Source organism: Melanaphis sacchari, unplaced genomic scaffold (genome assembly GCF_002803265.2).
Source record: "Melanaphis sacchari strain LSU unplaced genomic scaffold, SCAv2.0 Contig9_pilon_pilon, whole genome shotgun sequence".
Classification (NCBI taxonomy): domain Eukaryota; kingdom Metazoa; phylum Arthropoda; class Insecta; order Hemiptera; family Aphididae; genus Melanaphis; species Melanaphis sacchari.
In genome coordinates this window covers 1,813,928-1,886,016 of record NW_020271711.1, presented here as the reverse complement: position 1 = coordinate 1,886,016, position 72,089 = coordinate 1,813,928, and the positions used below count along the sequence as shown (strand labels likewise).

The 72,089-nt window shown below is 28.2% G+C and overlaps 2 protein-coding genes across 3 annotated transcripts; one reads left to right on the top strand and one right to left on the bottom strand.

Annotated features, from left to right (window-relative positions):
• Positions 1-38,339: 38,339 nt before the first annotated feature.
• On the bottom strand, positions 38,340-55,338 carry LOC112603210 (myosin-VIIa). 2 transcript variants are annotated; one of them, XM_025351695.1, is made up of 38 exons: positions 54,894-55,338; positions 52,532-52,603; positions 52,356-52,469; positions 50,420-50,566; positions 50,144-50,328; positions 49,957-50,078; positions 49,640-49,896; positions 49,410-49,575; positions 49,217-49,347; positions 48,953-49,137; positions 48,678-48,888; positions 48,064-48,199; positions 47,761-48,005; positions 47,538-47,693; positions 47,286-47,476; positions 46,928-47,219; positions 46,750-46,860; positions 46,475-46,684; positions 46,029-46,229; positions 45,783-45,959; positions 45,493-45,713; positions 45,187-45,433; positions 44,938-45,111; positions 44,630-44,857; positions 44,390-44,563; positions 42,593-42,710; positions 41,503-41,629; positions 41,274-41,443; positions 41,025-41,215; positions 40,805-40,923; positions 40,487-40,742; positions 40,244-40,381; positions 39,789-40,173; positions 39,571-39,699; positions 39,372-39,468; positions 39,023-39,120; positions 38,794-38,963; positions 38,340-38,735 (listed from the first exon to the last, which is right to left on the bottom strand). In XM_025351695.1, the coding sequence occupies exons 2-38, from the start codon at positions 52,547-52,549 to the stop codon at positions 38,535-38,537; spliced, it is 6,498 nt and encodes a 2,165-aa protein (XP_025207480.1). In that variant the 5' UTR covers positions 52,550-52,603; positions 54,894-55,338; the 3' UTR covers positions 38,340-38,534. The 2 variants fall into 2 exon arrangements, with proteins under 2 accessions (XP_025207480.1, XP_025207481.1); XM_025351696.1 differs by having other exon boundaries at positions 45,493-45,710.
• Positions 55,339-55,604: 266 nt separating this feature from the next.
• Positions 55,605-64,911, top strand: LOC112603212 (protein CDV3 homolog). The gene is made up of 5 exons (XM_025351697.1): positions 55,605-55,878; positions 56,095-56,309; positions 56,964-57,186; positions 64,544-64,615; positions 64,682-64,911. The coding sequence occupies exons 2-5, from the start codon at positions 56,103-56,105 to the stop codon at positions 64,831-64,833; spliced, it is 654 nt and encodes a 217-aa protein (XP_025207482.1). The 5' UTR covers positions 55,605-55,878; positions 56,095-56,102; the 3' UTR covers positions 64,834-64,911.
• The last annotated feature ends 7,178 nt before the right edge of the window (positions 64,912-72,089 follow it).

Below are 72,089 nucleotides of genomic sequence, written 5' to 3'. Positions count from 1 at the left end.
TTTATTTTGATAATTGAAAATGAGCAGTTTTGTGATTGTGTCACTGTGATAAGCCGCGAGGTTGATCCTTATCACTGAAGGAGGCGAAAATGTTTATTGCCGCCCAACTAGCAAAGCGCATGCGCAGTTCAAACGATTGTTTATGTGTGTGAGTGTGTAATTTCGTGTACACTTTGATAGCAAGGTAGGCAACAGAATCGGTTGCCGCCTCAAGCCTCTACAGCGGGCAGCTGTTGTAGTACAGTACGAAAATAACGTAATATTTTTAATATTTTTAATGCTTTTCCTATCATTGGAAATATTATACATAATTGGCCATTATAGGGGCGCATGGCATCCGTTTTAAAATTATTTTTTACAACAATACAATAATATTTGTACATTGAATAAAAAAAGTAAATAATATAAAATAAAAAAAAAATTATAAAATAAATATTTTTAATCGGATATAAAAATTTTTTTTCTTTTTTCTTTTTAACTTTTCAAGGGAGGCGGTGCCTCCCTTGCCTCCCCGGGAAAACCGCCACTGTACAAGCATGAATAGTACGATGCACTATGTACTGTGTACAGTCATATAGATTACGGAAGCAAACTTAACATAAATAACTACTACTAAAAATTAAATAAATATCATTGCTATAAATTATGTATAATAAGTATACTATAAAGCGGTCTTTTTATGTTCTCATACTATATTTTTATTTTATATACAAAATAATTCTGTTATAATAACCATATGTACGATTATTATTTCAAGTTGTAATATTAAAATAAATTGTACGAATACCTTTGCACGTAATTAATTTTGAAATGCAAAAATATCAATATTTATACTAGATATATGGCTTCATAATACCATAGTACAAATTATTATTGCAAAATTTACAAGAGTATATTTTAAGACTCAATATATATTTTAAAAACATTTATGAAAAGACATGTAGCATGCATGAACCCCTGAAACAGTTACATGCAATTTTTCTAATGATGTAGTAATTTAACTTGCAAACTTAGTAAGTATAAGACTATCATCAACTTGAAGACTATTAAAGTAATAAAAATACACATAAATTACACCCAAATACATAATTTATTTTTTATTTATTATTATTGGGTCATTGGGAACGTAATGTAAATGTTAAATTTGTATTTCGTATTTAAAATTTAGAAATTTCTTCTATAGATTTAACTATTAGAGTTCTAAATTTCAGATACTTTATTGCACTTATCGTTTATCAACTAATGTAATCAATATTATCTTGACAGAACTGACTTCTTTCACGGCTACAGTTAGACTTAAAACGTGATATTAATTTAAAAAAAATATTATTATTATTATCATATAATATAATAATTATTATTTAGTTAAACAGTGTTACCCTAAAAACAAAAATATAATTTTATTATGTAATTTTTTTAAATTTTATGTTGGTGACAAATTTAATATTTCCTTTCGGCTCATGACCTTATTTTTTCTCGGATAACCAATTTAGATTTTTAAGTCCCTTTAAAATCAAAATAAAATAAAAAGCCTAATATTCACTATAGGTAAGTACTTTTAAATTCGATGACAGGTAAATTCGCTGTAATATTAAACATAATAATATAGCTAAATGAATTATTTAAATCGAACAATTTTTGCTGTGCTATACGTGTGTAATACAGAAACACCGCATGTAGGTGGTTACCCTTAAGGTGTGGCATACCCTTAAGTAAGCCTTATATACTTCGATATTATAAATAATTCAATATTGGCTAACATATGTTAACAATAATTTATGTTTTAATGTTTGTTTTATTTATACATGTATCAGCATAGGTCATAGGACACATATTTATTTATTTCTATAACTTAAATAATTATTACCATGTTTACGTTAATTTTCATTAGTACAGCTATGTGGTTATATGTAAAAGTTAAAACAATGATTAAAAATAACTTAATAATCTGGTTTTTTGGCCAACAAATTATATTAGTTTCATAGTTCTAACGTATTGAAAACAATAAAGTTTAATAAAAATGCGTAAAATGTTTAATTTTTTATTTATTTATAACGTTAAGCAGAAAAAATTTAAAAAATCAAATAACGTTTGAACGTAAAATATTTTAACAATTAACTATTGAGTATCCAAAAACGTAAAAATGTTATACGTATTTTTTTTTTTTTTAATTAAGGCATGCAAAAAATATTAAGAAAAGTACTATACATTTTTTTTTTTTTTTGCTTTTAATCCCACAAATTACAAATCGTCGATTTATTTTCTACCATAAAAAATATTTAAGTTAAAAATCTTATCACTTTTACTGCTCCAAAAGCTGATTACATCATAAAAAATGTAATTAAACTTTTTTTTTTTTAAAAGCACCCATCGCAACAAAATCAATATATTCATCGCTCCACTGAGAATCTAAGATTTATATTTTAAGTCACATAATAATAAATTACACATAAATATTTTATATTATCTTATTCTATTATTGCAGATTTTATAATTATTATTACTTCATTTGTATATTATGATTGTATTAATATTTTGTATCGTTGTATTTGGCGATTGCACTTTTGAGGTTTTGTGTTATCTGGCACAGTGACGTTAAATCGTTCACTGAACACAAGACTGTCGAAGCTTAATAGCCAATAAATTGCTTTTAAAAGGCCGAACATCTAACCACTTATCAACCAATTTGATCTAAGTCGAAATAAAAACCAACTGTTCAATTTTACGCAAAGACTGGATACGAATCGGACATTACGTCTTCAACGAATTGTCGATCATCGCAACCAAGCACGTTATTTTCATACTATGAAGTCCTAATAAACCAAACCATTTTTTTTTTATTTCATTGTGGTACACCAATTCAAAGACGGATGAAAAAAAAAATGGTAAATAATTTTTTTACTATAAATAAATATTTTTGTTTGTTTTTCTCACGCGGATAATTATTGCTTTTCGACTCGACTGTTATATTTTTATGTCTGTACATAGTACGTAGTTTTTTAATTTATCAATTTATATTTTATTGTACATTATATATTATTATCTATTATTATGTTTGAAAATATTGACTATTTATAAATCACTGATAAAATTAAGAAGAGTCTAGACCCAATAATAATATTAATTTTTTTTAACATTGAAAATTATGTAAATTATAATCATGGATTTCCAAAACTTATCGGGAATATGTTTATTTCATATAGCATCTACGTTTATTGTACTTTCACTGTTTAAAATTATTTTTCTGTTTAATGAAGAACTTTTTTTTTTTTATTTCAGCTAATAGTAATAATTGTCTTAATAATTCGATTAAAATTACCCGTACCATACAACATAATACCATGCTTTTTTTTTTTTTTAATAAAAATAATTTTAACATGATACGTCATAGCAGGAAGTTATTTTTTTTGATTGTAAACTCTTATTTACATTTTTAATCTATTATTATTATATTTTAGTAATTATTATTGTATTTTATTTAGCAGTAGAGATGTATAAGACTGTTTGGGTAGAGCCTCTATCTAATACATTTGTTTATTTGTTTTATGTGTATTTTGCCCACTGTGAATATAACATGGCACTGTTATTGTATGGTTCTTACTAATTAAAGACAATACTTATAATATAAAATAAATATAACTCGGTCGAATGTTAACAAAAAATGTACTTCCCTTGAAATACGTACTCCCTCCTACTACTACAATCGTGACTTCATATCATCACACTGCCCTTATACATATAGTTACATACACCTACGCCAGTGAATTATATTATAATATTAGTGTATATAATATGAACTCATGTATAAACGATTTAATACGCACCGCATTTTCTATAATCTCGCGTGTATCGTGCGGCTGCAAAAGCATTATTATTATTATTATTATTATTATTATTATCGTAGTAATAGTACCCATTATTGCCATTAAAAAAAAATAAAAAAAAAATAGTACCTAGTGTCCGCCGCCCGTCGCACAATAATTACATTTGCAGTTGTATTAGCGTTTGCACTTTGATCCCTGCCGGTTAAAAAGGTATTATGCGCGTTTACATATTTCAGCGTTGGAGGGCGCAAAAAAAAAAGTTCTAAAAAAAAAAAACGTCAATGATATTTTAACGCCGCCGCCGTAAATTACAAATTAGTAACGTATCGGCGGCGGTGTAATATATCGTAAAAATCGAATGTGCATTTTTTTCGCGCTGTAATAATTATTTGTCTCCCTGCGGACGCGGCGCATTACTTTTTTCATTTCATTCGCTCGCGTTTCACCTGCACGCTACGGTCCCGCTCTATGATGCGACAGACGCGTACTGCAAGTTACTACTTCTGTATTATACACACAATTATAATAAACTGTGAAACGGGACGAATCGGAAAAAAAAATCGTACAAGTTACTATTTTAAGGTGGGTATCTAAATATTATCAAATGGTACAAAATTCAATTAATAATTCGAGCTTGTTATTATAATACATTCTATAAAGCCATGACGAACATATTAAAATATGAACAATGATATAACAATTTAAGTTACTTGTCGATGTGTAAATACTAATTGAAAATTTTTCAGTTTTAAACTTCTTTAAAATATTATTGATAAATAAATCGTAAACATCGTTCACCGTAAAAGTTGTTTTCTTAGAAGATTTTAACGAATTTCGCAGTCTTAGAAGTGAATAGAAACTCCGTGAATATCGATAACATTATATTATTTCCTCTTTTCGAAAAACCGCGCCGTCGGATGTCCGGTATAATATTATTATACATAATATTTGTCGAAACATACACGAAGCTGTGATAGTGAAACCAGTCGTTAACGTAATATTTTTAAACACGCGGATTCGGAGGTCAAGAACCCGACACCTATATAGATACATCATCATTTTATAAACAACGCCAGTGAACACACTGTCCAAGACCCAGGCGTTGGTGAAGCTGACGACCGGACGACATCATTAATTACATTATGCGATATCTGTGATAACAATCACACTAAAAAATATTACTTATTCATTATGTATACCTACGTATTTCACATTAGTTATTATTATATTATTTTCTTATTTGGGCGCCCATCTTAATATACTAATATAATAAAATGTATATTGTTTTTTATACATCTATTTATTACGTCATTATATATATAGTTATAGCACGACGATGCATTAAAAAGTCGAGTGTATATTGTATAATAATTTTGGCCACCCGCTCACTATACGAAAATTAACTATATACTTCTGAGTGTTCAATTTGCCATCCTAGGCCAACCGTCAAACGTAAGAGCCTGGTGATACACTTGTACTAGCTTATAAGTTTTTTATCTTTTTAGATACATATTTTATGGATTTGTTTAAAAATGTTATTTAAATATGTTATTTATCACACATGTTAATCTGATCTTAATATATGTAACTCTATCTTCAACACAAGCTCTGTTAAAGAAGGTAGATATTCAACTGTTTAAATTTTTTTTAAACATTTATTAACATAGCGCTTTTTTTAAAAATAAGAATGTATAAAAAAAAAATCAATATAATATAATATGTTATATGTAAAAATTTATTTTTTAAAGCCAATTATTTAGATAGCTATTACTACAGTTATTCATTGAAAAAAAAGGCTTTCATAGAATTTTAAATATTTATATCTATGTATATATATTATTTATACACATAAAATCTAATCATTAACTATTTTTAATTTGTTAAATTACCTTGTGACCCACATTTAAATTTTAAACTCGTAACCTAAACCAGAATATAAAAAGTTTTTTTTATTAATAGGTAATCGTTTAAAGTTTTGATGAGCACCGAAAGTGGAGAGCCACAAATGGTAAAGGGCGCCTTTCCACTTCACTCTTTTTGTCTAAACTTAGAATACTTATTAATAAAAAATAAAACTTTGTGTACGTTGAATATATTATTTTAATACTTCAACATTTTTATAAAGTATTTTTCTTCACCGTTTCGGATTAAAAATTGTATAAGAAAAAAGTTTCTAATTATCGTCTGCAAGGCACCAGGTCATCTACTTTATATTTGAACTGTCAATATTCACTGTATGAAGAATACTTTTTCGGAAACTTTTGAGTATTAATCGCCTTTATACAATGCATCTTCCAAGATAACTGCAGCAGTGCACAACATAAAAATTATAAGATCACAAGGTCTTATTTTTAGATTACCTTATAGTAGAGCACACGGTTCAAGTGAATGAAGCTTATACTAAAAAACAAAAACGTAAACAAATATTTCTTGAGATATCGACTGTGTTGAAAGAACTGCAGCGCTACATGCTGCCCGCGATTACGGCTCTCCGGGTAAGACGACCGTTTTTATAGGAAAAAATATTACATCATTTTTACGACAATGGTGATATTTTAGAAATCCGTCGTGTATAGCCGTAGGTATATACTACATATACAATATACATGTATACATATTGTGTAAAATATTATATTATATATAAACGATAAATCACAGATGTTTCGGTCGTCGTCGTAGTACACGTATAAAAGTATAAATAATAATTCGAGGGTCGAAAAATTCTCTTATACATTTTACAAGATTTATTTTATTAATATAATAAATTAGATTTATTTTAAAAACGAGCTTCGTTTAATTTTGAAACTATCGAAAAAAATTCATCATCACTAAGAATACATCACACCAACATTCATATTACCTGTTGCTGTCTCTGAAGTTTAACCATTGACGTAACTGTAGAGAAACTGTGGTGAAGAGCTTAACTGTGTATGTGTACAACACGTTAGTCAATAATAAATATACATGAAAGTTATTTTATGTATACTTAAAGTATATACCTTTTTATATAAGTTTATGAAATAGAAATCATATATAATATACACAAATTTTCTAAATTTAAAATAATAACATAGATAATAATAAAAATGCTGAAAACATCATTTTCACAAAAAACCATGTTAATATAATAAGTTCTAATAATAAGTCAAATAGGAATTTATTGACTACATAAAATAAATAAATACATAACATATTTATAAGTATTGATTTTGTATTACGAATGTATTATTTTGCATATTGTGTTTACAGTTTATCGAAATGAAGACATTTTAAGTAGGTACCCACCGATGGATTGAACATAAATGAATATAATTATTCCTATTACGTCCTTGATAGAGTTAACAGGAATTATGTGACCACGTATAGTTGTTTACTGGCTTTTATAGTAGTTTACCATTATATTACCGTTATCATATTAAACCTTTTTTTTTATACAGGCCCATTAAAACGGTGTCACCGAAGGTGTAATAATAATAACGGTTGAAATAGACGGGAGCATGTGTAGAGGTAGCGTATATATCATGATGATATTATATAACGATGACGTGCCATACAGGATGTTTAACCATCTTTGTCCTCTTCGTCTGTGTCTCTTTTATAATTAATATTTTTGAAATATGATTTTTAATGTTATTAGTTATTACTAGGACTGGGATTCTAATGCACCTTCCTAAAAAAATCGTTTCTAAAAATACAAAACATTTTTGAATTTATTACTACCAGCTTAAAAAATAAAAATATTATTTTATTTTGTGCTTTTATAATATTTCAATTATCAGTAAAAAAATATCAAAAAACACTTTAATTTTACAAATTATGTAAAAAAATATTTCATCAACTTTAGGCAATACATTATACATATTTTATTACCTAATTGATATGAAATCTACAATTAACAGAACAAAAATGCAGTTGAAAACGACAAATTAAAAATGTATGCGATGTATTCGAACAGCGAACAGAACAAAAATAGAAAAATTACGTGCGTATGTGATGTACAACACTATAATATTATTTAAAATACTTAAACCTACTAAGTATGTTGATTTTTTATAACAGAAATATTGTTTAATTGGTTGAAGTTAACATTTTTTGAAAAATTTCCTATAAAGTTAAATTTTTAAAATAACTTAAAATGTTAGTATAATCTTCGCAGATCACTGAAAAAATCAAATTATAAAGTTCTATCTTAAGTTATAACCACACATACTATAGTCTATAAAAAAAGAATTTAAAACTTCATACATTTCTCAGTCTTTTTTTGATAATTAATTTGAGACATTTGATTTATAAAAATATTAAATTAGTGCAATTAATGCATGTTAATATTTGTCTAGTGGAATCATTTTCTTGTAGTATAATATTATAATTTATAATTGCGTAAGTTACAAAGCGTAAGTGAGACAAGAGTGTCATTTGGAAATGGTATGACAGCACCAGCACTACTAATTAAAAACTATTGTTAATTAAGCTTCCGTGACAATATGAGTATTAATTTTAGCTTATATTTATTTTTTATTATTTTTTTTTTTACTTTATGCTATTAAAATATATTATTTATCATTAGGGAACGGATTTTATTGTAAATATATATTTTTATTGGAATGAGATATTTTAAATCTGGTAAAAAATGTGTACGATTTTTGATCATTCTAATTAAAATAAACCCAAACTTATTTTATATATTATCTGCAGATAAATTAGAAAAAACTCAAGGGCACATGGGAGAAATAGTCAAAAACAAATTTGCCAAAGTAATTAGAAAAAATTTTGGATTTCAAACTATTAATATCATCAAAGATATTTTAATTGGTAAAAATCAACAAGGATCTCTTTGACATTGAATTCACTCTTTCTGATATAGTAAACATGAATTACGCCCCTATCACATCTGTTGACGTAAAACGGTCTTTTAGTCAATACAAGAGTATTGTCCGACCAAACCGTCACAATTTTTCATTTGCAAACCTTCAACGATATGTTGTTTCACATTGCTTTGTTTCAGAATAATAATAATACTCATAGTTTTATACATCTACATCATTTGTATTACTTTTATTTATAAAATATTTTATTTTTTTTTAATTTTCAATACTAATATCTACATTTTTTTTTACTAGATTTAAGTCCGTTCCCTATTAATCATGATACTAAACTAAATATTATCTTGCCACTGCTTGTTATTATATTGATTTGATAGTGGCAGCATACATACGTAACTCTAACATAAATTTGAAATTAATAAATTAAAGTGTATTTCTTTAATTTTTTTACCATAAATATTAGCAAGATATTGTTTCAGCATTAACTAATTAATTATAATAAATTAGGGTGCACATTTTTATGTCTTAAAATAAAAATAACGCCTTTAAAAATACGAAATTTGCATTAATCATATTTTAAAACTTTAAAAAATGGACTTAAACATAAGTTTTAACTTACTATTACATACCAAATAATTGAACTAAAGTCTAATTTATTGTACTATATAAATTTATAAAATTCAACGTTATTTGTGATAGATAAATTAAATAACCCATATTTATACTCCTGTATATATCTGCTTGCACGTAACGAAAATTTAATTTGTGAATCTGTTGCGCAGCCACCACCACATTTGTCTGGTATATAGATACAAATATATGTAATAAAACTAGTATGATAAAGAAAAATAAATAACTATTTAATTTCTACTTCTTTTTAATGGAGTATTTTATAATAAATCTTTAACAAATATTTATCCATTCTTAAAAAATACAAAAAAAACGTACTTAAAGAAAAAAAAAAGGTTATGATAAAAGTTTCATTATTAAGATCTTTGTTGGATGAAATTAATTTTGTGTTTAAAAACAATGTTTTGCCTGCAATAGCTATTTAAAGAGTACACTAGTCGATCGACATGAATAATAATACGAAAGGAGATAATATTTACGTACTTACATACGTATATCGTGTGTATAGTTGTATATATTGATCGAGTAAGTGAAATATTAAAATTTGGCCTGACTAAAAGCTCGTGCGCCTTGAAAAAAAACTGAAATAATGTCCCCGACGACGAGCACGAGCATTGCAACAAAACACCCTGTTAATAGACCATTGTCATTATATTCTGTGTTTACGAGTATATATAATTATCAAGTACAATATAACCAAACGTGGTACTTATAAACATATAATCCGGTACAACGTCCGGATATATGTATATAATATGTTGGTAGGTTTATATATGTATTTATATGGCGTTATATACGATTGGGACGTTAAAGCCGTTTTCGTTGTAAAACCTCCACCGCGTCCATCGTCGCCGGCGGTAACAGCGTGGGTAATTATTTTCAATTACGAACAAAATACAAGGTTATCCCAAAAGTTTGTGCCGGACACCGGTCGGCACACCGCGTGGGACTGTTGCTCGTACAGTCGTACAGCGGTGGCGAAGTAATGAACGCGCATAACATTATTATTAATACAACGAGTATAATGATATTAATATATACATTTGAGTATAATATTGTAATAATAATAATAATAATAATACTCGAGAGCTACGCCGGTGGGGTGGATCCGTGACTGTTTTTTTTTCATTTGTTTACTTATTATAAATACAAGTGAAACGTAAAAAAAAAAGTCACAATAGTGTTTTTATATTACCATAAATCGAGATTATCGTTATTATAAGTGTATATTTTACGTGAGAAAACTTTTTGATGTTTTTTTTTTTTTTTTTTTTTGACGTGACAAGAAAGACCTTTTTGTATTATCTACCTTTTTTTGAGTAAATAATAACAAAAAAAATCTAGTACAATTAATACATATTAACAACATCGTCCTGTTCAACTGCTGAAACTTATACAATTTTATTTTTCAAATAAAATTAATTTTATTCATATATAAAATATATTTTTTTTTTTGTGAATTTACGAGAATCATTGTATTAATTAAACTGAAAATCTTATGAATCTCTAGATTCTTTAAATTTTCGTGATTTTTAATAACTATTAACAAAACAAAATAATTACTTTTAATAATATCTTCATTAATTAATATATTTCTCATAATAATTGTATGCTTGCAAACCAAAACATGCGTACGGGGTACTCGCACTCGTATGTTTTTTTTCTTCAATCTTGCTAATAATAAATTATAAACAAGTATAACATCAAAGCCGACTTTAGGTAGGTACCAACGAGGCTCCTGTCCAGGACCTCTCGCATTTGTTTGACACTATTTGAGCTAAATAATATATGATATACTTGTTTTTAAATTCCTGCACATTTTCGGTGATTGATTGATAGTTCTATATAATACCTGTAAGGCTGTAAATGTATGTAATTTTTTACTATTCCACATTCTCTCATTTTCTTCAACTATAATATTGAATTATTTACCATTTAAGACTATATAATAAAAGAAAAAACACCTATACCGCCGTACAGTAAATACAAAATGGTCAAAATGATATATATTTTTAGTTGTAGATAGGGACATCGTCTTCTTACTCATCAGTTGTCACTTTTATTACTTCTCAAAGTGCCAAATTGAAATACAATATCTTCTTCGTTCGTTACACCGTATTTTGGTCTATACAGCCCACGCATAGTCGCTTGTCATCAGTAATACCTATTGTATAATATAATATTATAGCATTGCAATACACACGCTGAAATAACCTATTGTGAGTAGAGAGAGGGCGATAAAAAGAAATCGGGAGAGAAAGAGAGAGAGTGAGAGAAAGAGTCACTAGTCTATTATGACCATTAATACTAGACACGTTATCTTAGGACCGCAGCTGCATCGCCGACGCATGTGTCGGCGGGAGGGCGACCACGAAGAAGCAGTATATAATACGTGGAGGCTATTAATGTTTTTTCGCATCGCCAACGACGATTTCGTTGTATGCGTTGATGTTTAGCCGACAATAATCCCGTTGGTTCTTGTCTCGTTAGAGAGAGAAGATTCTCCTCGGAAAACATCTTATATGGCGAGACACTAGTGGACCGTGAAATAGAAGCGTACTCGATCGATTGACGGCTAGAAGCATTACGCGATTTACGGAGCGCGTTATGATTATATTTTGCTATATCAGGCGTGTACGTACTGTATAAATATTATAATATTTGAACGTCATCTGTGGGTTACCTCCCTGCTAAGGATGTATCGTGTTTTCTCTTTTACTTTAAGTTCTTATTCAATGAATAGTACAACACTTTTTAACGTGGATTCGTTTTGTGCTACTGATATACATTATTTATTCGTGACCGAATTATAAAACCGATTTCTTCTGAATTATTTCACGTACATAAACTAATCAAAAAAAATGTCACATTTTCAAATACATTAAACGGAAATCTAGAAGAATATGGATGTGTATAAAAAATACCTGATTTTTTGCAGAAATATTACTAAAAAAAAAATGGTTGTTTTGTAAAAAAAAACATACATATCTATTGACAAATATGTATTTAAAATTTTACAATAAATTAATGCATTGCTAAGAAATTCTTAGAACCAAATATATTCGTATTAATTATACCGTCGAGCCGACATTTTATTTAAAACAATAATACCCATATACGAGTAACTAAGTTATTCACGTATTTTTTAGAGTATTACTTTAATTTAAACGGACTTATGATTTTGATGTATTGATTTTACAATGATATGTATGTTTTATTTTCTGTTTGTCTAGAAACATTGATAAAAACTTAGATTTTACCAAAAAAAAATGAAGGAAAAACGAAAATTTTTAAAAAATATTACATTAATTATATTAATATTTAACTTTTACAATAATATTTGATAAAATAAATATTTGATGAAAATTTAAAATATTTACTGTTATTATTATTATTTTTTTTATTTAAGTACAATAAAATATCAAAAACTGTTTCAGGAGGTATATATTTAATTATTTTACCGGTGAATATCGAGTATTGAAAACAATTGAACTTAAAATACTCATAAAAATTAATTTAACTTTCCGATAGAATTTTTTTATATATCTAAATATGCTGAAAAACTTATAATAAACCTTGTAATATATTATATCTTTTCTCTAACTTTACAAAACAATTCTAAAAAGTTGATAAACTATTATGTATACACGTATGATGTATAGATTTATTGTTATATAGTAAATTATTTGAGAGGAAAAAATACGACACACCTCTATAACCATATTTTAAATACAATAGCCAATAGATAATAAATACTAATTAAAGTTTTTTTCGACCTGTTGCCAATGGCGACACAAGTATTTATTTTTTATTTTTATGATCAAGATTATAATATGCTCCATTACTATACAGAATGATTCACCAAGTATGCTTATTCCTACTTTTCATTAAATAAAAAAATTATTCAAACTGTGATTTTTGAAATTTTTAAGTATAAACAATAATATTATTTTAAAATAGTTAAATTGTATATAAAATTTAATTAGATATTCCAAAATATTCCGATTGTTTCTAATATAATTCCAATTTCGTATTTTAAAATAAAAAAATTCTCTTTTACCCTTTAAATAATTAATTAGAGGAATGTTTTAAAAGTATTAAATATATATCTTTATAGCAAGGATCGGTAATAGCTGGCCCATAAAGAGTCAAATATATTTATTTTTTTCTAATTTTTTGAACCACCATAGAATTTATTATCAACCTATGCTTTATAGATATATTTAAATTCAAACAAGTATTTTTTGAATTATTAGGTCTAATGTCCGTGATAATAGAATTGGAATATATTGAAGCTACAATGATTTGAAAATTTTTAATAATTTAAATTTATCTACATTTTATAACCAGAAAAATTTGATTAAAATATTAATACATCAATTTAATAAATTATTGGCCCAATATTCTAACAATTTTATATTTTTACAAATCATTTCAAGGACAATTTTATTATTGTTAGTATGTACGTACATCATAATAACTCAAAAAATCATTAAGTATACTACTCGTTTAATTTTTTTTTAAATAACAAATCAACATTTTCCAAAAATTGATCTGCTTAATAATTTCAATAAATATGTTGGATATCATTTGAAAAAAATAATCCTCATAGGGCATTTTTTAAATAGTATGAAAATTTAAATAGATTCATTATTAAAGGGAACATAGGAGTTAATACGTGATGCTTTGTCAATCATTTTGGATACATTGCTTAAATATTTTTCTTAACTCAAAAAAATTATTTTACTGATTATACTTTAACTACGGAATTATCCGTAAGTCGTCACTAAATTATCTTTTCTGTTTCGTTACAGTTGACTATTTCACACTGCAGCCTTTGATTTAAAATAAAATTATTTCGATGACACATAATAATTATGATGATGAAATTAAATTATCCTAAATTTATTGTTGAAATCGAGACATTTTATATAAATTATAATGTACTATAACCTATAATTATCTAAAAAATAATAAAACATTTCCCAAAAAGACTATTACGAATAGTCTATTTTGTTCGCATCTAGTGGTCCGTGGCCAAAAAATGGTTACAATAACGTATAATAATATTATTTTATAGAATAACATAATATACTTTAACCGTTATTGCCATCGCCGTCGTTCAAGTAAATCGTTCCCTCCACCGATCGAGTGACACTATAGTCTCCGTGACGTTATATAGTTGATACGCGGTCACACCCGCCGTGGGTCTGTCCAGACTTTGTGCAGCTTAACCCTATAGTTATATTCTTTGTATCAATACATTGTACAAAGGTGTTATTGAGCCTCAAACAGCAGTCAAACTTGCTATCTCGTTATCACTACACCGTATACGTACACAACAATATATTATTTAGCAAACTACGATTCTTATCCGATGATCAGTGACGACCTCATACGCCAATAATGTGTTCCCGATGGATATCTGGCAAGACATTTTAGTGTTTGCGTGTGTGATCCACGCAAACGTCTTGCCGATCGCATGAAAACGGTTTTGTTGAGAAGAGACTAAAAAAAAAAGACATAAAACCTGTCGTCCGCGCTATATTACACACAAGCCTATAAACAGCGAGTAATCTCGTCACGCCGCGGCAATAACGCCACGAGTAAAACACGCGTGCGATATATCTAATCTTGATCCACGAACTAGGGTTTATATCGTTTTCACGAGTGGACATAATAATATTTTCGTTTCAGTCGAAATAACAATAACTAGACGTGCTAATATAAGTACATATATATAATAGGTACGCCTAAATAATCCGCAACGATCGTTGTTCGCGTTACAAAACGCGTAGGTCTAGCAGAAATCGATATGACACCGATTAAATGATACGCGTAACTTTATATTATAAAACGTAATCGCGATTTTAGTAATATTTCAACCAAATGACCTTTATTTAAAATGCATTTTTTGGAAAATTTAGAAAAAAAACTACTGAAATACACATTTTGTAAAATTATCAAATTGTTGACACTTTTGGTTAGGTTTTATTCCAAAAATTCACGTTAATACGAATTGTGGCCCACAAAAAAATCCCAGTTTTTTCCAGTAGACCTACTCACTATGTACACATGTACGATGCACGTTTGCCACCACCGGCACCACCAATATAAATATACATCTTACAAAAATTGTCTTAAACAACCATTGAGCATTACGTGCAACACGCTAAAGTACTCAAAATATATTAATAATAAATAAAATAATAGTGCACGACAACAACGATAGGTAATGATAATAACAATAATAATAATAATAATATCGTGTATATAGATACTATCGTATAGATAATAATTTTACCACAGTCTTCATCATCACATACTTAATAAATTATACGGTGTATACATGCTTAATATGTTTATAATGCATAATACTCTATCTGAACACAGTAGTCGTGGTTAACCGAAATCACTCGCACACCGTGCAAAGTTAAATAAGTTAACAATATGACGAAGAGCATTAGAAACCGCACATTATTCTAGAAATACGGCCGCCAACAATCGTTTTCCTGATTCCTAGGTAATTTCAACGCTTTTCTCTCTAAGACTTGTATTAACTATAAATGCGTAAAATGATGATAAAGTGGATACCACTCTGATGTATACGGTAGGTGCTGAGTAAGTATCTGCAACGGATGTGTTAAATTTTAATTCAATGATATAGTATAATTGTATACGAAAAATGATTCTGAGCAAAGACGGTCTATCAGCCTATACCACTAAGTATATTTAATATTTTGTCTTATGCTATGGCTATTAAAATATTTTTTTAATATTACTAAGAATTAATTTAATTAGAATTAATTAAAGAAAAAATATCATTGTAAGTACATATTATTTTCTTAAATTTACTTCCTTTTTGTTATCTCGTTGTCTGTGTAGCCAATGGTCATTCGGATTGCTATTTTAATTTAATTTCTAGTTTTTCAATATTTCTAAAAATGTATAAATATTTAAACGATGCGTAAACAATTATGTACTGTACGAAAACTTTCATAATTATTATGCATTTTTGTCCTTTCAGAACTCTCTGTTCACATACAAGCAAAATGTTTGCTTTAGAATTTATATAACTACCTGTAAAATAATCCACAAATGAATTAATCCTTCGATGTTTCATTATTATTCATATAAAATGTATTCAACAAAATATTTATCAATATCTTTTTTTTTTTAAATTGTAATCTTTACTCCATCACAAATTTTAAATATGGTGCCACTATGCTTTATCCGTGAGAGATTAACATTTAATTATTTAGTTTTGTTTACCCAAACTTTAAACGTGTCAAGGTGAACATGTTAACCTAATCTCAAAAGCACTAAGACTATTCAATATAATTTTACAATATAACTGTGTACACACTAGAATTATACAAAAGTCAAAGATTACTAACGAAACGCACTCAGAATATTCCCTATTTGACAATATTATACGCGAATTAAGGTTCGTAATCAAGACTTTCTTTAAACAGAATGCATACTTCTCGCATCACAAATCATATTCGATTTTCGCGGAATTTTTTGATTTCGTCGTGAACAGCATAGTTATGAAAAAAAAGTCATAGCTTTTTTAAATTCTTGTGTAACTTTTTATCAGCTATACATAAATTATGACAAAAATAACTGGTTAAAAATAGAACTAAATGGAAAAAAAACTCCTTTAAACAGTTAAAACTTGCTATAGGAAACCAAATTCTCAATTTTCAATTACATTATTTCTATCACTGTATATAAATAATAAACTTACACTAAAAGTGTAAATAATAATAAAATAAAATATGTTCAACAAATTGTAGAGTATCATATCATTGCGGCACGAATTATGTAAATACGAGTAATCGCAGCATTCCATTAGTCGTGACCGTTCATAATAAGCATAATACATACAATCTTTATTTACGGAAATAAATTTTAATAATAATACGATAGTACATTGTACCTATATATACTATATGAATACGGATAACATCATTGTATTTTAAATTACATCTAATATATGACGATGTAAGATGAAACGGGTGCCTCGTAAGTTTTCTTGACGACTGATGTACAAAGATATTCTACAGTATACATACATTACGTCTGGACCACGTGTCCTGTCCGATGGAAAATTATCTAATGGATCTACGTATTATTCGCTATGCTACTTAATTCCCATTGCAATAATAATACAATAATAAGCATTCTCACAAGACAATATGTTCGATAATTACAAGCCACCACCAGCATGTGTTTGCATCACATTGTTCGTAATTATTCCGTTGACGTTGATTTTGCTATTTCTCCAGCGAATGCTTCATCCTATAGTGTAGTTTAAAGACGCTCTGAGACTTAAGGTTCAATTGATGCAAAAAAATAGTTAAGGTAAGCAGCATATATTATACCATAGAAGCTTTGCCTCTCCCTTCCAACCATCAATCATAAATTCAAAAGATGATAACATGATACAAATCATGTATATATATATATATATATATATATATATATAAACATGTCTGGATGGGAATATGCCACAAATAAATTAATTAATTAATTTGACTAGGTAGTAAGAATAACAACTTTTTCATAAATGAATGAATGAATGATGTTCCTTTTATACAATTAGAAATATAAGCAATAATACAACTGTATGTACATGAAAATACAAGTTAACTTAAAACTATAGCATTAATATGACAATAAATAACATTTTTGTGCATGCAGTTGCAACGTGGTCGGAGAATCTTGTTATGATATTATTTATCCAGAAAAGGTTTTCTACTCAATATGGATCATTTTTCCTTAGCTGGGAGTTATAGCACAGTGTATAAGGTTTTTTTATCAATAATAAGACACGTTTAGTTTATAAATCTATAGTAATTATTACCTATATTTAAAATTTTCTTGGTAAATGGTTGATAAAACTATAAAAGTATACTGATGAGTTTATGATTAATGTCGAAAAGTATTTAGTGTGTATATTTTATATCTGTGTGTTTTTACTGTATAATAAATTATATATATATAGTGTGTAACGAATATTACACTATAATGACTTTGATCAGATTTGTCAGATTTTAAAAATTCAAATTTAGTGATGAGAAACTCTATATCTTTATTTACCTATATAGATATAACCAATGAGTATATATAGTACCTACTCAATATAATATATAGGTACTCAATGATATAACTCATCTCAACTTAGTATATAAATATAATATAGTAAATTATTTTTAAAAAAATGAAACATATTTAATCCGAACACTGAATATGTGTCAAGTAAAAATGTATAAGCATGCTAATTTTTAGAACTTAATAAAGGTTTAATTTAAACGAATGACTGTATAAATAGAATAATATAATTATTAATAACTTGCATATTATATGAACATAAACATGAATACTTTTGACTTATTGTAAGTAAATAAACACATGTGTACTTATCATATTACATAATACTTGTATTTCTAAAATATAGCATTCGTTTGTTTTTAAAATTTAATCTCTACTTATTTAGAAATGATAATGATACATGTATGAATAATTAACTGGGATGTAAGTAGTTCAGTAAAAACTTACTACATAGGTATTACCTCAATGACTTTATTACTCACATTAATATAATATTATATACCCTCAATAAATTATGTCGAATAAACGGAAAATCGTAGTATTTAGCTGATCCTGTGTAGGTACCTTATGCCGTCACGTACTTACTACCAAATCGACCGATGTCGATACCGGACAGCGATTTGGCGGCATTTTACTCGATGTCAGGCACTCAACTTGTTAAAAATTAGTTTTAACAAATTGTTTTTTGTCGTTTTACATGACAGCCAAATAATTCTCAGTTTCACGCCGCTGATCATCTTTATTATCATTATTATGAATATCAAAAATAATAATATTATTATAACGTTTTAAACTTGTGAAGTATTGAAAATGTATTAAGTCCTATAATTTTTTTTTAAAGTGATGTATAAAGTATTAGGTTTTGTGTTAATATCACTTCCCTCCTTTAAAATCCCAGAAATGCACAGCTGGTTTATGCTGATATACATTTTATTACATTGAATTTTCCCAAAATAAATAAACATACCGTGACCCAAATCGTGTATTCGATGAAATACGTCGAAAACCAATTCGTGCTGTTTTTGGAATTGAGGATTCAACTCGAAATCGTCCTGTTATACACACTCTTCATTAAACTCGCATAATGTTTCAATAATAATTAATTTAACTTATACAATTATAAATTATTCAACTGACAAACAATTTTTCACACGAATATCATATAGTAATAGGAAAAAGATTTAGTAATTTAAAAAAATCATTTTACCAGTTTAATTTAAGTTATGCAATTCAATGTCAGTCGTTCGTGTAAATATTGCATTTTAAATGGATATGAAAGTATATCGCGTGAAAAAACTAAATTAACTTTTTTAGTAAGCTAAATCATTTCGGTAACTATATCGATACTCTCAAACAAATCGATAACATTTTTAATCGATTTCAAATGATTCTCGTCAAAAGCGAAATCGCTGATTTTATGTAATTCAAATTATCAACGTAACATCACAATTATTGTAATGCACCAGAGCATTACTGATAGCGTTTATCGAGTCCACGGTTGAAATACGCAAAATAAACGACAGATAGGTAATTATATTACCTACGTGAAAAAATAAGTGATTCGTGTAAACGTTTCTGACAAAATTTGCAAAAGGCCAATGGCAAAAACAAAACCACGCCAATGCGCACGTTATAACGTTATATGCCCTAGCCCCAGTTATCATATTATTATGTTTATAATACGTTACGAACTGACGGGCGCGTGTAACGGAATAATAATAATAATTATAACAATATACGACAGACGCACCGCAATGCGATAACAATGGGCCGAGTCGGTAGCTATATATATATATATATATGTGTGTGTGTGTGTGTGTTATGTAATAATAAAATTTCGAATAGGTTTGCTGCACGGCGAGCAGCGCGTTGAAGAGTGGTCGTAAGGTGTATTAAAATGCGGCAGCAACGTCTTTTTCGCACAATATTGCTCGTATTGCACAAGGACACGGCGGGGGTAGGTTTAGACGCCTTTGCGCGAAACCCTCACACACGCACAAAATATCACTTTTGGCAGGGGGTACGAGTGCGTGCGCGCGCGCGCTCGAAATACGTATATAGGATATATTATATAATATGTATATGTATATGTGTATGTGTATATGTGTATATATTATATTGCGGGGGTGGAGGATGACGAGGTTATTATAACAAGTGAGAGACACGGCGATAACTAAGTTGTTGTTCTCGCCGCCCGTTCCGAGTTTCCGGCTCTCCTCGTCGCCGTCTTCGCCGCCGCTGCGAGGCGACCGGTAATGGGATCACGGCGGCGGAGTGCACGGCGGGCGACACGCACGCAGAGATGACATCTCCATATTATTACTATTACACTGTTATTATTACATGCGATACGCCGAGCACGGAGAATATATGCGAATATATAATATTATAATATGGTTTCAGCGCGCACGTATAAATGCATGCGTTTGTGTGTATAGACGTGCCCGCGTAACTATCTCTGCGCCCAGTTAACGAGCTCGATTAAAACACTCATCGTGTACGCGACGACGACGACCGCTATTATAAATAATGCACGCGCAGCGCCCGAGTCCGAGTCCATAGCACATAATAACTTTACATATATATATATATAAATGATATCATGATATCACAGCTAGTCCAATAATCGGTTTATGGGCCACGGCCGGAAGTGTAAGTATATAGGCGCAGAAACTCCACTATGCTGTCGCAGCCGCCGCCGCCGCCGTCGAATTTCCATTTCCTGTTTGTTTCGGTGTCCTCGTCAACTGTCCTCGTCATCGCAGCGACAACACACATTATTATTATACCGCCTATAATCGTAAACACTCAGCTGCAGTTTATACGCCGTAATAAATTCCGCGTGATTCTGCAGGCGAGAAATTCGAATCGCGCGAGACAAGTAGAAAATACATATTTTGAGTACCGTGGTGCGTCCAAATGATTTTGTGTTCGCGAGTAAATTTATAAATGCGTATTGACGATGTCGATTTTTTGGTTTTTCTTTGTATAATTCGCTGTATGTGTGCAGGAAAAACGGCATGCATAATATAGGTTTGGTGCCCGTTAATTATATTATAAACGATTTCTTTTCGTCAAAATTCGAGAAGTGCCACCCGGTAACTTTTTTTTCTATAGGTATAAAAATTGAATAAGGATTACAAAATTTGAGCTTTATATAACACGATTACACATGATTAACGTTTAGTAAATAACAGTTCTACAAAAAAGTTCTCGATGACTTTTTCAAAAAATTAAAACTCCCGTAATAATATCTAAAAATTACAAATTTTGACATTTTCTGAAAACTTTGAGCTTTGAGCACGTCCCGTTAATCATGTTATAAAAAGCTCAAATTTAGTAGATCTTATTTTTAGACTCTTAAAAAAAATTCCCGGGTAATACTCCTTGAATTTTAAGACTTTAAAAATAACGGACACCCTATAATAAGTATATTATAATAAACTAGCTGACTTGATCACGCGATACTGTGATTGTAATAATCCGTCGAATTAATGCTATACTAAACTATTTACACAGTTTTTAATTGATGACATATAAATTTAATTTTATAAACAAAGTATATAACGTTAATTTTTAACTATTTTTAATTATTATTTTTATTATCTTAAATTATAAGAATTTATAATGTTATTTATACTATATTCTGCTCGTCACCTGTTATCAGTTGTTGACGCAAAATCAAAATTTTTAATTAATACATTAAAATTATTTTTAGAATTATAATTAGAAATTAAAATTATAACACAACGTCAGACGCACTATCCTAAAATCAAATCTGTTATTAGTGTTATTATTTTCTTCTCTCTCTCACTCTCTCCATCTCTACTCTATCTATCTCTCTTGTATAAACCTTTGATCGAGATATGAACTATTCTATATTTTAGTGGAACCAAATCATACACATGAGCAAAATCAAAATCAGTTGTGTAATTTTGGAGTACATTGCACGCAAAACCTGTAGTTGTACGATAAATCTTTACGTATAAATATATATTGTATTACAATTGTATTTTAAATTGTAATTTTTAGAATACGTTTTTAAATTGTGTGATTTTTACGATGATTGTAGTATAGTATACTAATGTGTAAAGACTCGAGTACATCTAGTTTTATATGATTTATTGATATATAATATTTATTAAGAAAATTCTTTTAAAACATAACTGTAATTATAGTTTCACGTATTTTATTTTATATTACAATGTGTACAGTGATTATTGTACTCGTCGCGAATTGTACAATGTAACTTATATAATCTAGTTACCCTTACGCTGTACAGCAACATTGTACAATTCGCAATGCGTACAAAAATCACTGTGCAAATTGCGAAATGTACAATTCCGGACTTTGTATGTAACATATATATCAGTCAGAAATAGTCGACTTTGTTCAAAGTTAAATTTAAAAAAAAAATTTTAAAACACTGACCTCTGCCAAGTACAAACATTTTCATTCTTATTATTATTAATACAAATAAGAAAAATTACAAAATTTGGTATTAGAGACATTCAGACATCGGAACAACGGGACACGGAGATAAATGAAGGCAATTAACCCTATGGTAAAAAGCACAAGCTAACGTAAATACATAGAAGAATTGGCAATAGATATTATATAATAATGTATAATACCTACTTACATGGGTACTACTATGCAATTTATTTTTAGCTGTGTACCCGTAAAACCTATATTATTACTAATACTTGACAAGTATTTATTATTTTTTACATTATTTTAGTTTTTTAGAAAATAAAACACATATTACATTTAATTTGGCTGATCACTCTTAGAATAAAACTATAAAAATAAAGATAATTATATGTTTTCCCCGACAGTCCAAAAATTATTACGACGTCTCTGCATGATATTTAGATAGTTTACTCTCAATTATCGTTATAATAATTTAATAGTCTAGTAATAGTATTAACCCTGGATAAACAATTTTGTTCTTTTTATATGGAAAATACCAAAATAGTATATATACATGTCAGTGACGTACCCAGACGGGATTCAACCGTGTCAGAAATTTCGTGAAATTGTATAAAAGACTTTTAGAGTTTTGTGAAAATAGGTATTATATTTAAAACGTAATTATATATTCAAATTGTAATTTGTATGAAGATAGATATATAAATCTAAAATGGTTTATATCAATGACCGTGGCATAGACATATTACCAGATATATAATAGAAACTCTTATTTTTAACCATCTCCCTTACATAAAAAATTATTAATAGTTCACAAAGAAAATTACTGGCTACACCAATTACATATACAAATTATTATTATTATTTATAAGTTTATATACTATATAGTATATTATACACTATGATACGACGGCGTCAAAAATATTATCATTTATATTTCATAATTCCCCGACTAAAAAAAATATTTGTATCAATAGATAAAAAAAACAATAAAAATAATTACTAACATACGATATAATATATATTTTTGATGTTTTTACGATTATCTTTACCTAACACTGATTTATGAAAAACAAAAAAATACAATCAAAAATAATAATTTTTTTTCTCTCAGTTTTTCTCGACATAACAATAATTTTTAGTCAAGACGAAACTGACGATGTCCGACGTATATTACAATTTACAACGCACATACTTCGTCCTGCGTTTTATAAAAATCATCATTTTACCCCCGAAAACCAAGCAGCAGAGAAAGCCGCCCGCCACTAACATATAGTATGTAATACGTATTCCACACGTAAGTTAAACGTCTCGTCGTCAATCGTAGGTACACGTCGCATCACAATATCATAATATTGTATAGACGACGTATATTGCATGGCATAATAACACTATATATTATTTTTCTCAAAGAGCGCTGACGCGGTCGGCATATCATGTACAATGTACGTATCGTTACAATAATAATATGACGTAGCCCGAGGCCTTTTTTTATTATTGAAATTTTTATGGCCGCGGTGCACATAAAACACCGGCTCGACCAGTCGATTCAACCCGCGACCCGTCGCACTCTTTATATCTGTGACCTTTGAACACATTTTAGCAATAACGTGTATTTTTAAGTTTTTGTAAAATTTTTTTTTTTTTATTAGATCAATTTTACGCATTTGCAGCATAGAGTGGCTATATAAAAACGTTATCATCTCTACCAAAAACAGTAAAATAATTGTTTCGTAAACTCACCAAGACTTAAATATTAACTCAAATGTAATTGAACGCATAAAAAAATTAACAAAAAAAAAAAAAAGACGGCATCATAGCATTATATTATATTAGAAAATAAATAGTATATTTTCTTATAAAAATATTAATTTGTAATTTAAAAAAAAAATAAATAAATAAAAATATCTAATAATGTAGTAATCATTGTTAACTTAAAAACTTTAAGTACGAAGATGAACTGCAACTATACTATTTATTAGATTCTTTAATTGATTTCACTGGCGATAGTAAAAATCGTTGTCTACCTTATCTAATTTATACGACATTATTCTGTTTTACGATTTACGACAGCATTACCATAATTGTATTTCCTACAATACATTTATTACTATGAATAGATATGTACATAAATTATAAATATGTATTAATATGAAATCCGAGTAAGTCACTTTAAAGTACGATAGCTAGTAGGTTTATCGAATAAACTCTTCATTGACTAGGTAATGAATATATTATTGAAGTACGATTCCGACAATTCTTAAAAATGCGTAAGCTAATACACGACTTACGTAGTTAGTGCAGTGCGGCCAAAATTAGTGCGGTCTCAAGTATAAATAAAAACCGTGGGCCCTCCCGATCTCTTATAAGGATGGTCTTTCGTGAAACCGCCGTAGAAATTACACATTATAAATGATGTTATTAACGACATTATACCACGGAATTAGTGGACTTTACGTCCTTTCCAAAGTGGTGTGTGTGCAGTACAAAAATAATATTTTAAATACAATACTATGTTGACAGTATACTTCATAATATTATATGACAAGTAGTAGTCAACCGCAACTTTCCTGGTGTAAATCGAAACGAGAAACCCCGGCGTGTAATATATAGTATATATTATATACACACTACAAGTATCGGAGAAGCGTGCCAGGTGCGGGTGGACGCGCCTTAGTCGAAAAATTAAACGGTTATTTATGTGTGGGAGAAGGGAGAGAGGTAGTAGTGTAATTCGGAAATAATGAGCGTCGGCGGCGTATTTTATTTATAGGTAACAGATGTCCGGCCAAAGCGGGGAAAGCGAGTGCGGATTACTGGCATACCTATGTATATATATATATATATAGATGCATCGGCGCATATTATGCCGCCGTATATATATTTATTGTGTTTTACAAAATTTCGGGGCGCTCGAAACTAACGTTTTATATAAAGTTTTGCTGCTGTTGTAACAGGAGTCGTCGTCGTCGTCGACGATGTAGTAGTAGAAGCGGAATACTTTCAGGGGTGGGTGCGTGATGTGTGAGAGATATAGAGGACGAGGGGGTTAGTGAGCCTTTAAAGTAACCTTTAGCTTTCTATTGTGCGCGCCTTTTCTCTCTCTCTCTCTTTCTCTCTCTTTCTCGCTCTGTCTTTCACCCCCCAGAGCGTGTATACGACGCGAAGACGACGACGTGTGTGATTTAGTGCACGCGAGCTTTTACTTTATTGTGTATATGTACTGCAATCGTTGATTAGAATTTGATGATTCACGTAAAGCCTTCTGTTGCAGCGTCCGATTCGCCACCCACGCCCTAGTAAAATATAAACAAAAATCCTTGTACACAGGTGTATAACCCTGCAAATACCACGATATACACAATACATGCGTATTGTATACGACACACCCTAAATGTGTACGGCTTAAAGTATAAACAGCATGATTCATTTTTACCATGAACCATAATATCTCAGAAAATATAAGACATTTTTAAATTCGTGGATCCCTTGGATACTTTTTGATCATTTAAGCAATTTTTATTTTATCAATTTCGTGAATTTGGATTCACGACTTTGATATATCTTTGATTATAATCATAAAAAATACAAATTAGTACTTATGTACCTTATATAGGCTATGTTTACCGATTTTATTCTTAAAAATATAAATGAAATTTAATTTGTTTGACCTGAACGTAATGGTATAATATTATAGGTACACAATGAGCTGTGCCCGTGACCAGTTTAATTTGATTCTAAAACATATTTAACTTCTATAGACATGTGAAATAAAATGTAAGTATTTATAATAATAATAATAATAACGAACAGTGTTGATGTTGCAAGTATTTAATAGTATAATAAATAATAAAACAACGAATATTTACTTGATATTATATTACAAACATATTAAAAATAATGTTAAGAATTTTAGTAAAATTGGTCGACCTTAAAAATGTGAGATTTTTTTTAAGACCAAATAACGTGGATAAAGAAATGTCTCGAATCGTAAATTTTAAAAATACAACGATAAGAAATCTCAACCTTCGTCTGCAAGCTAAAACAAATCAATAAATTACGCCTTTCCTTTAAAAAATAAAATAAAAAATCCTAGTTTCTTTTGTTTGACGCTCTGTTTGTACTCGGGTTTATTCTTTAATGATTTACAATAAAAAAAAATAATGTTGAAATAAATTATAGAATTTAAATAATGATTAACTTTTTAATTTTTACCATAGATTGGGAAATACTTTTCTAAAATTTTATTTATTTGTGTTTTTTATTTTAAAAACTAAATATATTTTAACTTTGAAAAATATGTCAAAAAATAAAGAACTGTTTTAAAAATGATTTGCTTTGTAACATAACTTTATAGACACCAAACAATAACATAGCTTGTTTATATTTTTAGCGTATTATTGCACGATATTATGGTTTTATATAACATCATCAGTAAATGAATAATTTAAAATACTTAAATACCATGAAATATGCATTAATATGCACTTAAAATTAGAGAAATAAGTATACACTAAACTATTCAACAGATTTAAAATTTTGAGATGATGAAATTGTGTGAAATAAAATCAATAAAATAAATTTACGATTATAAATATACTTGAAAAATATTGATATGTTAAGTAGCAAAAATTTACATAAACAAATTAAAATTATTATGAAAAAATATATAAGCGACATAAAAAAAAATGTATTTCAAAAAATAATTTATTAAAAATAAACTTTAACATTGAAACATTATATTAAAATACTATCGATATTTATTTAAAATACTAAATCTTTAACTTATTTTCCTAAATATTTAAACAAATATATAAAAAAAAACTGTTATATGTACTAAATTTAAAATTTGTAATAGTACTCAAAATAACAATTATTATGTTAGATGATAATGACTTGAACTATTATTCTTACTTGATTAAATTTTAATTCAGCATGCAATTCGTTGATACCCATGTTAAATAATTGTATTCGTGGCCTAAAATTATCATAAATATATTGCAAAGTATTAAGTCTTCACAGTGGTTGTACAGGTAGAGATAAAAATTAAGAAAGATTAGAAATGTACGTGTGTTTGCGTTTGAATAAGAATATAGACAAAGCATTAATAAAAAGACAAATATTATATAACCAATTTTTACAAAGATTTTACTAAAGATGTAATTTAAAAAATATTAAAACATCACGATAACATAAAATATGTAAATACCACAAACACGATCAGATAAAAATGAATTACGAAGAATAATTAAAAAATCCAATTAAAGTTCAAATCCAAACAAATAAACCACTAACTAGACTACTACTGTAAATATTTTAAATATTATGTGTCCAATGTTCTTATATCCTATACACGAATTTCTAGCATGACTTTTCAACAAATATTATTTTATAAATATATAATAGATATTAGGTATAAATCGTTGGAAAATCAAAAAACTAAATTAACCTACTTCGCGAAGAGATAAAAATGCCAAAGAAATAAATCATACTAATTCACAAGTTCTATATTATAACTAGTAAGATTAAAATATACACATATAAATAGATTGTTAATAATCTCTCCTAGTTCTTTCTCTAATTGATCACATTTTAAATTATTTAAAAAATTGCATAATGAATATGCAATTTTGTCTTTTATGAGAGAAATTATTTGACAATATAATTTGGTGAATGAGTTAATGGGTAAGTAAGTAAGGTATAGGTTAGTATGGTAAATTAATAAAATTGAAGCAAATTACGATGTAAGCATTTTTAATATTGTGTTTATTGAAACCAAGTAAATTTGATTCGAATAAAAGCATAAAGTTGTATGGAGTATATGATAAGCATTTGATGAACAGAACAAATTATGAATTATAATCGTGGATATACTTGGTATATAGATTGTTGTTTTATTCTATACATATTACCGTAGTATGAATAGTATGAATTACCTAACTACTACTACTGTACTTTTTTCATCCATTAAAGTATGGACCAATTTATGAAAAACAGCTAGTATGTGTACTATTCATCGTTTGTTTTAATGTCTTGAATGTCGTACTTAATCATGGATACCCATCATCACGTGCAAAATATATACTATAATAGATACTGATTATAATGATAATCAGTTTTAACTATACTTACTAATTTTCATTAACTTATATTATTGCATATAACCAGTACAAATGTATGATAATGACACATATTATTATATATATATATTATATGTGTCTTTAGGTACTCTATATATAGATTATATAATGGATTGTTGAGAATGAAATAGTTAGTTGATAAATTATGAAATTCAAAATTAATATAATATTATATTATATATACTTGTATAGCATATTTTTATTTCTTAATGTTGCAACTAACCAACGGGTTTTTGAAAGAGAAAAAAAAATTGGCGGCTGTATTACGGTTATTTTAGTGTCATAATCAAATGGAGTTCAGGACGCCAATAGTTTTCAATATTTTTTTTTATAAAAAGCTGTTATAGGTATATACTAGCAAGTGATTTAAAAATTACTTTCTAATCAAATTTAACGATTCGTTTGCATAAAAGTAAACACTAGGTATATAGCTATACTACTAAAACAGTAAACGCTAAACGGACATACCATAAATTATATAATATCTTAAATCTTTAAATCATTCCTATCTATTATTGAGTCATCTAGTCCGTTGTCTATACAGTCGCTTCACGCGTCAAATATGTATTACGAGTAGTGAGTTATTATTTCAAGCAAAAATTATGGCGAATCCATAACAAAACATACCTACTTATTGTTTCGGTTAAAACTTAAAAATGTATTTCACCGCTCAACGTCAAAACTCGTCTATGATCCTGCTCCGTTCTGGAAATCGTAAAAGGTAACTTTTATATACACAGGCCGTTACAACAAATATCTTTGAAATGCTATTTTTCAGACCGCCAGACTTCAGCGTGGGACAGTGTGCTACTGGGTTTGGAATCGTCTTATCTCCACGGTGCAAACGGATTATGATTGCGAGGTACCTACAACAGGAAACCGTGAAACTGTCAATATCTCTCATTCTTTGTTTTTTGTTTTTTTTTCTAAAACCCGCCGTCCAAATTTCATGATATTATTTTGATGGGAGGAAAACGAGCGCGCGCTGCGGCGCAGCGATAGACAAATAAATGATTTCAACGGTAAAACTATCGAAATATATTTATCACGTCACTGGAGAACACATCATATTATTTTGAACACGAGCCACGCGACAAGAAAACTGTGTAAACGATAAACGAACACGACGGTACACGCATATAATATTATACAGTGTGACGCGGAACCTCGACGGCGGGCGGCGGTGTGGTCGGTCGCGTCGGGCGACATCCGGCCGGCCGCTATTCGCAGTGGCGACGGACCGGGATCGGCCGGCCCGGCCGCGGCCGCAGACGTGCGCAAAACGTGGCGCCGTGTGTACGACGGCCGCGTCATTTCGCGGCGGTACCGTTTTCGACGGGTCGGTCGTCCGCCTTCGCCGCCGTCCGCCGTCCCCGCGCTGCTGGCGCCCCGTCCACCGGCTGACGGTGTACAGCTGGTCCAACTGTTCGGCGGCCGCTTCGAAAACGACCGCGGCCACCGTCCGTCGTCGGATATCCGGGCAACGGCATCACCGTGTTGGTCTGAGCTGCCGCCGCCGTAGTCTTCCACCGCGCGCTTCCGCTTTCGCGGACACCGGCCGCCGCATCCGTTACGGCGACACGCTCATGCTGTGCGCCTGATCGACGTCCGTCGTCTGACCCGAGTCCTGGCCGAGGTGACCGACTCCGACGGTTCCGTATAACTGTACCGGATGGTGGACTTGCTGAAAGGCAGGATCATGTGCACGGAAAACTGGGCGGCGGCGGCGGCGGCAGACGTCTTCCTGGTCGTCGTCGACGAAACCGCGACATCCATCCGACGACCCGATGATGACCGCGATCGTGGTGTTGGCGGTGTCGGTGGTGTCGGTGATGGGTCATCGCGTGTCGGTGGTCGTGCAGATGGTGGTGGCAGTGGTGGTAGTCACCGCCGCCGTCTTCGCGGTCGCCGGTCTCGCGTCCACGGCGGCAAAGATCCGACCGGCGTCCGAGGCCCACAAGAACTCATCGCCACGATAATCGCCGTCATTGTTTGTCGAGTCCCACTGCGGCTGTGCGGGCGCCGAGCAACGGAACCGTTTCCGGCGGACACGCGTTGCCACGCACTCGTGCCCGTTAGGTAAAACAAACAAACGCTACATCACGTGTTTATATTATAGTTTTAACGCGACGTGTGTGTCTCGCCTAATAACAATAATAATAATATAATATGACGTATGTGTGTTATAGACATATTTTCGACGACTCCGAGCGAACTTAACGGTCTGACGGGAGCGACGTGATCGTGGAGTGTTGTGCGATGAAAGTCCGAGTAAAACGATATTATAATAATTATTGGTAAACTATAGTCTAGTCGGGGCATATTGTGACGTTGTGAACATTATACGTATAGGTATTATCACAACGTAATTTTATTGCGCAACGTATTATTTACAAGCTCACAGTGTCGTGCCGCCAAGTCGTATAAACACGTTCGACATACGCCTCGACAGTGGGTTGACGTGCGTCGTGGTCGTGCGGTCACTTTAAAGTTCAAAGCGTGTTTGATATTAACAATATTATACATTAATGGTACGTAAGCAGTACATTAAATCAATCGGTTTTTTTTTTTCAATCTGTCATTAATAAAATTATATTGCTGAAGCGAATTTTTTATTTTGTATATATATTAACGTCGCTCGGTACCTACTGCAGTTCGTATTATTTTTGATAAATTGATTTACCTATAGTCTATATATTGATCACATACGTGCCGAAGTAGTAGATATGTGCAAGCTGCTACAGTGCTACGTAATTACGTATACTTATTATTACCTATAATTACTAAGAGATCTGAAATTTTAATGTACTAAATTCAAAAGTCACTTAAAATTTGCACTATCAAGATGCATTAAAAATATATTTCTCGATGCTAAATAGGTAAAAAGAGGGTAAGAGATGTAACTCGAGTGTAACTCGTCATTGAGTACCTATATCACTGTAATTGATGTGTTAAATTTGATTTCAATCATAAATTATTGCATACGAAAAACAATTTTGAGCAAAGACGATCTATACCGCAGTCTATTATCGTTTAAATATATTACTATTAGTTATTAAAATTTATAATTACTTAATTTACTATTTATTGTAAAACGATATAGACATAGACGACTAACTAAATAATAGACAATATCATAAAATTAATCTAAATATGTTTAGAGTTTAATAAATAATAATACATTATATAGAGCAGCGGTTCTCAAACTGTGGTACGCGTACCACTAGTGGTACGCGAAAGACTGTATGGTGGTACGCGGAAGGCCGCATGGTGGTAGGAAAATTAAAAACAATTATTAAATTCTTAGCGTAGCGATGATTTTACAGTGTCGTGTGTTATTTAATTCATATCTTAATTTATCTTAAACACTAATAAATTTAACTATGTAAAATTTGTATTGTTCTATTTTTAATCATCAGTGGTACGCAACTGATTGATAATATACTTAAGTGGTACGCGAAAAAAAAAGTTTGAGAACCGCTGATATAGAGTATAATAATATTTTCAAATACCCACAAATAATGTTTTTTATTAATTATAATTTAATTTAATTAATGTCTTTATTTTAATATCTAATTTCATCAAAATTTTAACTTAAAATATGTATAAAAAATGAGCTTATATATTTTTAGATTTTTATTTTAAGCATGGAACTTTTTTTAACATTTTTAAGTACCTATTAGCTATAAAAATTAAACATTTTATATATTTTTAAATATACAATAATTTATAAATTTTCGTTATTTTAAAAAATGTTATTAAAATTTTAACTTCGAATCCTTATAAAAAATTCTTATTGATAAATTTATATTTTAAATATTTACAATAATAACTAATTAGGAATCTTGTGTTAAAATTTAAAATCTTTGTAAAGAAACGAACATTTTTTTCTAATCAGCAATTATAGAAAAAAAATTTAAAAAAATTAAAAAACTTTCAATTTTATATGATTAACTTAAAAAGAATCAAAGTATTTATAAAATGATACTATATGCGTATAAGAAATTATTATTAAAATATAAAACCATTGATAAAAATCACATACTTCAAATAAAATGCATTCATAATAAATAATAAATATATTCTAATATGTATTACGATGCGTGCCTTTGTTAAATTTTCCGTCTTCATTTAAACTACAATAATTACTATAACTATCCAAAATATAATAACAATCCTGACTCGAATACGTTTTTCGGATAAGTACAAATAATAAACACACAAAATCAGATAAATTTTCGGGTTTTTCGTACTATTATAATTGATACGAAATATTTCAAAAAAGAAATTAGGTACCTATATATATATATATATATTCATACGACTATACTTACGTATCGTACATAAATTCAACTATGTAAAACTTTCACTCGATGTGTTCAAAACAATTTATAACAATAATAATAATTACAATTTCGTTTAGTATAAACAAAAGTCATTAAAACCGGTGTTGAAACATTTCTTTATAATTTACAAGAATGTTCAAGTTACAATTGACATCCAAAGTCGGTTCGCTAAAAATGAGTTGGGGTGTAGTTACGCGATGATAATTTACACAATTCATTATCCCTCGCCGACTCGACAGTTGCGATACAAGTATTAATAACAATAATAATAGACAGGTGCGCCTCCGGCTATAATACGCATTATAATATAAATGCTCGGCCAGCATTAAACCGCGGTAATATTAAAAATTCAATTTAAACGTCGTTGATCGTAATTACCTATTACTATACATTTTTTGAAAGGCACGAAAACAAACTTTGGTGGAATTTATTATTATTATTATTGTTTTTACAATGGTGATGATTGTCGCGGCGGCGTACCTATACTTATGTATACCTAATGTATACGTCATATATATTACTATACAGAACGCAAAACATTATTATACTTTCATCTTTCGATTAAAAATCTTTACGCTGCCCGTCCTAGTCGGATCCGGAAATAGTAATAACAACGACAATTCACGCCTCCGCGCGCCGCTGAATTGATAAGTTTGCTCCCGTCTCCCATTCATCTCGCGTTCGTACGCTCGAAAGACGGATGTTACGAAAAATAATTATTAATCTCTTCCGCGGCCTGCGCGCATAACAATAATAATAATAATAATAATAATCGTCATCCGATGTCTATACATAAATATATATACGCATATTAAATACTACACCGATGACGGCGATACAATGGTAAGTCACCGCCACAGCGTAAAACCGTCGAACCGTTCAAAAGTAATATCTGACGTCGCGCCTCCACCCACATCCCACCGGGAATCTTAACCACCCACCCCAACAGACGTAGGTATTAGGCGCCGCTACACCACGGCCGAGTTTTAATTTTACTAAAATCGTCGACTGCACCATCGCGGATCCCCGCCGTGATCACATTTCCCGTGTTTGTTTATAAATGACTTACTGTTTCTACTGCGAAGGACGACATGGTGACGGTTTAAACATGTCTGAAATATACGTCGATACTCTTTTTTTCGGAAATTGTTCAATGCCTTTTTTCTTGCTCGACGACACGGTCTATTAGCGTTGCTCCGGGTCGTCGCGCCGTTGATACCCGAGTAATGTATTATTATGTAGTTAATATTATTAGATAGGCAGATACGCGCCGGTATGATAATATAATAACAATCAAACGTTGTTGCATTCGTGTGGGTGGTATGCCGAGTGCGTAAGTACCAACAAAAAAATTGTTGTTTAGTGCAGGGCTCGGCAATCTTTTTGGTGTCAAGGGCTAAAAAATAATAAAAATAATTTTCACGGGCCATACGCACCTTATTTTATTTACGTTTAACAGTTTACATTTTAAACGAGTTTAATTTAACTTATTTAAGTTTCATCACTGTTTAGTACCATACAACCATACCAACATAATACGATATTCCTTATTTTTATACCAATTATAAATTGTAATCACGGGCCGGCGGGCCGCAGGTTGCCGACTCCTGGGTTAATGAATGAAAATTATTTGTACGGGTAACGTAATTGACTTAGATCATAATATTACTATGTACAATATGAAACAGAGAAGCATAGAAGCGCGTGGGTTAACCTGCCCGAACGCTGTTCTATGCTTCAAGTGCCACGGCTTCGGACATACCCAGAGCTCGTATACTGGCCCGGACTTCAACGGTGCTTGTCGCAAGTGCGACGGCAGCTCGCACAAGAAGAAAGACTGCACAGTTGCCTCCAAGTGCGTGGCCTGCGATCGCGTCGAGTCCACGTACAGTCTGCACAGGCCGGGCACCGCCAGCTACAAGGCCAGATGTTCTGCTGAATTTTGGCGCTTCAGGATACCGTTGAAATAATTAACTTTTTACAAGTCAATCTCGATGGAAATTGGGACGCCCAGCAACTCCTCGATCATACGGTCACACAAGGGGGCACCGACATCCTCATTCTGAGCTCTGCTTTAGTTCGGACCACAAAGCTGCAGTATATACTACCTCCGGTACCAGCTTCATTCATGATGACTGCGACTCGAGAATGGGCTTTGCGTAGGTTAGGTTACCTCTATCATCGACATCACCTTCACCAGGGACGCTCGAATATCTGGCCAGAAATTCCTCAACGATTTAAATCTCAGCGACCACGCCTATATCTCCTTCCGGATTGACCCCCTCACCCCCTGCGCTTCAGCACGGGTGACCTTAGGAGTCCTCTGCAAACACACCCGAGCTTGGCCCTGAAAAAACTCGACCTGGAATCTTTCTACGATCACATCAAACTCGACCCTCCTGGAGGTAAAGATTGGCCACCCACGAGTGGAGGTTAAGTTAGGTTAAGTAAGGTTGTCCCTACATACAGCTGAAACTCTTGACGCATACATAGCAGATGCCTGCAATGCCTCTATGTTATTGAGAGCCGCTGGTCCTGGAGGAAAGAAACCTGTATACTGGTAGTCCAAGGCCATAGCATATCTCAGGTCTAAGACCTTTCAACTTTGCAGGGTCTGCCAATCTAGTCTCTAGAGGCTGGATCGAGCTAGCTTTGAAGTCAAAAGGGTAGCTTACTCCGGGGCTAGAAGAGCTCTCCATAGCGAGATCAGGAAGGCAAAGGAAAAAGGTTGGAATAACCTCTGTCTACAGGCGGATAATGATCCTTGAAGAAAACCCTATAAGATAGTTATGAGAAAATTCGGGGACGGTTCAACCAGGCTTACGTTCAAGGGACGGGAACACACTATCGCAGACCACTTGTTTTCGGCAGCTCCAATCACTAACTGGGATAGGATGCCTTCTTTCAAGGCGAGAAACATCTTCGACGCCTTCAATCCAAATGCAGACAAGCTGGTATTCACCAGAGCAATTCCCGCGTTCGAAGTCGCTGAGCTCATCAAGGCCACCAAGAAGATATCTTCAGGCAAAGACGGCGGTCCTTCCGGTATCCCAAACGAGATACTGAAAAGGATCATCATGACTCATCCCCGGAGCACACTCGAGATTTACAACGAGTGACTCAAGTCTCTGTCGTTCCCGGCGACCAAGAAGAAAGCCAAGCTTGTATTGCTGCACAAGAGAGCGGGCAAGCCCGTCAACTCACCGTCCAATTTTCGTCCAATATGCCTTCTAGACAAGCCGGGTAAGCTCTTGGAAAGGCTCCTACTATAAAGGCGGGTCTACTCAGTGGTCGAGAGTCAGCTCCTCTACAAGGCCCACATATGGTCGCTTGCAGTCAATGCCTACGCCAAAGTGAAGGCGAATCTCAGAAGACCTCAGTGAGTCGCCACATTAAGGACTATCAGAGCATATAAGACGGTCTCTGACGAGGCCACCTTTCTCCTCGCTGGAATGCCTCCGATGGACTTATTGCGACAAAAAAGGTTAGAGTCAAGGCCAGAGCTGCCCTGCCGCCTCCGCCAGACGATCCACCTCCTACCAAGTACTCCATCAAGAGAGAAGAGAGGAAAGTCACCATCAAGGACTGGAACAATAGGTAGATCCGATCTCGGAAAGCGCTGTGGACTCACCGACTCATTCCTAATGTCGTCAGGTGGGAAAACAAAACGGTGCCCAAGGTTCCCTGGACATACCATATGACCCAGGCACTCACTGGCCATAAATGCTTCCAGTACTACTTGCACCGTATGGGTAGGACCCCCCAACTCGAGGTGCATGCACTGCCCGTGTCCGTCTGACACCAACACTTTGTTCCATTGCCTAAACTGGGACGGTCTTCGAGGAAGCTTTGCGATCACCTCGATCGCACACCTTCAGTCATGGATATTCCTGACATACTATGCGGGGCTCCACTTGAGGATTTTCCTATCAACAACCAGGAGAGTGACCTCGTACTCAGGGGGGGGGGGCTGAGAATATGTTCCAAGATCTTCTACAAAATGGCTGTAGAGATCTTGAAACTCGAGGAGGTAGAAGAAAGGATTCGTCAATCTGCTGAGAACAATATCTGGCTTAGTAGATGTCAGCATCAGTCTTAAATCTCCCTTTTCAGATTTGTCCAACCGATTTCTTCGTTTTGTCATTTTATCAGAAGTTATTGAAATAAATGAAAGAAAACTACAGTAGAATCGCCCCTCTAAAGTAAAACAATCCCCTAAAAACTAAAAGGCTCTCAAGAGGGGTACCGTTCACGTTAGGAATTACCGATCCGGTTTTTACTCAAATTTAAACTATGAAAAAATAGAAATTCAATATCTAGTATATAATAAGTAATATTATGATCGAAAATGGACAAGGAAAACAATAAATTAGCGTTTTCTGAAATTTTAATAATTTTAAAACTTTTCAATGGTATTAAGTGATGAATCATAACCTATTCACTGTTAGCTTTTTATTTTTAAATTTTTTTTTTTTAAATATGAACAATTATTTTGATTCATTAAGTTTTAACAATAAGAACGCACTGTTAGGCATCAGGTTTTACAACCAAAAATTACAAGGCATTCCTTGATTAAGTGGTATGGCTTAAAAAAATGTATCCTTTTCAAACACAAAACATATTAAAAATACAAGACTATTTTAAAAAGATGCATGTATATATTTATTTATGTTTTATATATTAAAATAAATAAATGTAGAACACAGCTGCTAAATCAAGACAAAACATTCAATAATGATAAGCTAAAAAAATAATCCCTCCCGATAATAAAGACATAAATAATTAATTGCACGAGTGTTAATAAATTTGCACATGGTTATATCTAACCTAATATACGATTTGATCATTGCCATAAAGTGTATAAATCTAACAAAAATATGTGTACAAAATAGAAAATAATAATAACACAAGTCGATACATCATAATTCATAACAAATTTGAGCATAATAGCCATTATCGAACAATATAATATATTTAATTGTATAACTGTTATTAATTTCTTAATACTTAAGGTTTCACGCTATACTAAACAATAATAGGCACATAAAACATAATGTTTAACATAAATATTATTTAAATAAATAAATAAATAAATAAACAACCATATAGTTTTGACGTTTGCATTCATGGACTATGACTAACACAATAACATATTAAAAGTAAAATAATAAAACTTTGTTTTTCTGTGAAAGTGCTTTGGTCAGTATAATTATATTTGATCCGTCATTTTATTGTTCGCTGTTTGTTCATGTTGGACAACATCAAAGATATGTATGATGTTAGCAAATCGTCCATTTTGTATCCCAAGGACGTTTCACATAGCAACTTTGACCCTCTAACCAAATTACCAATAGTCATGTGGAAATAAGTGTTTCCTGATGACCAGTTTGATATCCTCGTAAATGGGTGCGTAACCAAAATCTCCTAAAACAAACACAAATGGTTATTCCAGAAAATTTTTTTAAAGTTCACAAAATCATACTTTAGTTTGTGGGTGTATAAGACTAATCCCATGCTTATTAATAGCTATCAATAGAAGTTCTGGATAATTAGGCTCTGTAGTTTGCTTCACTTCAAAGAAAGCTGATCCAAATGTAGGCCAGCGGTATATTATTTTCAAGAATGTAATTTTAGCATCTTCAGCACTCAATCCTACAAAAAAAAAAACCATCAATAGTTGTATGATAAATATATTTGGCTAATGGTCAAACCTATGTCCTGGTTGTAAGTAGCTACAATCATTCGTTTCCATTCTGCTGTATTTTGAACTTTGATCAGATCCCCAGGAATTAGTTCCCGCAACATTTGACTAGGAAAAAAATAAATATAAATTCTAAAAAAATAAAATCATAAAATCTACAGGCCTATTGTGAAACAACTTGGAAAAACTGTATTTCCCAAAACTTCAATGATTTTTTTGAAGTATAATTTTAATGGTGTTTCATAACATAAATTGTATATAATATTATATTAAAGTGTTATTATCTTTTCACACCACTAAACCAGTACCACTACTAATCCAGTGTAAATTTAATAATTATACATATTAATATATATTACGGTATTGCTTGAAGTTCTTGTTTGCTTTCACCAAAACGAACCCTATAGATCAATGCAGCTAATCTAGTGGCCTCTTCTTTTGAACACTTGTGATATCCTGAAATTTTAATAATGTTATGCCAAATAATTAAAAATAATTTGATCATAAAAATGATTGATTAATAATTCCCAATCTGTTAATTATTATCTAAGTACTTACCACGTAAGAGTTTTGGAAGTTCCTGGTGGAAGTGAAATATTAAATCTGCATTTCTGTCTTTGCCAGGTACCGTATTTGTCCATAATTTTTTCATGAAAAATACTTGATAAGTAAACTGTGGAGTTGTACCTATGTATCAAAAATCATTATATTACCATTATGTTTATTAATAGTAAACATTATTATAGTAAATCAATAAAAAATATAAATACACCAACCATCTCTAGTAGGTCTGGCTTTTTTTATCCAATCAGTAAGGTGACGAACAAAGTCAAAGAAAAAATCACCTTCAGGAACTGATATTACTTTGTCAGCAATTTTCACAAACAAACTAAAACCTTCACTAGATCGTAATGTCAACCGTTGTGAAATATTAGTACAAAAATCTTTTGCTCTTGTTGATGAGTCAACTTCAAATGCTTCATCGGTGTCATCAGGGAAAAATACTTTGTGAAATATTTGTGTAGTCTTATGCTGTATAGCTTCAACTTCTACTTGATGTGGTGGATATTTTCTCTGACCATTTCTTATAGTTTTTTGCAGTCGCTGTAGGGAGTCTTGAGATATAGGATGACGTCTTGTACGCAAAAATAAATTTAATTCCTGTTCAAATATTATGATTGTTTAAAAATTGTATGATTAATTTTAAAATAAGATATATTAGTAATATTACTTTTAATAAATTTTGACTGCATGCAAATAAACCAGTTGACAACCACATTAATTCCCATGCTCTTTCTTCACTCAACCTATTCCTATTATCTGTTAACTGTCTCATTAGTTGACAATATATTTCATCTCTTAATATTTCCTAAAATTGAAAAAAAATTAATTATACATTTTGTTTTGATTAATTATTAACTTTTCAATTTATTTATTATCTATTTATAGCCTATAGATATAAAAATAATTTTACATGTTTCAAGGGTCCGTCAAATATTTGATCTGTATATTCATTAGGTAATCGTCTCTTAGCTGGTAAATCACCAGTATACTTTAACATTGCTGCAAATGCAAAACATGCTTCTTCAGCTAATTCTTCTTTACCAGCAAGTTTCCTTAGCAATGGCTGTTTCATTGGTTCTCTTGTGTGCCTCCACAAATCATCATTGTTAGCACGTCTAGCTGAACTTAAAGTTAATGCTTTAGATACTGTACGTTTTGCAGGAGCTCTAAACATAAATTAATAGAAAATAAATTAAAACAAAAAGCTAAGATTACTGGCCTTACTTACCTGAAATGATCAATAGCATACTCCATTAAATTGTGAGGCTTTTCCCTAGGTTCAGTGCCATTTAATGGTTGCGAATATAATTTGCGACTTTGATCAGCAGCTTCTAAGCTAAATAATGCCTAAAAAAAAATATAAATTTATCAAATTACATATATTTTTATTTGTAATTGCACTTATAAATTATTTTAGGAATTTATATTAGTTAAGTTAAAATACTTACCAATATATCTACTGGTGGTTTTGATAATGTTGGTAGTACATAAACTGTTTCAGCGGGAAAATCTCCTCTATCTCCAGTTCTTTCACAGTATCCTACACACCAACCGGATGTCATAACAGTTTCTCCAGTACTCTCATCTTCCAAAATAATTAAGTCACCCTTTTGGAAATTCAAAAATGTTGTTCCTTCACCTAAAAATGTTCACAAAAATTAAGCACAAGTCAATCACATAATATAATTAAATTTTACCAGGAGCCTTATAATCCTGAACTGCAATAACAAAAGTTGAACGTTTTTTCAGCCCTTCTAAGAAATAAACCACCAAGTCCCTAATATCTTCTGCATTTGGACTTTGAAATGTAAATTCTTCTCCTCGCACAGTCGAAAGAGTAAACGTTTGAGTAAACACTTTGGTAGTTCTAGAATACAATTTTTTAATCATTAACATTACATCAAATAATATAACAATTTAACATACTTTTGACTAGAGACAGTTGTTATTTCAGGAAATGACAGTTCCAACAAAACTTGCTCCTGATCATCAACTACATAAACGCCAGTCCAGTTTACAGCAATAATTACATCATTTTTAGGTAAATTTGGACCTATTAATTAGATCAATAATTAATAAAAATATACCATACATACATTCGAAAAAAATAAAATATTATAGATAATACCATTGCAATAAAATATTTGATAATTAAATAAACATATTCAATTGAATTAAAATAAAAATATTTAAATTAAAATGATAATACATTTTTATACCACAATTTATACTAAGTATATACTAGATGTAATAAAATTCAAGAAAAATAATAGATATCATATATTTATAATCTATAATGGTTAAAATAAAATTATTTTTGATTTATTTCTTTGTTCAAGGTATCATTGATGACATGATCACAGATTTAAAAAAAAAACTTTTGCATGCCCCCTTTCTTTTTTCTCAGTCTAATCGCAATTAAACCAAAACAACCTCGTTCTGTTTAACTAACTACCTTGACTTTTATCAAAACTGTAACAGACTGACAAAACTTGCCAACTTCAATTGTTACACAACTACTTTAAACTATTTATATCAAAATAATTACTAAAACTTGGCTTAAAAATTACTTGTTCTCGAATAAATGAAGGTAGTTTTCCTACAAAAGGTGGTAGTGTACCAATCAATCTGCAAAAATATAAAATTTTCTCTTCTACCTATCACCAATAACTTCATTGAATAATTATTCATCTAGTACTCCTACAACACTTTTAACATCATTATTAGAGGTAAATCTATCTCAGAATTACTAAACTGATACCCACAGTATTTGAAAAAAAATCAAATATTCACTAGTTATCTAAGGAGACTAGAACCATATACAAATACACTGTTTAATGACACTAATAATCTGTTATTCCGCTGCACATCTATACGTCTATATGCCTGAAGGCTGAAACTTAATCTTTCCATGAGTTTTTTTTTCAAAAAACACAACAAATAATTTTTTATCAATTATCCTTAATTTATATAAATTAAAATATGCAATTTTAAGTTAAATATTGAATTACAATACCTGAATTTCTATAAGCTTCATAAAATCTGGAGAATAATAATGGCCACTTAAATTTTGCATAGCTCACAACATCTTCTTTTACTCTCAACTGAGCAACATTCTCTTTCAAATAATAGCTCTAAAATTATTTAACATGCAGAACATAAAAAATTAAAACCAAAAAATCACTAAAAAATTAATTGTTACAAAACTGATTATTGATTATTTTATAAATGATCTCAATATATATAAAAATTATAAATCAAACAAATTATTAACCATAAATATTAAAAATAAAACATTAATAGAAATATCTGTTCATGCATTAACAATACACTTAAAAAACACTTATACGACAATAATAACTCAATAATATTTTATTTAAATTCATAAAAATAACATTTCATTGTGTCTGGCAAATACATGCAGTATTTTTGCTGACTCCAGAAACTCAATTAATACATTAGTTAGTACAATTTTAAATTATGGTTATATCAAAATTATTAAATTTATCAATTAATGTATTTTTCCTTCAACATCTAAATTACTTGTAGGATAAGTTAACACAAAACAATAAATTATTGAAAAAGTACGAATTTTAAAGTTCAATCTAATACTTAAATCGTAAAATTGTATGTCTTACATTTTAACTGATTTTACAATATTATTAATAAATGAAATAAAACAAATTATTCTAGAGATGTAAAATTTCTAGTTGTAAACACAACTTTAAACTTTCCAATTTAATTACAATGTTCATAATTCCTATTATGTAATACCTATCAACTGTATATATACATTTTTTTAGCAGGTAAATTAACCATAGAGACAAAAGATAAATTTCTATTTCAACAAATTTTAATGATTTGTAAGCAACTATGAGACATACTAATATAGTAAAGTTATATGACAGATGAAATCATTTTTACACATTTTTATTGATAAATTAATTAATATGATCAAAATCATGCAAGTGAAAAGTATAATAAAATTATAATGTTTAATCATTATCTGCTCTACAGATAAAATACTAATAGAAACAATCATGCAACATTTTGTATAACTTTAATAAGTCTATTAAAATATACTGTCTTTAAACCAAACCAGATACAAATTGTATGAAACATCACTAAAATTATTATTTAACTGTGATTAATGGCTAATCTCATTATTATAACAGTGTTTCATACAAAATTAAACATTAATATTTATGAATACACTTTTAAACTATCATTTACATTTAATTCTTATTAATAAATTTAAAATGATTCTACTACAGAAATATTAAGTATTGTTTTGAATAATTTGTATGATAGAAGCAATGCTTTCATAGAAATATAAAATTAATAGATGATCTAAATGAGAATTATTCATTTAAATGCTTTAACTGTTTATATTATTCTGAAAAAACTGTAGTTAGTATAATAAAATAAAATCAATTTAGAAATATAGAATGGTTTTTAGAAGAACAATAGTTATTTTTAACACACAGTTAATTTTGCATGCAGAAAAACAGATACTATTGAAGAATTTTTGGCTATATACACATTAGCCTACCTTACCTCAGTTGTTAACTGTCCCTGAAGCAAACACATCCATTGACCTTAAACTTATAAAAAAAAAACATAGTTCTAAGTTTTTAGAAATTTCATCCAGCCCACAACCATAGTAAAATGCTAAATTAAACTGAAAAACCACAACCTTATCAGAAGATTTATAAAACTAACTAGTTTCAGTTTAATTTAAAATTATTAATTAAATAAATACATCATTGCTTTAGATGTTTTAATTTGATTAAACAAAATATTCATTTCTTACCTTCTTGTAAGCTTGAATTATTAAAATATTCCATCTTTCTATAGATTTTTCAGCATTTGTCAAACAGTAATCGGGAATATAATTTGGTAAGAGATTTAATAACCTCTCATTATTAAGATCAGTGTTATGTTCAATGTAATACTGTTGAGCTGCAATCATCGCTAAATCCTCTTCCTTTAAATTCATTAAATTTTAATCATGCGCATATTTTTTAAAAAATATAATGAAATATCTACAAACCTTATCACATCGATATTCACCAAATTTGACTCCACGAACAACTTGTTGATATATCAAGTTAGTTGCTACTTGATCTTCAGTAGGTTCATGCCAAGGGGCAAAGATTTCTTTTCTGAAAAATAATCTCCATGGTGCATTGCGTTCTTGAGCTCCTTGTTCTTTGGCGTACTGCTCACATTGAGAAATTGCATCCATAACGTGATCACCACCACTTCCTAATGATGATACCTAAACAAATAATTTATCATTATTTTTATTTTTAACATAATATACATTATAACAAATTAAAACATTTAAATATTACACACTTTATCAAATAATGCTATGTAAAGTGAAAATCCAAATTGATCTTTTAGTCCAATTTTATCAGAGAGCTGATTACAGAGCTCTCGAGCTGTAGTTGCAGAATCAGCCAACAGTGTCTTTGTATTTCCATCCATAAAAGTGATAGGAAGCATTATAGGCTTTTTAGATTTTGTAGCCTGAAATAAATTCAAATTTATTTATACAATGGTATTAATTGTACTTATCTTAACAAATATTGTTATTTTACACACCTGTAATTCTAACCAACTAGGAGGTTGATTTCGTGTACCATTATTAAATGTGCGTTTCAAACGATCTTCACAATAAGGAGCATACCCAGGAGGACCTTCCCTTATAAATGCTCTGAGGTAATTCACAAATCTTTCAGAAGGAGCAAAACATCCAACACACAGTGATAATAAAATCCATCCTCTAGCATGAGATGATTTTGATGGATTTGCAGATAATTGTTTGCAAATCTGACAATATATTTCATCCCTGAAAAAGAATATATAAAATTATAAAATAACATAGGAAAACATATTATATTTCATTACCTTAATTCTGCTCTTAAAATACCGTGACCAATAATAAAATGTAATTTTTCTAGATTAGATGTAGGGCGTGCATCTAACCAAGACTGATAACTATCAGCTGCATATTCATCATCTTGTAGTCTTTTGCGTACATCTTCTCCTAATTTATTCTTCCGTTTTAAAGTAAGTGATACTAATTTATGACGAATAGATCGAGGTTTTGTTTTTAAAAAGCTTTCCTGCTTTCATATCAAATAAAAAAACTCATTAAGATATTTCTAATTTCTACACAAGTAAAATAATATACTCACTGGATCCATTCCAATCATTTGAGCTTCATAAAATTCTTTACTTCGAATGAAATTACGGCCCAAAGTTGCAGTTACTTTTGACATAACTGATGTATTATCTCTTTCCATTGTATGATATCTAGGCTCAGATAAATCTCCACAAAATCGTAAAATTGTTATCCAAAGTGCTTGAGCAGCCTAACAAATTGTTTTTAATAAAATAACAACAGTTTTTGATTAACACAAAATAATAAAAATGTTACAAACCAATTGATCTCCTTGAGCGTGTAATGGTAGGAGAGGATGCTTGAGAGGTTTTCTTGAACATTGGTGAGTAATATTTCCTTGAAAGTATGTCGCAGCAAACTTTTGAAATTTAAATTCACTCAGGTCTTCTGTATCATCTACAACTGGTTGCATATCACTAATGATATCTTGTTGGTCATCAGTTTTTGAAGTTGGAAGGTCCTATAAATAATTCAATAATTACAATTGAAATTTCATTTGAATGCATATTTTAAAAAACATTGAAATTCCTAACAAAAAATAGTATACATATGATATAAAATCAATATTTATTGTAATAAATTATAAAATAAATAATTATAATACTTAAAATGATTAATTGTTTGAAAACTTGTAATAGTAAATTACACATTCAAACAAACATCAAGAAAGTTACACTTCAATTATTTAAAATAACATAAACATACCATAAAAACAGATGTTCCTCTAGTTTGCATAGGTGCTTCACTACTAGAATCTGGGAGAAAATCAAACATAGCTTCAACAAGTTTACTGTCATCTACAGGTTCATCTTGCTTCCTTGCTGCATTACTAATAAGATTTTTTTTAATTTCCATTTGTCTTTTTTCTTCTTCTTCAATTTCATGTTCTTTTCTTTCTAGTTCTTCCATACGTTCCTATACAATTTAGTAATAGCATTTTATTCATAATACAAAAATAAATACCTATCTTAAAAACTAACCCTATAATTTTGTTCAGCAATTTCTTTAGCCCTTTTATTTCCAGCTTCCTTTAATTCCCTCTCTTCTTTTTTTTTTAATTTTAAAGCTTCAATCTGTATTCTAAATTCAAACTAAAATAAACAATAATCATTAATAAACAACATAATTAAATTTTAATAAATTAATAGCAAACTTTACCTTTGTTTTATTAAAACGCCGTTGAGCAATGATTCGTCTAACATGAGCTTGAATTTTAACTATAGCCCACATTTTATGAGCACACATTCTTCTGACTAGATAACCTCGAGATTGTGCTTGTAATCCTACAATATGACCACGTAAATGTTTAAATCTATGAGATAACACACGTGATCTAATAACTGCTTGCAATCTAAGATAACCGACAAGCATATGTTGATATTTCTTCTTTTGAGAGAAACCTCTAAAATGTTTTTGTATCAATACTGCAGCTGATCTCATTTGTAAATATCTAAAATGTTATTAATATATTATCAAAATGTTATTATTTTTTTTGTTTTCAGTAAAAAGTGTTTACCTTCTTCTATACACCCAACCCTTGATTGACTTTTGAATGATGATGATCTTTTTGGTTAATACTCTATCTCGTTCTTGTTCTAAAAATAAATCGTGAGCATCTTTCAGAAATATTTTAGAATTTCCCAGTTGATAATCAGATCGTCCTAAGACAGCTTGGCAAATATGAGCTGTCATTTTTTTACAATCAGTCTAAAAATAAAATTAACTATCATTTCAATATGAACATTTTTAATGAAAAATTGTTTTAAACCTTATGTGCTGGAGGTATTCCAGGAATCAAAAAACGATAACGTTCAATAAATTCACTAAAACCATGTCGTATAGGATATCCAGCTCGCCGAATTCGTATGGTTTCCATCATACCAGAATATCGAAGTTGACGGCAACACAGACCTCTGTCAAACATCTAAATAATACATTATTTATCACCTATCTTATAACTTTTTTACCATCAAACAAAAATAAATAAATACCATTGGTTTTTTTAGCTCATTTGGTTTAATACATCGAATGAAAAATGGTTGACAAGTACACAGAGTTTTCATAAGAAGATCTAATGATTTTTTAAACTGTGTAGATAGTGTTGGAGCTCTTTTTCTAGTTTCTGAACCCATTCCTATATCTTCAGCAAACAAGACTTTTAAATACTTATTTGTTGAAATATGTATTAACTGTAAAAGGTCAGCACTAAAGGTATCGCGATTTTTTTCCAGAAAACCTGTTTTATAAAAAATATTAATCAATAACATAAATTAAAAATTACGTCATCGCACTACCTCTAGTATCGTAAAAAACTACACCAGCAAAATGATTTAATCCAAATGATGCATTCATATCAGATTTTGGTTTTAAATAATTTCGATGACTTCCATGCGTTTTATGCATTTTAGCCAGCATGGTTTGATCAGTACCCTACACAAACAAAACATTTCACATAAAATAAGACATTCACGCATATTCCTAGTTATTCTTGAAATAAAAATACTCTATAAATATATATATTTATGTTAAAATACTATACATATTTATTTTATTATTTTATACAAATCATATTAGGATCACTTATAAAACATAAATTACAAAACCAAGTATTTAAAATAAGAAAACTATTTATGCACTTTAATTTAAATCTTCTCAAGAAATAATTATTTAGTAATATTATAATTATATAATTAACTGCTCCATGAAACATAACTTGAATACCAAATATTTAAATTATAATACATAACTTAATATAACACATCAATTTATGATTGTAATCTTACATGTACACAAAATGGTCAATATAATATTATAATATCTAAAAATGAACTTCATGAAAATAAAAATAAAAATAAATGATAAAAATTTGCTTCCTTTTCTTTATAATTAATTTTAAAAAAGGTCTTACCTTAGGAAATTTGGACTCTTCATCAATAAGAGCCATTATATTAAGTTGTTTAGTAGCAATGAGGTCTAGAGCATCTTGATTATCAACAAATTCGATATGTTGCCAACTAATATGTTCATGATTGTATTCTTGTTGTTCCAGTTTGAAAATATGTTGAACGAAAAATTGTTGTAAATTTTCATTAGCAAAGTTAATACAAAATTGTTCAAAACTAAATAATAAAAAATGTAAATTAATCAACTAACCAAAAATAACTTAGATTTATTTTTAATTACCTATTTGTCTGAAAATTTTCAAATCCAAATATATCTAAAACACCTATAGCACTTCTAGTTGTACTTTTGGGTTTATAAATAGCATTATTAATTTTACTAACAATATGTACAAATAACCGACCATAAATTCCTTTTACAAATGCATCTCTGACATCTACAGATTGTTCTCTTGATAATGTTGAAATCTTGTATTAAATAAGACACAAAAAGTAAGCCATTAGAAATTATAGACAAATATAAAATTTAACAAATTTCAATACGTACCACAGTTTCACCATGAGCAAATATGGTTTTTCTAGTTAAAGCATCAATCAATGACTGAACAGGAACTCCAACTAAATTTGCTACTCTAGTAACATTAATACGCTCAGGAATTTCAGTAGCATCCAAATTGTCTATAATTTAAGTTATTATTAATAAACATTTATTACAAATAAAACAATATAATAATATTAACCAATTATTGCAGCTTTATATTTTATATTTCCAATATGAAGCAATGCAGCTAATAATCTTAATATTTCCCAAATTTCTTGATCAGAAAATAATAATACTTTCATGGCTGATCTAATATCAGAAAATTCAGCAGCATCATCGCGCCCTTCACAAGTAATACTTCCACCCTACAAAATAAAAAATAAAAAACATGAAATAAGTGTTTAAAACCATATGTAATAATTAACTTACACCAGTTAGGTATTTATACTGAGATGCATCAGAAAGTTCTAATTTTTCTTTATCTTCAGCAGATAGACCAGCTAATAAACAATAAAATATATGATAATTTCTTTCATCAAGGGATTGAGAAACAATACGAGATTTTTCAAGAAGATATTGTTCAATTTTTGCTCCTTCAATAACGCCGTTGTTATTAAAATGTATATCTATGTATTTACCAAACCTTGAAGAATTATCATTTCTTATAGTTTTGGCATTACCAAAAGCTAAAACAACAAAATTAGAGATATTAATATAACTTTAGGTTGTTAATATTTAAAGCTTACCTTCAAGTATAGGATTTGCTTCTAATATTTGTTGTTCAATCCAAGAATGTTTACCACTAATAGCTGCTAAGTATTGCAAAATCAACTTTGTACTTTCAGTCTTACCAGCTCCACTTTCACCACTAAAATTAAATAAAAAGTTTTAGCTAGTCAATTAAAATTAACTAAAAAATTTTTTTTAATATACCTGATGACTATACATTGATCTTGACCAAATCTTTTCATATGAGTATAACTATTATCACCAATAGCAAAGATATGAGGAGGTAATTCACCAATTTTTCTATCTTTGTATAATTTTACTTGTTCAGCTGTGTATATGGGTAAAATTTGGTAAGGATTAACCGCAACCAAAATTGATCCAGTATAAGTCTAAAATTAAAGAATATTAATAATTACAATTTTTAAATAAGCTCAAAATGTATATTAATAATAAAATTACATTTACTCATAACAAACTTACATATATTAAATTTTCATTGTATCTAATAAGTAAATTTCTCAATATCCCTGCTTCGTGTAAGTCGCCCAAAGATATCATATCCTCTACTCCATGAATTGAAGTGGGGTGCATTGCTTTAATTCGCCTCTCTGGCGTAAGCCATAATTCCTAGAAATTAAAAACATTTTAAATAAAATACAATAAATTATTGTTTTATATTGTATCTAGTTGTAAAAATAAATTATAAATTGTGCATGATGATTTGATTTAAAAATTGAATGATTCAATTAGAATGTTTCAATGAATAAGAATGTTGAAACATTAAATCTTAACTAAAACAATTCAATAAATACACCTTTAGATAGTATCATGCTATTGATATTAAAATAAACTAATATCCAATTCTAATATCAATGATCATAGTAATATTTAGTAATAATAAAATTGAATTGTGATCAAAATTAATTAAAGTATTTCTTATATTACTTTGTTACTACCTAACCTAATTTTTATAATGTTTATACATTGAACAAGTTATAAAAGAAAATTTAAATAAATTTAAATTTTGCACTTTTTAAAAGTTTAGATTAAGAATCAATGACAACTCAGAAAATAACTTTACAACACAATAAAAACATTTGAAAAAATACAAACGCTTATTCTTATACAATATGAATCTTATTAACTCATTCATTTATAATTAATTTTTATATTAGATGTAGTAATTTAAAGAGGTTTATAATAATATTAACAATTTGTGTTTAGCCTCATGATTTAAAACAATTTATATAACCAATATTATACTTAGAAAAACTAATATCAGTTTTTTTATATTATGATGTATAATACATGATAAAAATAGTTAAATATTTAGTTAACTAATATTGTTACTTACTTTCTAAAACCCTCTTTTTAGAGAAAAAATTTGTTGTCTTAATATATTAAAAATCTAATGGCTGTTTTAGAAACTAAACGTCTTTTTTTATTAAAAAAAATTATTTTAGGAAATTTATAAAATATATTATTTAAAAACATTTCAAAACAAATCACTTTAAAAAAAAAAATGTGTACAGTGGACTTTTCTGTTGCAAAACTCTTGTAATTTAACCAATACACTTAATAATAATTAATTTACTTAATACCAAAGTATTTTCTATAACATATTAGTCACTCTCAATAATAATACAAAATAATATATATCATAATTTAATATTTTTATTTAATAATATAATATTATAATTTACTACAAAATTTCTCGAAACTAAAAATTACTATATTTTTTTAGTTGTTGTCAATATTATTTACTTTGTTTAACTATCTAGTTATTATATATAACTATTTTTATATATTTTTTTTTAATTTGGACGCATATTTGCTGTTAATTTTTGTATGTTGATGTTGTAATTAATAAAGGCAATTATTTAATATTATTATTATAATAATATTAAAAATCCTATATTTTAAATATTTCTTATTTTATCTAAGATGGAAACAGTGAAGATTTATGAATGAAGTTTAAAATGCATATTTGCTTGAAATATTGATAAATTGAACAAACAATTGATTTAAAAAATCCTGCTTTTCAAAAAAATTTGTAAATAACATTTCTAAAATCTTTAAATTCATTTTTGAATGAACACTGAAGTTTTTAATTTAGCAAACTTAAGGTATCCTAGTATTTAATGACTAAATATGATTAAATAAAGTCAATAAATACCTTTGGGTTATTATAATATAATGCAATAAAAGACTTAACTTAAAAATATTAGATTATAAATTTATAAGATTATCTATTTTAAAGATAAAAACTTAAAAAAAAATGAATAAAGAGAAAAAAATTATGAATTATACGAGTATGATATAATATTACTATAATTATATCCTGAGCAAATAATTATTTCTTTTAATAATGCAAATCAATTCATAACAATTTAATATATAAAATATTTTTAAATACCCTTCCATCGTCATCTTTAACTTGAATACGTTTTCCTTCAGCTGAAATAACTCTAGCGCCAATTGCAACATCAAATTCTCTTCCAGAAATTGGCTCTATCCAAATATAATCTCCCTAAAATATTCGTTAATAATGAATTTATTTAAAATAAATGAAAAAAAATAATTTAAACATACCCTTGTTACTATAACCATAGCGGATGCAGGATGGTAACTTGCAGTGTAATGTCATACCATCAAAACATTCATCTAATAATAATAAAAATAGTCAATGTGTAAATAGTAGTTTTATAAAATTATGAATAATAACTAAGAACTAGAATTGTATGTACTAATTTCATATAAAATAAATATAATGTAAATATACATGACAAAAGTCCTCAATTATGAATCGAAAACTAAATAAAATGTAACAATATAATAATAAAGTAAACTAAAACTAATAAATAATAATTTTTTTTTTTTTTTAGTCATAATATCATATTGAATTATAAAATAATTAGTACTTCTAAAGTATCAATGGTATTTATGGTAAGTTATTTTAAGTTTTTAACAAAATAATACATTATTTAAATACATGTAAATTAATAACTTGAATACATATATTTTTACTAGAAAAAATTTAATAGAAAACACTAGATTCTTTCAATCCTATAATTTAATAACAAAAGCTTTTTAACTTTAAGGAATTGATGATTTGATAAGCGTATTTATAGATAACTCCGATTTTATCAAAAATATTGGATATATTCCTTCATAAACTTGTAAATTAGTAATTAGCAGGGCTGTGAATTTCATGCATTTGTATAATTTTTTGTTACATCATATAAGAAAATGGATTTGATCAAAATTTGTTTTGCATTGTTTATAAATTAAATACAAAATCTTATTTTGCATATTTTTGCATATTTAACTAGTAAGGGCATATAAATGCATGATTTAGCGAGTTCCTCATATTATTGCTTTTTACACATTTTAATAACGTGTTTTTCTCATTTGTAAAATTTCTTCAATTTGGACGTAACAATTTCACTACTATAATTTTATCGCGGTGGAAATAATAACAGGAACATTTGTTAAACCTGATCTAGAGTGGCATGCGATACCATAGCCTCCTGTTATTATCATATGTCTATATCTGTGATCAAAAGTCAATCATGGAACATCTATAATCTTAATCTATTATATTATGATGGACAAATGAACAATAGTATTGTCGTCATCTCACAAGTGGTAATACGTTGTTCGTAGCAATTCATAATATTTTCGTTTGAATTTTCTATTAATTAATGAGCATAATTTTAAAATTCCAAATTCTTCAAAAGAAGACATCCAGTCATTTTATAATTATAGTATTTATTTAAATAAAACATTTTTTCACCCAGCACATATGGGTATAATTTTTTTTTAATTTATATATTTTGAAATTTTATAGTGCATATTTTAAAACAAATTTCACTTGCTTATAGTGCATAAATGCATGCGTATTCAAGACTTTTTTAGTGTATGAAATTCACAGCCTTGGTAATTAGTGACTTATAAACAAGTAATATTTTTTGATAGAGCATTTTTACCAATTTTAAATAATTAAAAATCAGAATTAAAGATAAAAACACAATAATTTACTATAAGTACAAGAAAAATCTAAAGTATATGTACTTGAAACAAAATAACTCATAACCCTTCAAATAAGCAATCATATTAAACAAATTGAATATAATAAGAAACATAAGATAATAGTATGTCAATTATATGTTACATTATATTATATGAATTAGTATTATAATATATCAAATAGTCTGTGCTTATAATAATCCAATAAACATTATACTGAATACACATTTTACACTCTCATATCAATAGGCATAGATACTGGTTACTGAGTAACAATAATTCAACATACCTACTTGAGGGCATATATCAACAAATATTTATAAAATGTATTTCAAAATTAATATAGATAATAAATGAATAAATACCAAATAATACTCTTTATCAATCTACTTAAAGTTTAGTTACATAAAAAAAAAATTAAAAAATAATTCTGAAGGATTCACAAAATATCAATTGATACACTACAACTCACAAGTAATTTAAATTAAATATATTTAAGATTCATAAAATAATGATAATATATGCACCTTTCTGTATTGAAACATTAAAAACACAATACAATACAAAATTCAGCCAACCAGAACAATAATTAAATCAGTACATTATGTACATCCTATTCATTGACACGGTATATGAATGATAGAAACTTATGAGGCTTAAGTGATGGAATTACAGCATAAAAATTATAAGTAAACCATCAATTTTGTATTGTCAATAGATCAACATGTAGAATGTAGTAGACTATAGCAGGTTTGTTAAATTTACAGCAAATGAATTTTCGTACCAAATTATCAATACCTACATACTTCTAACAAAACCGGAATCGACAAAAACAAAAAATACTAAAAAATAGATAGGTTTGGTCGTCACGCTACAGTACATAGTCCTCTATAATTCCAAATAGGTATAATAGCTGAGTACTCACTGCGATTATATCATTGTCGCCGGATCAACGTGACAAGTGGCTGAGTAGGCTAATGTTTTCGTTCGCGTTTTTTTTCCAACCAATTCGCCCCACGACCGACCCCCTTAGAGTTATTAGAAAGATATACACGCACACACACACACTTACGTTAAAAGTGATAATAGAAATTTATGCTATGTATATAATTTATTATATTCTTTTCCAAAAAATCAGTCGTTGGCTGATTTGGTGTTATGCACGCACTGCCAGGACAGGTGCAAACGCTACTAACTCGGCGAGTAGTGTTATCTATTAAAATATTTGATATACTTTATAATTTTCGAGTACACGCACACTACTTTCCTACGTAAATACGTGTTTTATCGTCCAAAAATGTAAAATGAAAACATATCAAATATCGTCGCCGAACGTGTGCGTGCGAGTGCGTTTATCCAGACATAATAATAATAATAATAATATTACAGACACTACTTGGCACTTGCTACTGCCGCCGCCGTCACCAGTCACTATAACACAACTACCGCCGCTAACACTACCAGTGTTGACCGATCGAGTTTCCGTGAAATCGCCGCCGCCTGGAGAATTAATATGTACGGGCGGCCCAGAATCGTTTCTATGTTCATGCCGTCGATACGGAGAATCCATTTCGGAATCGTTACGATAACGGGATCGGCCAATGATAACCAATCGGACACGGCGGTTCGGTCGCCGTTCGCAAGTGGTGGTACATGTGATTTGTCGCGTTTCCACGTTAACAACCGAGGTGGCGAGATATAATATTATCGTCTGCCGAATATCGTCGTCGCGCCCGCCGCTCGCTAAATAATTATTAATTATAATAACACTTATTATTATATAATATATTAATACGCACACTCGCGCGCTCGCGTCAAAACCACGTAATTAATTAACAATATTTTATAATAATTTCCCGTCGTCGGTGTACCCGCGCCCGTTGTCCGCATCTCAGTATTCGACGGATTTGGTATGTTTATTTTTATTTTTTCTTTGATTCTTTCACTTAATAATCTACAGTAAAATATTATTTACGACATTCGCAAATTCTAGTCTTTTTGACTAGTAACAACTACCTATATCATTATTAATGGTCCCCGTGCAGTCGGGATTGGTGAAGACTATTTTTTATTTTTTATTTGCTATGTAATTTATTTTATGTTACTTTTTTTTTCTGATTCTCTAGAAGCAATCATGGCCGATCTAGATAATTTTTTTGCAAAGAAAGACCGCAAGAAAACCAAAGGTCAAAAATTTGCAACATCCTCGGATAATATGGCTACTGGACAAGAAGAGTTACAAAAAAAACAAGACAAACAGAAAAAAGAAAGATCTGAAAGGTCGCTTACGATTCAAAATAATTATGCGACCGATAATGACAACAAAAATTCTTCTAAAATGGTATATATCATTGTTAATTAACTCTTATCATTTAAACCATATGTAATATGTATAATAAATTACATATTGCATACCTATTATTTATTTAAAATAAATATATATAAATCTGGTACCTACTATCATTGACGTTTGTTAAATATATTTTATGTTGTTATTAACTATTATACATTTGTACTTCCTATTATGCTTGTGTACTATAAGCATAATATAATCAAAGTACCTAATAATTTAGGGGAATTTAAACAACAACAATAAAACTAAATTGAATTTGATGGTAGGTGCCTACTTCTATTATTATTTTTAATAAATGTTATAATAGTAAATGTGAGCCATTTTTTTTTTCCTGATTAATTAAATATTTAAACACATAAAAGATTAAACTCAAAAAAAGTGTTTTAATCTTACCAACATACTCATTTGTTTTTTTTTTTTTTTTATTAACTTCAAGTAATAAACTATTATAGCTCAACAATTAGAGAACAGCTTAAGAATAGTTACATAACATACTTGTTATATATTAGGTAGTGAAAATATTTTACAAACTTTAAATCATGAAATATTTAAGTTAATTAATACTAATCTTAAAATAAATTGATATTAAAATATATATTAGAACGCAGTAGAATATTTTTATTGAAACTATGTTTCTAACAGTTAGAAGACGAATGGAATGAATACCAAGAAGAAATAAAAGACTATACAACACTTAAAATGCAAAATTTGACAGCTGAATGTCCTTCCAGCTGTACAGATAACAATGATAAAGACGATGAAATAGAATTTGAAGAAAACGAAGCAGGAGAAATGGTACCAAAACGAAAAAATGCAGGACCTTGGAAATTAAAAGAAACTGAACTACCTCCTCCACCACCAAAAGGTAACATTTTGTTTTTTACTTACTGGAAATATCATTATCATTGTCTCATATTTTGTGATCGGAAGAATTCACTCATTTTTAAAGTTGATAATTGTAAAATTAGAAAGGTATATATTCCAAAACTTTTTAGCCAAAATATTTATTTAGGTTATAAGATTCTCATACTGGATCTATTTGGATGTTTAAACATTGTTATAAAAATGTATACAAATGTTTACCTAAACCATATAGATTGCCAATTGGTACCTAAGAGGGTGCAACATATTTAAATTAAAAGACAATCTTAAAATATCATTTGATTTCATAAAATATTACTGATAAGCTATACACTGAATAGATAAAATTAGATAACTAATCAAAAAGTCTAACTAACCAAAAAAAAAAAATCAATATACTGAATAAGTGAATAAGTATCATTGAATTAAATTCAAAAATTAAGAAAAAATTTGAGTTTCAATTTAACTTGAATATTTTGAAAAATAATTCGACTGGGTTAAATGAATTTTAAATGTTGAATTTTGTTCAGCATGTTCTAAATTCAGGTTCATTTGGGTGCGAAACTGCATCATTCTCATTAATTAATTGTAAAAAAAATTATTTATCTTATTATAAATTGTATATAATGCCTTTGGAAATATTTAAAATTATATTCCATTTAGGTACTCAAAAATTTATCAGTGGTGTATAATAATTAACAATTTAATTGCAAATCAGTAATTAAACTACAAATGACTCATTGTTTACAAAACTAAAAAATTAAATTATCATAATTTTATAACATTTTTAATATTCTAAGCTATGAGTAAATTAATTTTACAATAATGTGTGTTTTTTATGCAAAATAAATAATTTATGAATATTAGAGTTAAAATTAAAAATTGCTTATACTTTTTACAAACAATTAGGAAAACGGTAATTTTTACCCAAAATTTATTTTGTTTAATAATGTAACTTAAAAACGAATAACCTCTGGTACTTGAAATATTCACCAAGTATAATTATAATTTTCAATGTACAATAAAATTTTCAATATATTTTAAATATTTTTAAACTATTTATAGATATAAAAAATTTCTAATTTTTTTAGTTTTTTTTCTGCAAATAATGATTACTTTTTGAGTAAAAATGCTTAAAAATTTCATACAAAACTCCACATATATTAGTTATGTTTTATAAACGTTTAAACTAGTTAAAATTTTTATAAAATCTCAGAGTATTTCAAGTTTAATTTTTTATAACATTCGATATTCACCGGTAAAATTATAATTTTTTTTTTTAATAAAATGGTTATGAAAGTATTTTTAATATATGATAAAATTTTCAAAAATGTTTCTCTTTTTTAGTTATTTATAGGCATGATAAATTTTAAATTGTTGTTCGTTTGTCTTTGATATTGTTGACAAAAAATTATTTTCTAGAACAAATTTCTTGAAAATTTAATGCGATATTCACATTAATTGTAATTATATGTATTTAAAAATATTAAAATTTCATAGGCCCAAATTTTTTTTTTTATATGTATTTAAAATACGAATTTTGACGAAATTCGTCAAAATTATTAACCATTTTTTAGTTAACAGTTCTTAAAAACTATTCAATTTGTATTTAAGTTAAAAAAATTGAATAGAAGATTTTTCATACTTAGTTCTTATTAGTATTTTATATTAAAGCAATAAATCTAAAAAAAATAATATAAAAAGACGTTTAAAAGATTGTAATTAAAAAAAATTTCACGTTTATTATATTATTTTAAATTTTACTATACGCAACATCATTTTTGATTTATTTTAAGCTATTATTAATTCATACTATGGACTTATTACTGTACTTTTACGATATTTACAGAAAGATTTCAACAAATTTTGAGTTATATAAGTTGATAAATATTAAAAATATATAGGTAATATTATTATAAATACTACAATATTTTCGAAAAATTATATCAAACTACCATAATAATAAAAATAAAATATGAATTTATGAGCTATATCAAAAAACATATCATGAAAAACTTTGTGATGTACCTAGGCTGAAAGATTGTCTCCGTCTCAAAATGGTTTTTTACATACAATGATGTGTCATTAAATTAAATTTTAACACACCTATAATAGTGATTAGTGACCTACTCGACACCTAATTGTACAACAAAGCGATACCTACTTGTCTATCTTATTTTTTTTTTAGTAGTGAGGCTAGAGTGGTAAATTGATGTTTAATTACTTACTTGACGTAATCTAAAAAAATTTTAGGTGTTTATTGATTAATTTACATTACAGTGAAACCTAAAAATCGGACACTCGTTCACTGAAAGTTTTTTTGTTCGGCTGAAGTTCTGTCACGATCAATTTAAAAGGATATCTGATTTTTGTCCCAGTTTCCAATTGATTTGTAACATATTAAACATGGAATTTACATCAGTTGGCCGTGATATATTTTCGTTTTGAGACGTGAATGCTGGCTTGATAACGTTATGTAGGTACAAATCAACAATAATCATTATTATAATATATTAAATGTATATATATATATATATGTGTGTGTGTGTGTGTACCTAAGTACACATTTTTCGATAAAAAGTTGAATAATAGCATGTACAATGTATGTACAACCAGCATTAATACACAAATACGATTATATTATATTACGGTCATAACTATTATCGGATGTCATTTATCTGAAATCCCATATACGCTTCCTCTTACTCTATATCATATACAGATATACTGTGTGTACAGCCCCTAGATAACAGAAAAAATATTATGATATCGCCGAGAGAATAAATACAATATGTAAAACATTAATTAACAGAAGAACATTTGGTGAATATATATTATCAGAAATACCTCATAACAGTCATAACTATAGGGCCCAGGTTTAAATGCACTTTAAACCATACAAATATGCTCTAAAAAATAGCCAAAAATGCATTTTCCCACAAAAAAGACCTTAAAAATGAAATAATGACTTTAAGAATGACATGATTTTTAATAAAATTTGTAATTTATAAATAAGATTTTATTATTTTATAAAAAAAAAAAAAAAACTGAAAATTTGATTGATGTTGATTCGTATATATTTTAGCCGTTCTGGAAAAATATTATTCATTCTAAACATACCAAAATATGTATATATTAAAAATTAAATTCTAAGTAAGCCTATTGTACTTATTATTTGTAATTTGACCAAATACGGGACACGGGTGACACTCCACAATCAATAATAAATTAAAATAAAATAAGATAAAAACTGAATTGAATAATTTATTTTTTAGATAATATTTTGAATAGGCTAAATTTGTATATTATATTGAACATAATATATGCAATATGCATTAAAAACCAACAAAATGATCCAATAATGCTAAAAAGTAAAAATGAAAAAACGTTGAAATATGCAAAAAAAGTGCATTATAAAATTTGTAACTATGAAACCCTCGTTACATGAAACGGGTTTTATACTTGAAACACATTGTGTAAGATCAACCAAAAATATATGCGCATTTTGCATTGAAATCCGGGCCCTAGTCATAACTTATAATTATTCTCACACATATTATTTTTTATATATCTTTTATTTTTACATAATATACATATTAATTTAAAAATGACTAATTTTCCAAACAATCAATTGATTCTAACCTTGATAGTCCAGACGACTTTAGACCGAGCGTCGTCCGTATTACTGAAAGGCTTTCAAAATTACCTACTCAAACGACTAAGATTTTTATTTTTAATTCCACCACCTTTATATTTATTGCACTTTAAATTACAAAAAAAATATTTATAATAATAGAACTTAAGTATAGTAGTCACTAGTCAGTAATTTTGTGCTGAATAATACTTTTAATTCCGAACAAAATACAAATGTAATTACGAAAAAATAGACTTATGCCGTCCGGATTACTGCGTTCGAGGACCGGACTAACCAGGCTCTACTATATACCTCTCGTGCCTAATATTTGATACACTATATGTTATCTTAACAACTAAAATAAAAAAATTAAAGTAGTTGTTTCAAATATAAACTACTAAATATTATTTTAAAATTATGTATGTACTCTAATTATGTTTATAAATTTCTGAAAAATTAACCATTTATCGAAAAATTAAATTCATTCATAACTTAATACTAAGAAAGATAATATTATTTTTCTTGAAATCAACATTTTTTTTTTCACACAATTCAAAATATTATAAATTAATCAATTTAAATGTATATATATTTAATTAGTTCAGTACATGACTAATACAAATATTATGTAAAAAAAATTATATTTAGTAGATTAGAATTAATAAACTGTTAACTTGCTAAAAATACCTATTTTTATTAACATGGACTTTGAAACAATGTTTAATAATTAATTTCTTCATATTGTATCAGATACACACTTATCAATATTTGGTTTTAAAAATGTCGTGTATATTTGTTAATATTTAATAGCAAATTGCACTTCTTCAGATAAAAGAACGAGAAATGTTGTTTATAGAATCTTAAGTAAACATCTTTCAAAAATTCAAATTTGTTATCAATTTAAAAAGCGTTTTATTGATTCAATCGGTGTAAAAGAATGAAAAATGATTAATTTATTAATGAAATAATGTTCGGCTATGTTTGTAACTTATCAAATTGTTAAAATGTCCTTGAATGGTATGATGTATTTAGCTTCGCCCTGAAGTAGTGTTTCTTAAGCGTTTTCTTTTAAGAATTACGGATGATATGACATGGTTGGTAAAAAACAAAAATATTCACAATACAAACATATATATATATATATATAGAAGTGAATTAATCAAATTAAATTTGAAAAATAAATTATAATTTTGTTTTGCCAATGTATTTATAATCTCATAAAAGTTCTTATCTATGGTAAGTAAAGGTTCAATAGAGAAAATCACCTAGGTAAATTTTAAGACGAACATCAGTCATTTTTTTATCTTAAATATAATTTAATCTTTTTTAATGCTGAAAATGATCTCTCGACTGAACTTTTAAACGTTGGACAGAATAAAAATATCTTTAATGCTATATCTACGTAAGGAAACAATTCTTGTAGTTTTTCATTTCTGATCATTTTACAAATATCTTTTATAGTTTTAAATCTTATGTTTTCAGTTGAACTCATTTAAAAACTTCTAAATTGTATACACTCGTTAAAAAATGAAGACGAAATCATTCTCCAATACAAGATTTATAGAATCCCGAGCATAGTACAAATGTAGCTAAAAGATTGACTTCTATTTAATTTGAGCTTGAAGTCCTGAATATTTATCAGAAATGTTAGAAGCATTGTTGATATTTCGACCATGACAAATGTTTATATTTAATCCATGCTATTCTAAAACTAAAAACACAACATCTATTAATTCTTCAGATTTATGACAAAAATTGAAAAAAAAAAGACCCTAAAAATATTTCCGCTAGATAGCCATTATTTTTAATATACCGAAAAATAAATGACAGTCACAAATCAATACTACTAAAAAAAATATATTTAGCAAGGTCTTAACAAATTCATCTTAACAATTCGCGACATAATCTGTACTCGTTTACAAAAAGTGTGTAGGTATGTATAGATTTTATAAAAAAAGAAAACGACGGTCGTGGGCAAAAGTTAACTGTATGTGAAAGAGATGGCTTGGAGGAATATAGGAAAGACAGATAATTGTAAGTCATTCGCATATTAGTACCAAAATTCATTACTACCTACTTTGGTATGTATTTTAATACATGGCAAGTTATCTGATAATATAATGTAACATTTGTCGTGATAATGATAAAAAATAACTATTTTACAATATTTTAAGATTCTGACATCTGACGTCCTCTCAAAGTTTGGCATCCAGCGCCAATAGCCTTCTTGTCTCCCCCCTTAAATACGTCTCTGATATGTCCGAAAATAAATGTTGTCTCTTGGCACTAATTTAGCATTTCTCCAAATTCACTAAATATCATCTAATTCTAATACTCGCACACTGCCACATGACAGGAAATCTTTTGTCTATCCAGCGTATTAATTTTAAGCATTTTTAATTATTTTATACATCTACACGTAATTTAATTAAAGATTAAAATATCGTAGAAACTAAGATAAGACATAAATAATATTATTTATTTTGTATATTTGTTACATTTTTTCATATATTTTAACAAATTTAAATAAGATTTCATATTATATCAAATTATTATGTTATTTGAATTGATGGAATAGGTATGTATTAAAAAGTTTCTAAGAATTTGAAACAAAATTATAATGCAGCCGATCTACCTTCTATGTACTTATGATAAACATTTTACAAAAATTTAGGTCATTTCAGTGAACAATAAATTAAAGAAAAATATATTATTTAAACTTTATAGATTAATTAATTTTCATTTTGAAGTAATTTTTAAATGAGATGATTTATTATTGTTTTCAAATATTATATAATTACATATCATTTTTTCCAAAGTATTAGATACTGTAAAAATATTCAGCACTCAATTTCTATACATGTTCACAAAATAAAAAAACTTTTAAATTTTTTTCCTAAATCTTTTCGAAAAATCATTATTGTTTAGTCAATCCTTTTTTTACCATATTTAGGCATTTATCATAATAATAAAAAAAAAAAAAAACAATAATTTAGTCCAATTTCTATGAATACTAGTTAGATTTTAATTTACAACAATACAATTAATACTCTTGTATGGTATTTAAAAATTAGTTTTTAGAATCAATTTAAAATAATGTTCTTTCATATTTTTTATTTAAATTTTATTGTGGTATTTATTAATAGTTCTATTGTAAAATTTCTATACATAAATCTTTGAAAATCATATAACCCTGGTTGAAAAACACATGTGTTCTAAAAATTATGTTGTATTAGATAATATAAGTAAAGTGTGTTTATGGCTTACTAAGTCAAATCTATACTTATATCATATTTATAAGATTACTTCCAATATTATGAAAACTTTGAATACCATGCGTCATAAACTAGCATTTACAAAATATGATACCTCACATATAGTAGTATTGCAAATATTATTACAATAAGTTTTAATATTTTAAGATAAACATTAGTAATATATTATTTTCTGTCCAGTGAGAGAACACGCTAATTCTGTTTATCCCACGTGACATTTTTTCAGAGTTTACCCGTCTTGATGATAAAGTATTTAGTGAGGATACACAGAAGAACCCACATTCGTTAGGCTACTGTGTATTCTCTCACTAGACAGAGTATAGTTATTCATATTACTTGGATGTCACTTTTTGAAATATAAATCATTTTTCGACTAATAAATTTTCTTTCTATTTGAATTATTTAAAATGTTTAACAGTAGGTCTAATATAATACCATCTCATTTTTTTTAGCTGCTCCCCCAGTTGTTGCTGAAGTACAGAAAAAGGTATATGTACCGCCAGCTCAACGTAACAATTTTCAAGGTAAACTATTAATTTAATTTTTTGTTTTAAGTACTATAAGCTTTTAATTAACTATCTGTCATTTAGGTGGACATAGAAGTGCACCAAAAAATAAAACTAGCTTAGATGTTAAAGATGAAGAAATGTTTCCAACTCTTCAAGGCAATAATAGTACTAAAAAAAGTGTAGCTCCTGCTGCTAGAAAAGTTGAAACTCCAGCATGGGCCAAGTATCAATGAGTAAAAGTTATAATAAACATGCACATAAATATTATCTTTTAAAAAAATTTCTAAAAAAAAAAAAAAATGCCTAATTAAATTGTTTTTTAGTAAATGTTCATAAAATATTTTCTACAATGATTATCATAATTCATTATGGAATAATGTTTTTCATTCATTAGTCTTAAATATTAATCGAAATTAAAACTGTGATCAAATTTCTATAAATATCATAATATTTTTAAGTGATGTACTATTTTGTTAATTTCATTTATTATGATTATGAGTTGTAGATTTATAACAAACTGATATCAACTAAAACTATTCCTAAAATTCTGAAAACATATTTCCATGTAAGTTACTTATGTCATATGTATAATTTAATCATAAAAATTATGCAAGCACAACTTATTAGTAATGTCTTAATATATTATACCCAATGTTATATTATGTAATGCTATATTAATAATGTTAAAATTGTCTAATTCAAGTGCCTAAAATATTTTGAATTATGTATCATTAAAAACTTACAAAAATATATCATAATATAAGTATTAAATTTATTTTGTTGATAAAATGTAACAGATATCAAGGTAATTCTTAATTATAATGTGTCCTGATAAATATATTTTTTGAAGAAACTTTTTTTTTCATTTTAAAAGCCCGAGAAATTAAGATACTAAGAAAACTTAAATACTAATATAATATGCATGTTTTCATTAAATGTTTATTGCCTTAATGTTTTTCAAATAAATTATTTAATATAACTATTTTATATCTATATTATATAATATTTTTGCTTAATAATACAACCAGGGCTTGCAAAACATTATGATTATAACGTTATATTTGACAAAAAAAAAAAAAATGATGGAATTTTATAAACTTATAACGGAAAACAATAAACATAAATAATTAAATAACACAAAACAAAACATAACGCAAAACGTTATATATAGTATATTATCATTGAATGATAATAATTGATTTCCAATTATTAATAGTTATAATTTATGAAATATATTAAAAATTTTAATTCTGAATAATAATACATTCAACATTTCTATAACGTTTTTATTGTAAATAACACATAACAAATTTTTTTCTTGAATACAACATATTTTCATTTATTTTAATTTCTAATATTTAAATAAATTACTATTTTTAATCATCTAATAATTTGAGAAAATATATTTAAAATATATATTTAGTTCAATTATTAAATACATTTGCTAATCATTTTACTAATTTCTCATCAAATTCATATATTTGTCTAAACTCTAAAACATTAACTTTATCGACAATATTAATTCATTATTGTGTTTATATTTCAATTAACAAAGAACTATGCCTATAATAGTTTGATTTATCTTATAACACTAAATAACAGTATTATATTATAATTACTGTAGTCTGTAACCCTTCCCACCAGTGGCAGCATGACAAATAACATTATTTTTAGTTAAATGAAACTTATGCATGAACCAGACACAACTACCAGACAACTGAAAAATCCTGTTGATTATAAATGATCTAATGGATTTTAAATTAGTAACTATGGTATAGAAAAAAAACATAACATTTAACTATAAAAAATCAATTTAATTTAGTGTTATGAAGTATTTAATACTGTTTTAAATATTTAGTTCAGAATACTAAATACTTATTTTTGTTTTACTGATATACTATAGATAATTTTGTATTTTACTATTTTAAATTTTGTTTCTAAAATAATATTTTATAATAAGATATTATCAAATAAATAGATAACAAAATAATTAACAGTGTCGGCCATGAATATGAAATTCTTGAACTTATTATAGTATCTATGTAGAATATAGATATTAACTATTTAATTTAAATATTTATAAATATTATAATTATCTAATTTTTATTATCAAACAAATATTTCAAATAAAAATAGTACTTTATTACACCCCAATCATCATTCCAAAAAATATATTCTCTTCACTAGCATAATATCTACTATAATAGACATGATAGCTATTATGTCTCATTTATTATAACCAGGGCTCGTAAGCTAATGCATGAATTAATGTACGAAACATTAGCAAAATATGTACTAAAAAAATCGAAAATATGCACTAACTTTTTTAAATTATACATCAAGTATGTAGTTTATCGGTATACCTAAATACCTAATTCAAAACATAAAATCGAACGGACAAACAGATAGGATTATACGAGTGAGTCGTCGACTTGGCGCAAGCGCAAGAAAACCCGCGTTATACCAGCGTTTGGCAAACAGCAATAATAATATAATAGTGTAAGTATTAAAATCCTAATTTATTATTGATACGGGTGATAAGTATTACACGCGTGTACATACCTTGGCAGGTTTCGTTGCGACGATGGGCAATTATAAATTGATAAATTTTTTTACGTTTGTTGTATGGCATATGAATGGTAGTGATAGCGATAACATCATTTTCGTGGTACTGCGTAAAATGCATAAAACTTGTATAATCATACAATAATCTAAATAAATCAAAAAATATTGAAATTGTATAAATGGGAAAGTAAATAAGAAACAAAATAGTATTCAAACATTTACTTGTCTAAAAAATTATTTCTATAAAATAATATGCATTAATAATTCTAAGAAATCTACAATATGCCAAATATACCTTTACACCAAAAACGTGTAGGTACTATTAAACTTTGTATTATTGCTATGTTTATGAAACAAATTTGTATTCAGTTAGCTTGTTTTCCTGTGTAGAAAAAAACGTGCAAATGCATGAACTTACAAGCCTTGATAATAAGTATTAATATTAAAGTTCATTATTCATTCATCTACTTACCTACACAAATCCATGATGTTTTTTTTTTTTTTTTGAAAAATTGAACAAGTTTTACCGATAAAATATACTGATAAGTGATAATGTTTTGCAGTTTGCGTCACAATTCTTATTGACTTTGATAAATTAATATCCTTTATTTATTTATTCAACTATTTAAAGGTATTTTTATTTAAACAACAATTATTAGTCTTTAAAAATTTAATACATGATATAAATACATTCTAAAATAAAGTTGTGTAATGTGTATATGGACATGTTTTGATTTATATTTTCAATGAGGTCATCCTATTCCTTATAGTCTAAAACATTTATTTGTACGGCTTTTAGTATTTAAGACACCTAATGTCTGACGAATTGTTTAGCAGTAGCATTGGAGTGCAACTTTAATTTATTTGCATGTTTGGCAAACCATTTGATTTCATCCTAAATTAATAATATCTTTAGAGCACAAATCAAAAAGGAAGACATCACTCTTAATACAAAGGATTATATTTTGACGTAAATTGTTTGCAATTTCGACAAACTTTGTTAAAATTCTAATTTCAAACGTCTATAAAAATTAAGATTTTAAATTTTAATCAAAACATTTTCACTGCCTCAAAGGTGATAAATGCAGACTAGCCAGGTAAGACATAGAGAATAGTTCTACTAGACTGCAAGCTTTCTAAATTCTAAAGCCTCTACTCAGTGGGCTGAACTATGTAAATTTATAAATTTCATGTTAAAATCGTCAATGACCATTAAAATAAATCTATTTGAGTAGTTATATTCTAATATAATCGTAAAATGATTGTGAATATAAATTGTCTCTAATAAACAATAATACAAATCTAAATTTAATTTATCCTAACTCTGCTGTTTATAGCTTTTAATATGCAAAATAATAAAGATAATTTCATATAAATTTGATGTCAACAACGCATGAGTACATGCAGGTGTTACATCATTATGTTACACAATGGGACAAAATTATAAACCCAAAATCTAAGGGTACTGACAAAACTTTGATTTAAATAATAATATAGGAATTTATCTTCTGATACACTATATGATATTATGTATAGTAACAAGACAATAGGTATATAAAATACACAAAAAATGAATTTTATTACAGTATAAAAGTTCTTTTTTAAGTATTATAGTTTCTTAGCCTATAGAAAGAGGTTACCCAAATGTTAGCTTTAATTGCTTATTTTCGCTTGGTATACTACAAATGATTTACATTCCAAGTACTTAAATAAAATATCATGCATGGTATTTCTACTAAAATAATTTACAATATTGATTTGATGTTTTAGAGAAAAAAATTTTATAACTATATTTTTTTAGTAGAGATGTAACGATTTTGAATGAACTATGCTCCCTCCAGTCCATTTCGACCCGATAAACACTGTCACCAGTACGTCTTTGAAAGATTATAACTTATAATAAACAAACAAAAATGGCATCATGGTAAATTTTAACACGTATACTTTAGTTCATATCACTCCACTCAAAATCTAAAAAATATATATATTATGTTAAGCGTATTGGTTTTTATGTTACAATTGCGTAGCATATAATAATCCTCAAATTATATTTTATAATATTACTCATACTTAAAAATATAATTAATCTACCCACACGATATATAATATAACACAATCACATATGGCATTTAATGTTTGATAGTAATTTTAATATGAACACGTGCAGAATTGTGATAGTAATTTTCGTCGTTATAATATAGTTAGATATAGTAGCTCCAAAGCCTAACCGTTTTATAGCATTATAATTACATGCAATGAATTATAGAATCTAATGATTAAGTATAATTTATAAAGATGACGGAAGACATTGCTATAAATTACAAGACCATAATATTAAACTGTAAATTTTTCCATAATATCAATAATATCAATATGCCAATATTGACCATTATTATTCTATCAGTACTATTTACAAATATAATATTTATTAGTAATCACTAATCAATAATTATTATTAAAGTTAAAAAGATAGAATTTATATTAACCTACGCCTACTCACTTAGTGTTTATATATTGTATTATGATACAATCGTTAAATATTAATTTAGTTTTGTAGATTTTTTGATTCTGAGTGGAACAATTAATGTATCTAATATCTATATTGATATTGTAATATTTTTTCGTATGTCGTTTATTATCTTTTGAAACAGTAAATACTGTATTCCTCAATTTTCTACTTCAATATCTTTTTTCTTTTTTTTTTTTTAATATCTAAATTTGTTTCCTAACTATTAGTTATTACGAGACGTATATCAAATTCGATTCCAAGTTGTTTTAAAAGCATTTAAAATTTTCTATTCTATTTTATATTAGAATTGAAAAAAATAAGATAGTCTACATCGGTGCATCCGAATTACTGCATACCAAAAAAATAAACATAAATTGGAATATCCAAGTAAACATTTTACCAAATTATATAAGATGACATTAAATATTAAATAAAACGATTGTAATTTAAGGAGTGTATTTTACATTTTTACACGCCATTTCAAATAAATAATAATATTATAAAATTTGGTCGAGTTTTTGAAAATATATACAATATTATATATTTATTTTAAAAAATTCAAAAATAAAATTTAAGTAGTGCATATATTAAGTGCATGATAAATAAAGATAAACTTGGCATGCAATTCGAAATTCAAATTCGTATGTATGGTTAAAAATTGTGTTTTTTTTTTCAAAATAGGTAATAATGCATTTTTAAATTTGTATAAAATATTATTTATTTTACATTTACTTTTTTATTTTTTTATTGATTTTTTCCCGTTATTTTTTTATATCTATTTATTTCTTTTTTTTTTAACTTAGGGCCTATTCTCTTTCCGTACTTCGTAATTTCACATAAATGTTTCAATTTGAACTAAGATATTCAAACCAAGTGGATCTAGTTGGTAAAAAGTAAACATTTTGCAAAAAGTAGCATTTTTTATCCATGATATGCTTTTAAAAATATGTTTAGCCGTTTAGATACTATTAACTGAGCTACCTATTCAAAGGAAATTTTAATTTCTTTTCCTTAAATGAAGATTTAAAAAAAAATACTTTGTCAAAACACTTGAAAATGTAGTAAAAGGTTAGGTACATATTATAAGTTTTCGTTATTTGAATTAAAAAAAAAAGCTTATCATGAAGCCGTATTTATTTCTCAAAAGCGATTAAAGTTAAGACCGAACGATATTAGATACCTATTCATACATATAATATGTAATGCTGTAATGATTATTGTTATTTGTTATTATTCAAAAATAATAAAACATTTAAAGTACTAAAAATACTTAACAATTTCAAATTTCAATAATAATCAATAATAACTTAAATTTTAAATATTCAGAAAATATCATTGTGAATGTAGTGGCAGCGTGATATTGGTATTACATGAAACAACTATTTAAAATGTATACCCATTATTTGTCATCGTGTTAATATGGAAGTTGACGCTGGCGGAAAGGCAGGACTAAGTGTTAGCTGCAGTCCAAGGCCCCGCAAATTTCATGTGATTTAATGATTTCTGAGCCTAGAATTTTGTTTTTCAAATTAAATATCAAGTACCGCCTGTCAATATATGTATGGTATTGATACTTTGATTTCAATTTTATGTTTAGTAGGTACCTATATTGTAGTATAAATTATAATGCTATAATGCCTATAATAAATTTAAATAAACAATAATAATATATTGTTGTCTGTTGACACTTTTATAATAAAATATAATATCAATACTTATAACAGAAATTTTTTGGTTTCAGATTTTTACTGCAACCAAACCTAAAAAAATCTATAATAATGTGAAAACTTCGAATTTTTTTTTTTTAATTGTTGTCTAAGACTAGTGTACTTACACTTAGTTTAAAAAACATTTAATTTGTATATATCTATATTTTATATTAATATAAAAATTGTTTCTATAAAGTATTAGTGAAAATAATATTTGTAGTTTAATGTTTTAAAAATGTTTTCACATAAGTTATGTAAATAGAAAAAACGTCTTACAAGTAGATACTAGGAAGTCCTAAAAAAAATTTTTTGACTTCGCGAAAAAAAAAATTCTAGGGCCCTGTGGAAAAATCTACTCAAGTCCCGTAAAACCTCCTGCTGGTGCTATATATGGTTAACCCCATATAACCACAATTTATAAAAGTACACATAAATTATTTGTAAATTATTAAAGAATCTGGAATCATTTAGGTAGGTACTCATGTTTATTAAAGTAATTTATTTTACTTTCAAAATCATGGTAGGTTATTATAATTTTTTCGAAAATATTGTAGTATTTATTATAATATTAATTATTATATATTTTTACAATATTTTAACAAAAATTTTTATTACTCAAAATTTGATAAAATATTTCTGTAAATACCGTAAAAGGGTAACAATATGTTCATAATATGAATAGATAATATCTTAAAATAAATCAAAA

Excerpts from the sequence above, each read along its gene's own strand:
- LOC112603210 (XM_025351695.1), bottom strand. Across the intron at positions 47,220-47,285 it reads GGTTGGGTGTATAGAAGAAG|ATATTTACAAATGAGATCAG; the intron begins GTAAACACTTTT and ends ATAACATTTTAG. Across the intron at positions 40,924-41,024 it reads AACCACCAGTAGATATATTG|GCATTATTTAGCTTAGAAGC; the intron begins GTAAGTATTTTA and ends ATTTTTTTTTAG.
- LOC112603212 (XM_025351697.1), top strand. The coding sequence starts at position 56,103 with ATGGCCGATCTAGATAATTTTTTTGCAAAGAAAGACCGCAAGAAAACC. Across the intron at positions 56,310-56,963 it reads ACAAAAATTCTTCTAAAATG|TTAGAAGACGAATGGAATGA; the intron begins GTATATATCATT and ends TGTTTCTAACAG. Across the intron at positions 57,187-64,543 it reads ACCTCCTCCACCACCAAAAG|CTGCTCCCCCAGTTGTTGCT; the intron begins GTAACATTTTGT and ends CATTTTTTTTAG.